The sequence below is a fragment of the Archocentrus centrarchus genome, chromosome 2 (genome assembly GCF_007364275.1).
Source record: "Archocentrus centrarchus isolate MPI-CPG fArcCen1 chromosome 2, fArcCen1, whole genome shotgun sequence".
NCBI classification, from domain to species: domain Eukaryota; kingdom Metazoa; phylum Chordata; class Actinopteri; order Cichliformes; family Cichlidae; genus Archocentrus; species Archocentrus centrarchus.
In genome coordinates, this window is record NC_044347.1 from 24,341,452 (window position 1) to 24,413,540 (window position 72,089).

Below are 72,089 nucleotides of genomic sequence, written 5' to 3' on the forward strand. Positions count from 1 at the left end.
CTGACACCATTTAGGCTGAGAGAACACTCAGACTTACATTAACACCATAAATGACTGTGTGCGTGTGTGTGTGTGTGTGTGTGTGTGTGTGTGTGTGTGTGTGTGTGTGTGTGTGTGTGTGTGTGTGTGTGTGTGTGTAAATTCATAATTGTATGTGTGTATACATCACGTGAGGCATGCAGCAAGCTAGAGAGACAAATAGACAGCTGTGTGTGTGTGTGTGTGTGTGTGTGTGTGTGTGTGTGTGTGTGTGTGTGTGTGTGTGTGTGTGTAGCCTTTTAACGTCTTAATTCTTGCTCAAATACACACAGAAAGACAATACATAGTCTTCTATGCAAATGAGCAAATGGGCATGGCTTTCTCTGCTTGCTCAAGCTTCTTTCATCGTAAAGAATAAATGACCTATTAGCAAACCTCTTAAGTACACACTGTGCTCCCCAGGCCGGCTTTGCTTGGCTGTTTGCTCAGTCTGTGTTTCACCCATAGCCACCATCTTTTCTTTTGTTTTCTGTCTTTCTTAGTCCCTGTAGACCACCGACCCCCCCCCCCCCCCCCCCCCCCCCCCGAGTCTGAGAAGCCTGCCTTTGAGACGGACTGAACTTAACCAAACTAATCTTTAGAAGGAGTGGAGAAGCGAGAGCCTTCTTCCTCTTCTCCGCCTCTTGAGACGCTGCTGACATTTTGTGATGGGGGAAAGTGTGTCATATTGGAGGGAGAGGAGAAAGAGGAAAAAAGAATACAGCAACAACAGAGTTGACTCAAATCAGAGTGCAAAATATTCTACAGGGACACGGCTCCCACATTTGGTGCCTGGCAGCTCTCAATGAGCTCTTGCTGGCAAATAATGACCTCTCACCCCCTGATAATATCCCATTGTGCACCACTGGGGGTTTCAAGTCACTGGCCATGGTAACTGCTGCAGAGTGGTTTGAGACCTTACAAGTGCATGGACATAGTTCTCTTGACCAATAATGGATTTTCCTTCACTTTGAACTTGTATTTGACCTGGACAACTACACACCATTTATTTGCCGTTCTGAGCTGTGTGTTATACGAGGTATTGTGTTACATCTACATATTAAAGCTTTTTAAAATTCAATTCCTTTCCTCAGTTTTCACAAATCCACCAGAAACTACCTAAAAATGTTGAGCCTTTTTTTTTGTGTCATCTATTTAAATAATTTTGCATGTGGTCATATCACATGAAATGTTCCTGTTTAAATTACACTATAGTCCTGGCAAACAAACGAAAACACTATTGTGCTGTATAGAATGTAACCTTTGCAATACTGTCAGTGTTTACTTGCATCATACTGTTCATTTGATACATTTGCTACATTTTACAATTCATGTACATAAACTTCCTGATCCAGCCAGGTTACATTTTCCTCAACAGTCCGTTCAAACTTTTCTGATGCAATCGAGCAGAAACACTTTTCACGCCCCCTGTTCCTGGAGAATCTGTCCAGAATCTGAGAGCACTGGAGAAGGGGCTGCTGGCACAGCCGCTCACTGAGACTGTTGGTATAGTCAATGACAAGCTGAAGTGGCACCTAAGATTATCAAGTCAACCTCTTTCTATCACTGAGGACACCAGACACCACGGAGACTGCGCTCAGTCCAGCCGTGGTCTGAAACAAACATGCAGCAAGTGGATGAGAAATGATGCTTGTCCAAATGTTAATGCAAAAATCTCAAGCTCTTTGACATTACAGTAAATACCAGAAAACAAAGAAGCAGTGAGATAATGTTTTAGGAATGAACTCGGCATCAGATTGGACATGAGCAAGAATCTAAAGACAATAACATTTAGAAGCTAGCATGTATTTAATGTGTACCTTTCATATTCTAGGTTGGGCACATCCAAATAAGTAGGAATATTTACAGCAGCAGTTTTGCATGGATAATCCCAATCATTTAGATATTTTAGCTGACCTTTCTGTCTCAAGGTCACTTATGGTTTTCTTTGGTTTTGCACTTGTACTCACACTTTAATGCTCCATATTCTTACAGCGTGGGGTGTAACACAGTCCTAAGGTTAACAGTCTCTTACCCTTGTCTTGCTCATATTCAAAGGATAATATCGCTTGCCTCATAAGGTAAGGCATAATAAAATTGGATGGTATGCATTCTTTTTCTGTGGCTCTGAATGGTAAATGGAAGTTTGTTGGGCATGTCGAACAGTTCAGGAGGCCTTTTGCTATTGTCCGTGCACAATTTAATTTGTGTAAACTGTCAGTCCACACCTCTCCTTCTCTCCCGTCTAGCATGCACACATGGTTGCTTGCTTCTGAAATGGCCCTCTAAAGGGCCTTAGCTGGGAGTCTCGGCAACATTTATGATTTATGTCCCAGTGGAAGCCATCGCTCTATGGACTGTATCAGACTAGCAATGTCAGTTCCAAGCTATGCCAGCTGCTATCCATCACCGGAAAAACAATCTGACAATAGGGCCGGGTTCAAGCACAGGTTCTCCCTCACCCGCTCAAAATCTCTTCCCATGCTCACAAAGTATTGTAAAGGCGATGAAGATAAACTTGAAAATGGTATAAGAAATGAGTTTTAATCAAAAAGAGGCCTGAAAGTATTTTTCTAAGAAAGGAAGCAGCCCTTAAAACTTAAAATGAATTCTACCTTTAGCTCATTTTTGTTCTGATTAGACATATCCGCAGGATCCTGGGAGCATAAACTAGGCACACATAGTTTTACCTCCAAAACTGTGAACCTATGTAATTATACGAACAAAAGGAGGACGTATGCACATCTTCTGAGGATTTGTTAACTTCTGTTGCATGAAGAAACTCCTATACACCCAAAGTTTTAATCAATGCAATGAATACTGCACCGTACCCTAGGGTAACTGCCAGCCCTAAGGCGACTCCTGAAAATGGAAACGATCTTTTCCACACAGGACCGACAGTATAATATCTATTGTCACACTACACAACCCACCAGTTCTCTGGAGTTAACATTATGTGCTGTGCTTAATAATATCTGTTTTCCTTCTCTGACATTTCACGTATGAACCCTGTGCTTGCAGAGCTCTGTTCCCTGACAAAGCGCGTTCAGGAAACTAAAGAAAGCTGGAAAGCTGAAAGTTTCTATATTTAATTGTGGCACAATAACCCTGTGAGGTCGAAGTCTTCATTGAGACAAGAAGTAACACCTAACCCTGTCTTTTTGGATATAAATAAAAGGACATCTTACTCTAATGATCCACTGTACCCATTTTTATTTCTTTCATGTGTCATGTTCAACATAAGTCACCCGTACGCAGCACTCTCCGAGCTCCCACTGATGCACATTTGTGTAAAAACCCCAACTTCATTTGACTGTACTCAGTAACCCCTGGTCACAGTTGTTGTTTTTATGTAAGATTCTGGAGGTGGAAAAAATCTTGCAGCAACATTCTGAACACATTGTAATCGGGTTTCAAGATTCACTACAGCACTGAGTCATCTGTCCTCGAGGTGGCAAATGATTTATTGGTGTCCTTAGACTCTGGTAATTATGCAATTATAATTCTGTTAAAGCTCTTAGCTGCCTTTAACACATTCAATCATTTGGATCACCTAACTACATGGCCCACAGTCAGGGTCAGGTTTTGCAGTTGTTTGCTTCTAAACTTCAGTGTCTTTTAGTTTTAATGACTTTTTTTTTCCTTCATCTGCACATATCTGTCACAGTGTGGCACAACTTTCTCTTTAAGAAAAACCTAAAAGTCTAAGTTCAAACTTTAGATTGGCTAAACGAACGCGTGAAGTTGAGTTTACAGATAGTGAATAGGAAAGGTGATGAGACGCAAGAAGGTGTCATTTGGTGTGCCTGGATAGTCCGGGTATGGCAATATGGTAAACAGGCTGGTACTTATATGGTGCCTTTTTTTCCTCAAGCTTTGGATTGATGCACACAGTCATCCTCCACTGGATGTATGGAGGGCAACTTGGGGTTTGGTTTCAATATCTTGCTTTGACACAGACTGGAGGAGTCAGGGATCAGACCACTGGCCTTCCATTTAGAAGACAACCCTCTCTATCTCCTGAGCCACAAGAGCTCCAAATATTGGATGCCAATATTGGACTAATAATCCTCAGCAGGAGGGTAGATGATGGCATAAATCAGAAGACTCATAACTCCTGTATGTGTCCATGTGGTAGCTTTGGTTTTGCATTAGTAATTTTCTTTGTTTGTACTCACTAAGTGCAAGTTCTGTTACTTCTCTTGTTACTCACTGTTCAGTTTTGCCTTCTCTCCTTCTTAGGTTAGCTTCAGATCCATATCTAGTTGTTTAAGTCATTCAATGCATTTTTTTTGACCCACTAGACGAAATAGTGAGTGGGGACTAGAGTATGGACATATGCCTCTATAGTCTAGGATCCCCATTGTCCTCTGCCTTTTCCTTCCTCTTCCTTCTGCTCAGACAGCTGACATTTAGTGCATCTCATCACATCATTAGTCAAACAGATGCCTGTAAAAGTGTTTTCCAAAAATTCATCCACTGAAAATCTCTTAGTGGGTGAAAAAGAGCCAGAAATGGAAGGGTTTCAACCGGGTGAGTTGCAATACCAATAAAAAATATTGGCTGTCGGCAATTATAGTATGTAATAAATGCTGTTCATTATTCAATATAATTTGTGAAGTTTCATTGGCTGAATCATTCATTTAATATGATGCATGATTTGTTGTCATTTTCAAATTTCAATTTTTCCCCTATTGTGATTAAAAAAAAGAGAGGGGTGTAGAAGTTTGCCCAGGAATTCATCAAATTGATCATTGGCTGATGCACAGCTTGTTGAAAACATTAGACTAACAAGCTCTTTTCTACTGAAGTCAGTTCTAGTGGACTAAATGGGCACTCACTAGAAATAGATAAGGCCTACTGACTGACTCAAATTTCAACAATCCAAATCTGTGAGAGGGAATCATGCTCTACCAGTCCAGGAGTCACACATTTTCCAGCTGCATAGTTGTATCCAAGTCTGCTCTGTGGTTCTTTTTCAGACCTTTTGTTGCCCTCAGTGCGTCAGTGTAAACAGCTTAATTCCTGCATTTTCTAAATCCTGCATTAATTTTGGGAAGCACAAATAGACTCTCCAAGGGGAGGATTTACTGGTGGGTAAATACAATCTAAATCTGAACTCTGCATTCAACTGTAATGCTCTAACAAAGGAAAAAGCCCAAACATTACAGCTGATTTGATCATGTTGATGAAAATTTTAAGCTGTGTATGGACTACAAATTTTATTTTAGTATGAACGCATATCAGCAGGAGGTATCATCAGTGTAAAAAAAGATTTGCTTCCTGCTCACAGTATAAAAGCAATGCAGTGTTAACGCAAAGTGGTATAAAAGCAAGCACAGTCTTACCCGGTTACAGCACGGCATTGCCGTGGGGCACCAGCAAGTTTTTATAAACCCTGTGTCCTGTCCATGTTAACCAATCAGAATCTTTTAAAAAGTTTTATATTTGAGTCCAACAACATGTGGGAGTCACTATCAAACATGATTTGAAGGCAGGACATCCTTTTCTGACACAATCCTAACACTCAAAAAAGTGGTCCCACTGCCTTTCCTTTGATACACATGGCAGTGGTGACGTACTGGCTGCTCTAAAGATGGGACTTCACTGAGAATAAGTGACAAAAAGTGACCACATGCACGTGTTTGCATTCAAATCCCAAAAAAGAAAGCAAGAGAGGGCAAACCGGAGGTGGGATGTCTCAAAAGTATGAGGAGAAGAGGAAGAAGCAGGGACCCATGCCCCACATCCCGCTTGGACAGTACATCACACTGACTAACAATATATGAGAACAAGGGAAGATGGAGGGTTCCTGGGTGCACAGGAGCACCAAAAGTGATGTGTATAAAATGTAATGTGCAGCACAGAATAACTGTTTTGTGAAGAGTGACAACAACGTCTCACAACATGAACATCAATAAGACAATGGGCAATACGAACCTCAGCCTATATCAAGTCATACGGAAATATGTTTCAAATGCTTTTCAGGTCTTTGTTTCATAATTTGTTGACATTTTTGGAAACATTTCTGATGTTTTTATTGCTGTGTAACAGTTGCCTCATGATCTATGAATTAATAATTTTCTCTGTAGTTTTGTACCATTGTTGCACAACATTGCCCCAAGGCAAAAAATATCTTGGAGAAGGAATGTCTGAAATATGTAAAAAGAAAAGAAAAAAAAATGTTGTTTTGGAAATAAAATGGCCCAAAGTGAATCAGTAAATGATCTTGAACAATTTTCAGCATGTACCATCAAAATGTGTGCAGTGGAGGGAAATGCCTGAAGTCAAACTCAGCAGGAATCCCCACATCAGCTAATGGTTCAGTTGATCTTCTATACATTAGATTGTCAATACAGGGCATGCTAGCCTGCCTAGAGTTGCTGTACACTGCAAGCCACTTTGCAACCCACCTTCATCCGGCTCCTCCTCCTCATGCTATGTGTGACTTAAGCAGTGTTTGTTTCATATACCTGCTCTGACTTCTGCTGCTGCTAAGATAAGAAGATTTATTGTAGCTGTACAAAAGAGTACAGCAAAATTTCATTTGACCACAATCTCTTAGAGCAGTACCAGTCAAAAGTTTGGACACACTTATGGACGATATGAACTACTGAAATAATCAATACATTCTAAGTGCCAAATACAACACAGTGCAAGCAGTTATTTTAGGGGTTGGTATTGCTGGATTGGGAGTTAATAGTAGGCAGAAAAAAGGGAGGGGAATGTGATGTTTCCGGAAACAGTTTCTTTGCAGCCATAGGGAAGAAGCTGCGTCTTGATCTGTTGGTGCGGAATCACGTGACTTTGAGCCTGCCAGAGGGGAAACTGGCAAATGTGTCCTGGGTGGGAGGGGTCATTCTGGATATTTGTGGCCCATCAGATGGAGACAACTTGAGAAGATCTGATGTAGGCATTGGAGTGGGCAGTCAATGATCTGCTGAGCCATCTTGATGACCTGTTGCAGCTGTTTCTTCTCTGATACAGCACAGCTGGCATACCACACTGTACATCCGTATGTCAAAGCATATGGATGCAGTGAAAAAAGTTCCTCAGCAGAGGTGGAAGAAATTTGATCCTCCTCAGAAAAAAAAATATGTTGCTGAGCCTTTTTGATAATGTGGATGGTGTTCACAGTCCAGCCGAGGTTATCTGAGATATGCAGTTGAAGGAACTTGAAGTCTGACATGTTCCCCATTAATGCACAGGCCCGAGTGCAGCGTGGTTCCTCAACTTCTTCTTCTTCTTGGTGTTGAAAAAGTTGTCAATGCACCAGTCCACAAAAGCCCGGACTCTTCCCTGTAGGGTGCCTCATTGCTGTTGCTTATTAGTCCCACGATGGTTGTATCATTTGAAAATTAGGGTGTTAGACCCATGGATGGTGATGCAATCATGGGTATACAGCATGAAGAAGACTGGGCTAAGGACACAAACCTGAGGAACACCAGTATTAAGGATGATTGTGGAGTTTGTAAAGTAAAAGTAAAGTAACAAGTTGTAAAGTAGTCTCTGGAGCTTGAAAAAGGCGACTGGACTTCTTTTTGTTTCTTGAAGACGTTTCACCTCTCATCCGAAAGGCTTCTTCAGTTCTCAACCAAATGGTGGAGAGACCCAGGTATTTAAACCCCTGTGGGCGTAGTCCCCTGGAGGTGGTTATGACCCTCTATTGATCATGTGCGTGAACACATGTGCCCAGGTGTGAAGGGGGCGTGGGTCATATTTAATCAGTGGTTTCAGTTGAAACCAATTTAGGACTCCGCTCTATTGTTTCCTGTGGCCTATTGAGGTCACTGGAACAAAGGTGTGAATGGGGGTTGAGACGTCTGGGAAGGGAGCTCAGGACAGCACTGTAAGCGGGGGAAAGTTGGTGACGTAATCCACCTCCTCTGTTCAATGATGGTTGTTCACAGTGGACATAGATGGCTTCTTTCACTCCTCTTTCAAACCATCTGTTTTCCCTGTCCAAAATGTGAACATTGGCATCCTCAAAAGAGTGCCCTTTTTCCTTCAGATGCAGATGTACTGCTGAATCTTGTCCTGTCGAGGTGGCTCTTCTATGTTGTGCCATTCGTTTGTGAAGAGGCTGTTTGGTTTCACCAATGTAGAGGTCCGAGCACTCTTCACTGCACTGAACAGCATACACTACATCGCTGATCTTGTGTTTGGCGGGTTTGTCCTTGGGATGAACCAGTTTTTGTCTTAGGGTGTTACTTGGTTTGAAGTATACTGAGATGTCATGCTTGGAGAAAATTCTTCTGAGTTTCTCTGACAAGCCTGACACATATGGGATGACAATGTTGTTCCTCTTGTCCTTCCTATTCTCTGTAGTTTGTGTTTGGCCTTCATTCCTGTGCATCTTAGCTGATTTGATGAAGGCCCAGTTGGGGTAACCGCATGTTTTGAGGGCTTTCTTAATGTGTGTGTGTTCCTTATGCTTCCCTTCTGCCTTAGAGGGAACACTTTCCGCACGGTGTTGTAGGGTCCTGATCACCCCAAGTTTGTGTTCCAGAGGGTGGTGGGAGTCAAAGAGGAGATACTGGTCTGTGTGTGTGGGCTTCCGGTAAACTTCAATGTTGAGGCTTCCATCTTCCTCAATAAGCACCGCACAGTCCAGGAATGGTAACTTGTTATCTCTGGTGTCCTCCCTGGTAAAACGTATGTATTTATCCACTAAGTTAATGTGACGAGTGAAGGCTTCTACTTCTTGGGTTTTGATTTTGACCCAGGTGTCATCTACATATCTGTACCAGTGGCTAGGTGCCTTCCCTTTGAAAGAACCAAGAGCTTTACTTTCCACTTCCTCCATGTAAAGGTTGGCTACAATTGGAGACACCTCCAGGGGACTACGCCCACAGGGGTTTAAATACCTGGGTCTCTCCACCATTTGGTTGAGAACTGAAGAAGCCTTTCGGATGAGAGGTGAAACGTCTTCAAGAAACAAAAAGAAGTCCAGTCGCCTTTTTCAAGCTCCAGAGACTACTATGACCTGGATGACTGAGAATCTACACAGACAAGTTGTAAAGTACAGATACCTGAAAATTCTACTTTAGTACAGTAACAAAGTATTTGTGCTTTGTTACTTCCTACCTCTTTATTTATTATGGGTTCAGCTCTATTCTGAAGCTCCAGTGGCGTAATCGGTTAGCGCGCAGTACTTATATGACAGTATTAAGCAATGCTGAGGTTGTGAGTTCAAGTCTCACCTGGAGCAGAGCAGGGTTATTATAGTTAACGAAAACGAACGAAATAACGAAAACTGAAATTGAAAAAACATTGTCGTTAACTGAAATAAATAAAAACTATAATTAAAAGGAAAAAACGATAACTAATTAAAACTGAATTGTGAGTTTACAAAACTAACTGAAATTATCGATAAACTGACTTTCATTTACTTGTTTTTTTTGGGGGGGGTATTTTAAGCCTTGTGGATTGATATGAAATCATTGTTTCCGCTCTCCGAGTTTAAGCTGGGAGCGCCACAGGACAACTGTGTGAGTGCGCATGTGCGTGCGCTCACCGCGCTGGTCCGCAAAGTAATGGCTGCGGTCTGCCGAGAAAGCGGCAGAGTCCCGTATGGAGGTTCTTTGAGTACAAACACCTGCACACGACCACAAGGTAATTAACACACACAATCCAGCTACACAAGCATAAATGCGGACATGAGGTCGGCAACTTCTGTAGGTTGTGTACAGAGGCCACAAAGACCCTGCAGGTTTAATTAGCAGCATCTAACCAAGCTAGCTCCAAAACAGAAGCAGCTTCAGGTGGTGAGAACATCAGGATGCAGCTGGATTTGAGCTTTGACTCCTTCAAAGAGTTTGTTTTTGTTTAACACCACATGTAGGCGTTATTAATCTGCTGCACTGATGCTGAACTTTATTGGGAGTTTATTGTAGAATTTATTGAGTTTGGGAGTTCATGTTTTTCTTTGTTTCTCCCTGTTGATGTTCATGTGTGTCCTTAATATTACACAAATTTAGCATGTCTTGTGAACAGTTGGTTGTTGACTATATTTCTTTAAACTGTATCTTTTGTCAAGTTTTCATTACACAATAGTCACTTTTGCGCCTTGAATCTTGCACCTGATCAGGTATGAAAATACTAAAACTAATACTGAAACTAACTAAAACTAAGCATGAAACCAAAAATAAAAACTAATAAAAACGAGAAAAACCACTCTGAAAACTAATTAAAACTAACTGAATTAGAGAAAAAAAAGTAAAAACTAACTAAAACTAAACTATAATGTAAAATCCAAAACTATTATAACCCTGGAGCAGAGACTTTAGTCTAACCTTTACGTGATGAGAACAGGTAAATGCTCATGAGAAACCACCCTATAGATGGTTGTGCAAGGAAATCCCAGTAGATCAGCACTTTGTCAAATACTCAACCAGCCCATCTAGCACCAGCAAACATGCCATAGATTCTTTCATGAACAAGCAGTTTTAAGTTTAATAAGTTAAGAATAATATCGTTACCAAAGACCTTTCTTGGTGTGCAAGATCTCCCGCTTGCACATAAGGAAAGCTTGATGTTGGGAGAGCAGCAACAGCAGATGGTGGTGTGCATAGATGCAGCCACTTGGTGTTCTTCAGTTATCAGCTGCCTGGTGAAAAGTACTTCCACCTGAACCAAACTTATCAGCCTGAAACAACACTGGATCAGCTGGACTCTGGAATGGTTTGACTTGTTCTGGTAGATAATACATACAAACCGAGAGGAGGTGTCAATAAAATGGATTACATTAAATTAGGGGACAGAAACAACTGGTTGGACAGCGGTGTCTCGATGATAACAGAGACCTGGCTACATGAGAAAACATCCGGGATATAGCTGTGGAGTTAGAAGGCTGTACAATCTTCCTAAAAGCAGCACTACAACACTTTGTGTTAAATCTTTGGATACGGAAAGTACAAGAAAAGTTGGAATACGAATATAAATTCAGATATTTTATACATTTTTTAAAGACTTTTTCTCTTTGATTTATTATAGTTCCCCCCTTTTTTAAAGCTCCAGTGGCGTAATCGGTTAGCGCGCAGTACTTATATGACAGTATTAAGCAGAGCAATGCTGAGGTTGTGAGTTCAAACCTCACCTGGAGCAGAAACTTTAGTCTAACCTTTACCTGATGAGAAAAGGTAAACGCTCATGAGAAACCACCCTATAGATCAGGGATTCTCAAGGTCCGGTGTCCTGCAGGAACATCTGTTCCCTTGTCAATAAGATGGATTACAATGAATTACAGGACATAAACAACTGGTCGGACAGCGGTGTCATGGGGATAACAGAGACCTGGCTACATGAGAAAACATCTGGTACCTTGCTGTGGAGCTTGATGGCTGTACAGTCTTCCTAAAAGCAGCAGTACAACAATTTGTGTTAAATCTTTGGATACGGAAAGTACAAGAAAATTTGGAATACAAATATAAATTCACACATTTTATGCATTTTTCAAAAACATTTTGCTCTTTGATTTATTATAGTTCCCCCTTTTTCTAAAGCTCCAGTAGCGTAATCGGTTCGCGCGCAGTACTTATATGACAGTATTAAGCAATGCTGAGGTTGTGAGTTCAAACCTCACCTGGAGCAGAGACTTTAGTCTAACCTTTACCTGATGAGAACAGGTAAATGCTCATGAGAAACCACCCTATAGATGGTTCTGCAAGAAAATCCCAGTAGATCAGCACTTTGTCAAATACTCAACCAGCCCATTTGGCACCAGCAACCATGCCATAGATTCTTTCACGAACAAGCAGTTTTAAGTTTAGTAAGTTAACAATAATTTTGTTGCCAAAGACCTTTCCTGGTGTGCAAGGTCTTCCACTTGCACATGAGGAAAGCTTGATGTTGGGAGAGCAGCAACAGCAGATGGTGGTGTGCATAGATGCAGCCACTTGGTGTTCTTCAGTTATCAGCTGCCTGGTGAAAAGTACTTCCACATGAACCAAACTTATCAGCCTGAAACAACACTGGATCAGCTGGACTCTGGAATGGTTTGACTTGTTCTGGTAGATAATACATACAAACCGAGAGGAGGTGACGACGGCGCTGTGAAAGATGCCAGAAGTGGGGCAAACAAGCCGGCATCACAACCAGACCAATCTGCACAAACCAACGGGTCCAAGTGTTTTTCTTGCCAACGTCTGTTCCCTTGTCAATAAAATGGATTACATTAAATTACGGGACAGAAACAATTAGTTGGACAGTGGTGTCTCGATGATAACAGAGACCTGGCTACATGAGAAAACATCCGGGATATAGCTGTGGAGCTAGAAGGCTGTACAATCTTCCTAAAAGCAGCACTGCAACACTTTGTGTTAAATCTTTGGATACGGAAAGTACAAGAAAAGTTGGAATACGAATATAAATTCACATATTTTATACATTTTTTAAAGACTTTTTCTCTTTGATTTATTATAGTTCCCCCTTTTTCTAAAGCTCCAGTGGCGTAATCGGTTAGCGCGCAGTACTTATATGACAGTATTAAGCAATGCTGAGCTTGTGAGTTCAAACCTCACCTGGAGCAGAAACTTTAGTCTAACCTTTACCTGATGAGAACAGGTAAATGCTCATGAGAAAAATATCCTCTAGCTACCTACTGCTAACAACAAAGACTGTTAAAAGTGAAAGATGTCTGCTTTCAAGGCCAGAAGCATTAGGGGTGGATTCAAGCTGTTCTATTACTGAATAGAAATGGAGCAGGGGTAGTCTTGAGTATGTGTGCAAGACAGAATCATGACTTTGAAGCTAGAAAGGTTGATGCTGAATGCTGTCAGTGTGTATGGACCACAGATGGTCACTCAAAAAAGAGACAGAGGAGTTCTGGAGTAGGTTGGATGAAATGGTAGTGTGTGTCCCCAGGGGAAGAGACTGGTGACTGGAGCAGGCTTCAACTGACAGGTAGGTGGATGAGGAGGTGTTGGGTAGGTATGGTGTTAAGGAGAAAAATGTGGAAGGACAGATGGTGGTGGATTTCATGAAAATGTTGAAAATGGCCATGATGAACATTTACTTTAAGAAGAGGGAGGAACATAGGGTAACATAAAGGAGTGGAGGAAGGTGCACACAAGTGGACTACTGAACATCTTATGCAGAAGGTGCAGTCAGAAAGAGACAGGACTCTGCGAGGTGGTGTCAGGGGAGAATGGAGCTACGCAGCATCGGATATTAGTCTGTTAGATGACTCTGGACATCAAGAAGAGGAAGCACATTAAGGTAAAGGCAAGGATTAAATGTTGAAGTTGAAAACGGAAGAATGTTGCACAGAGTTCACGAACGAGTTGAGACAGGCTCTAACTCACTAACCATACAAAATACTATCATACACATTATCACCAGATGACTGGGAAAGTATGGCTGAAATAGTGAGGGAAGCTGCCAAGAAGGTAAATGGTAAATTGACTCGTTTGTTTATAGCGATTTTCTACTCTATATGAGCACACAAAGCATTGAGCAGCTCGTTCACACACAATCATTCTCTGATAAACACATCAGGAGCAACTCAGAAATGGAAAATTAAAGTCAAAGCTTACAATGTTAAAAAAATAAATAAATAACATAAATATGTACTTTGAAATGCTGAAGGAGAAAATATCCAAGTGTTACATATAAACATACACTAGGGTTATAAATTATAAATCATGCTTATTTCACATTTCTTTTCACCCAAGCACCAAAACAGTAACTAACATAGGCCTTGTCACAGAAAACAAACACACTGTTTTGAAGTAGAATGGATGTGTCTTCTTCTTCTTTGGTGTTTAACAACAGCTGGCATCCAGGGTGGTACATTACTGCCTCCTTTAGGATATTTGGGTGTTTAAAATCTGCAACTTACCTTCAGTGCTACTCAGAGAAGAAATCAGAGAAAATCCCTCCAGGCCAAATGGCTAATTGATGACCCTGATTGCTGATGGACAGCACCTGAAGGAGCCAGACCTAGAAGGTGTATAAAACAAGCATGTTCAGGCTTGATCCAGTAGCAGATTTTTCCAGTCAGCTAGTTGTAAATTTTTATCATTATTGATAGGGGCGGTCTTTGGAATGGGTAAGTATTACCACCCCACCCCCTGGTATTTATATTAAACCTTAATTGAGGTTGTAGAGAGATTATTTTAAAATGTAAGTTAAATATAACTGAGCTTGTGCTTACTGTATTTCCTTGTGTTTGCAGCCAAGAAAGTGCTGATTGTGTATGCCCATGAGAGCCCTGCTTCTTTCAATGCTGCAGTCAAAGATGCTGCTGTAGCAGCTCTGACTGCTCAGGACTGGACTGTGGAGGTGTCTGACTTGTACTCCATGAAGTTTAAAGCTGCTGCTACTGCTGAGGACATCACGGGTATACAAATATCCAGCTGGTGTAAAAGCACACTGGCTTTGATTGTGCTTCAAATGTAAACATTTGATTTTGTTGCAGGTGGAGTGAAGAATGCTGAGAACTTCTGCTACGCAGATGAGATCAAACTGGCGTGGGAGGAAGGGAGACTGGTGGATGACATCAAAAAAGAGCAGGATAAGCTCAAGGAGGCAGACCTTGTCCTCTTTCAGGTAGTGTCTGAATGGTGGGAATGTCTTGTTGTTCAGCTGAGATGTGTCCACATTACCAAAAGCTTTAATCCTGTCTTCCCAGTTCCCCTTGTACTGGTCATCTGTTCCTGCAATCATGAAGGGCTGGATGGATCGGGTGCTAGGCTTTGCCTATGCACAGGGGCGGGTCAGCGAAGGGCTCTTCAAGGTGAGGACTCTAAGATGTCTCTGTTCAAGCTAGGTTTTCCTCTTCCTCACCATCTGCTCTCTGCCCAGGACAAGAAAGCCATGCTGTCCTTCACCACTGACTGTCCTGAGTCTGTGTACAGTGCCACTGGCATTAATGGAGACATCAATGTCACACTGTGGCCACTGCAGGTGGGGTCTCCCTATAAACTGAGCCAAGCGTTAAATGATCTGACATGTCGTCTGGTAAGAATACAACTGCTCCTTTCTGTGTGCAGAAGGGGATCCTGAACTACTGTGGCTTCCAGGTTCTTGCCCCTCAGATCTTCTGGGATCCTGCTCATGTCCCTGCTGAGGCTCGTAGCTCCATGCTGGAGAGCTGGCGTACACGACTGCAAAACCTCTGTGAGGAAGTGCCGCTCTACTTTGCTCCCTTGGACTACTTTGACAAGGAGAAGGGGTTCCAGCTGAAGCCCGAGGTCCACGAGAAATATGCCAGCAGGGAGTTTGGCCTGACAGTGGGGATCCACATGGGCAAGCCACTGCCTGCCAATAGCCAGTTAAAAGCTGGGGTTTGATGGAGTGGGCCCTATGTAATGTAGTGCTGGTCTTAACCCGTCTGCTGCAATAAAAAGTCTGCTTTATTCTGACTTCACTTTGACTGATGTTGTAAATGCACCACTGTAGTTCTTGACTTTTGAACCATATACTGTAGAACATGGATCCATTGTGGGTGAAATCCATCAGGTTGGCGCAAATTCCTGGTGTGCAGCAAGTCAAAGATAATCTCCTGACTGAATCCACTGCATGGCCAGGTTATATTGAACCAAAGTTGGTGTTAATGGGGGGGGGAACAAATGCCCCTAAACAACCTGAGGTCCACTTTGTGTTATTCAAATGTTATATGAAAATACTTCAGTTTGAAGGATAAACAGGTTAACTTTGCTGTACTGTGGTGAAGTTATAGTAAAGATGTGTTGGACAAGCACACAGCAGCTGTGGTGTTCATGGTCAGTGTAGCAGAGATGAGCTTGAACTTAAAATGCTTTAACTGAATTCCACACTGTCAGTGAAGGGGATGGAAAATAGGATAACTCCTGAAATACTGGGTTACATCTTGTTGAATTCAGTGTTCAAGCTGAGTATATTTAAAATTTAAATAGAAATAAAGTTTGTATTATAAAGCACAAGGTTCAGTTAGCTTCACACAAACGTCCTCCATGAGCTACCTTATGTACATTTCAGAGCATTTTTACTATAATACACTTTGGTAAAGTTGAAGTACTGATTTAACTTAAATATACAGAAACTTAAGTACAGACATGTACTTTCCCCACCTCTGGGGAAGTAGTGGCCACTGGCAGAAAATTCATGTTGAATTTCCTCCCCTACAACAAATGAAAAGCACTTCAATGTCATGGCTAATTCTGTACATTTTCCTTAGTTTGACCAGTGCACTTGAAGCTCAGCCAGGGAGACAGCACCTTCACATGAAAGATGCAATCAAGTTGTGGGGACTAATAAATGACACCAGTGAGACCACCATAACCCCTTTGTACATGTTATCAGCTGGATCGATCAAGCTGTCACTCAATGTTGCAGCATGCTTATGTGCAGAAGTTCAGTACAACCCCACCATGCAGTGGATTCAATCAGGAGATTATCTTTGACTTGCTGCACACCAGGAATTTGCACCAACCTGATGGATTTCACCCACAATGGATCCATGTTCTACAGTATGTGGTTCAAAAGTCAAGAACTACAGTGGTGCATTTACAACATCAGTCAAAGTGAAGTCAGAATAAAGCAGACTTTATTGCAGCAGACGGGTTAAGACCAGCACTACATTACATAGGGCCCACTCCATCAAACCCCAGCTTTTAACTGGCTATTGGCAGGCAGTGGCTTGCCCATGTGGATCCCCACTGTCAGGCCAAACTCCCTGCTGGCATATTTCTCGTGGACCTCGGGCTTCAGCTGGAACCCCTTCTCCTTGTCAAAGTAGTCCAAGGGAGCAAAGTAGAGCGGCACTTCCTCACAGAGGTTTTGCAGTCGTGTACGCCAGCTCTCCAGCATGGAGCTACGAGCCTCAGCAGGGACATGAGCAGGATCCCAGAAGATCTGAGGGGCAAGAACCTGGAAGCCACAGTAGTTCAGGATCCCCTTCTGCACACAGAAAGGAGCAGTTGTATTCTTACCAGATGACATGTCAGATCATTTAACGCTTGGCTCAGTTTATAGGGAGACCCCACCTGCAGTGGCCACAGTGTGACATTGATGTCTCCATTAATGCCAGTGGCACTGTACACAGACTCAGGACAGTCAGTGGTGAAGGACAGCATGGCTTTCTTGTCCTGGGCAGAGAGCAGATGGTGAGGAAGAGGAAAACCTAGGTTGAACAGAGACATCTTAGAGTCCTCACCTTGAAGAGCCCTTCGCTGTCCCGCCCCTGTGCATAGGCAAAGCCTAGCACCCGATCCATCCAGCCCTTCATGATTGCAGGAACAGATGACCAGTACAAGGGGAACTGGGAAGACAGGATTAAAGCTTTTGGTAATGTGGACACATCTCAGCTGAACAACAAGACATTTCCACCATTCAGACACTACCTGAAAGAGGACAAGGTCTGCCTCCTTGAGCTTATCCTGCTCTTTTTTGATGTCATCCACCAGTCTCCCTTCCTCCCACGCCAGTTTGATCTCATCTGCGTAGCAGAAGTTCTCAGCATTCTTCACTCCACCTGCAACAAAATCAAATGTTTACATCTGAAGCACAATCAAAGCCAGTGTGCTTTTACACCAGCTGGATATTTGTATACCCGTGATGTCCTCAGCAGTAGCAGCAGCTTTAAACTTCATGGAGTACAAGTCAGACACCTCCACAGTCCAGTCCTGAGCAGTCAGAGCTGCTACAGCAGCATCTTTGACTGCAGCATTGAAAGAAGCAGGGCTCTCATGGGCATACACAATCAGCACTTTCTTGGCTGCAAACACAAGGAAATACAGTAAGCACAAGCTCAGTTATATTTAACTTACATTTTAAAATAATCTCTCTACAACCTCAATTAAGGTTTAATATAAATACCTGGGGGTGGGGTGGTAATACTTACCCATTCCAAAGACCACCCCTATCAATAATGATAAAAATTTACAACTAGCTGACTGGAAAAATCTGCTACTGGATCAAGCCTGAACATGCTTGTTTTATACACCTTCTAGGTCTGGCTCCTTCAGGTGCTGCCCATCAGCAATCAGGGTCATCAATTAGCCATTTGGCCTGGAGGGATTTTCTCTGATTTCTTCTCTGAGTAGCACTGAAGGTAAGTTGCAGATTTTAAACACCCAAATATCCTAAAGGAGGCAGTAATGTACCACCCTGGATGCCAGCTGTTGTTAAACACCAAAGAAGAAGAAGACACATCCATTCTACTTCAAAACAGTGTGTTTGTTTTCTGTGACAAGGCCTATGTTAGTTACTGTTTTGGTGCTTGGGTGAAAAGAAATGTGAAATAAGCATGATTTATAATTTATAACCCTAGTGTATGTTTATATGTAACACTTGGATATTTTCTCCTTCAGCATTTCAAAGTACATATTTATGTTATTTATTTATTTTTTTACATTGTAAGCTTTGACTTTAATTTTCCATTTCTGAGTTGCTCCTGATGTGTTTATCAGAGAATGATTGTGTGTGAACGAGCTGCTCAATGCTTTGTGTGCTCTAGGGTTTAATCCCGGGATCCGGGATTCCCGGGAAATGCGATCAGAACCATTTCCCGTTTCCCGGGAAACGTTAGATGGGAAACCGGGAAAAAAGTCGCGCGCGTCGATTTGACTTTCAGAAAGAAAAGAAAGCTTCAGAATGTTAAATTTAAGGAAATATTGAGAGAAGGGTTCGTTTAATGCGAAAAGCATTACTCTTCATTTCAGGCACGTTCAGCCTCCGTTTAAGGCTTCAGCCTTCATCTCAAGCGTTTTAATAGAGGTATTACACAGTTGTGCTTTTTTCCTCTTTAATTTGTTGAAATCGTAGGCAATGTGTTTACCCTAAGGTATTTTGTATTATATAATTTTATACTATTATATATTGTTATATTGCATTATATAGCCTATAAAATATGCCTGTCCTGAACAATAAAGAAATATCTGTTTAACTTCGAGTGTTTCTTTTCCTCGTTTGCAGCCGCTTACTAACAATCATGAATTAGGATACGGGCCTAATGTGTGAAGAAATTATCATGAAATAGATTGCTTTAACATATTTCGCTTTTAAAATGGAGTTGAGTAAAATGTATATTTTTTAGGCTATAAGGATTGGCCAGTTTTTCAAAAGACGATTCACAGCGAACCTACTTTAACCCTCAGACACGGTGTTATAAATTTGCTGTTGCCAGAATGGCAATGACCAAGTCATAGTGCATTACTCAAGGCCCTGTGTTATGCCATATTATAGTGCAGTACGGTAGTTCACTTTTCAATGACTATTACAGCGTTCCACTGGTGGAGATATAGCGCAACAGATGTCGCCACGACAGCGTGGCTGAGCCATTATCAATGCTGTGTGGAGATGAACCGTATTGTTTTGCACCAGCAGTTGTAAAATAGCTTGGTATAATTCCATGTACAATGGAGGAATATTCGAATTATATTTGTTAAGGGATTGTTGAGGAACGATACAACACCGCATAGCTCGAGCACTCGAATGTCGAGATGTAGGTTTTATTGCGTTAATCAAGCCGACGTTACCCCCTACTGGGCATAACAGGACATAGCTGGAAAGCTACCTCTACAATATCAGAATAGGTTAAGGCCGACACAGGCTACAGAAGGCCTAATTAAAATAAATAAATAAATAAACTTTTTCCCGGGATTCCCGGGAAATGGCTCGTTATTTCCCGGGATTTGATTCATGTCATTTTCGGGAAAAATATTAAACCCTAGTGTGCTCATATAGAGTAGAAAATCGCTATAAACAAACGAGTCAATTTACCATTTACTTTCTTGGCAGCTTCCCTCACTATTTCAGCCATACTTTCCCAGTCATCTGGTGATAGTGTGTATGATAGTATTTTGTATGGTTAGTGAGTTAGAGCCTGTCTCAACTCGTTCGTGAACTCTGTGCAACATTCTTCCGTTTTCAACTTCAACATTTAATCCTTGCCTTTACCTTAATGTGCTTCCTCTTCTTGATGTCCAGAGTCATCTAACAGACTAATATCCGATGCTGCGTAGCTCCATTCTCCCCTGACACCACCTCGCAGAGTCCTGTCTCTTTCTGACTGCACCTTCTGCATAAGATGTTCAGTAGTCCACTTGTGTGCACCTTCCTCCACTCCTTTATGTTACCCTATGTTCCTCCCTCTTCTTAAAGTAAATGTTCATCATGGCCATTTTCAACATTTTCATGAAATCCACCACCATCTGTCCTTCCACATTTTTCTCCTTAACACCATACCTACCCAACACCTCCTCATCCACCTACCTGTCAGTTGAAGCCTGCTCCAGTCACCAGTCTCTTCCCCTGGGGACACACACTACCATTTCATCCAACCTACTCCAGAACTCCTCTGTCTCTTTTTTGAGTGACCATCTGTGGTCCATACACACTGACAGCATTCAGCATCAACCTTTCTAGCTTCAAACTCATGATTCTGTCTGGCACACATACTCAAGACTACCCCTGCTCCATTTCTATTCAGTGGTAGAACAGCTTGAATCCACCCCTAATGCTTCTGGCCTTGAAAGCAGACATCTTTCACTTTTAACAGTCTTTGTTGTTAGCAGTAGGTAGCTAGAGGATATTTTTCTCATGAGCATTTACCTGTTCTCATCAGGTAAAGGTTAGACTAAAGTTTCTGCTCCAGGTGAGGTTTGAACTCACAAGCTCAGCATTGCTTAATACTGTCATATAAGTACTGCGCGCTAACCGATTACGCCACTGGAGCTTTAGAAAAAGGGGGAACTATAATAAATCAAAGAGAAAAAGTCTTTAAAAAATGTATAAAATATGTGAATTTATATTCGTATTCCAACTTTTCTTGTACTTTCCGTATCCAAAGATTTAACACAAAGTGTTGCAGTGCTGCTTTTAGGAAGATTGTACAGCCTTCTAGCTCCACAGCTATATCCCGGATGTTTTCTCATGTAGCCAGGTCTCTGTTATCATCGAGACACCGCTGTCCAACCAGTTGTTTCTGTCCCGTAATTTAATGTAATCCATTTTTTTGACAAGGGAACAGACGTTGGCAAGAAAAACACTTGGACCCGTTGGTTTGTGCAGATTGGTCTGATTGTGATGCCGGCTTGTTTGCCCCACTTCTGGCATCTTTCACAGCGCCGTTGTCACCTCCTCTCGGTTTGTATGTATTATCTACCAGAACAAGTCAAACCATTCCAGAGTCCAGCTGATCCAGTGTTGTTTCAGGCTGATAAGTTTGGTTCATGTGGAAGTACTTTTCACCAGGCAGCTGATAACTGAAGAACACCTAGTGGCTGCATCTATGCACACCACCATCTGCTGTTGCTGCTCTCCCAACATCAAGCTTTCCTCATGTGCAAGTGGAAGACCTTGCACACCAGGAAAGGTCTTTGGCAACAAAATTATTGTTAACTTACTAAACTTAGAACTGCTTGTTCGTGAAAGAATCTATGGCATGGTTGCTGGTACCAAATGGGCTGGTTGAGTATTTGACAAAGTGCTGATCTACTGGGATTTTCTTGCACAACCATCTATAGGGTGGTTTCTCATGAGCATTTACCTGTTCTCATCAGGTAAAGGTTAGACTAAAGTCTCTGCTCCAGGTGAGGTTTGAACTCACAACCTCAGCATTGCTTAATACTGTCACATAAGTACTGCGCGCTAACCGATTACGCTACTGGAGCTTTAGAAAAAGGGGGAACTATAATAAATCAAAGAGAAAAATGTTTTTGAAAAATGCATAAAATGTGTGAATTTATATTTGTATTCCAAATTTTCTTGTACTTTCCGTATCCAAAGATTTAACACAAATTGTTGTAGTGCTGCTTTTAGGAAGATTATACAGCCATCAAGCTCCACAGCAAGGTACCAGATGTTTTCTCATGTAGCCAGGTCTCTGTTATCCCATGACACCGCTGTCCGACCAGTTGTTTATGTCCTGTAATTCATTGTAATCCATCTTATTGACAAGGGAACAGATGTTCCTGCAGGACACCGGACCTTGAGAATCCCTGATCTATAGGGTGGTTTCTCATGAGCGTTTACCTTTTCTCATCAGGTAAAGGTTAGACTAAAGTTTCTGCTCCAGGTGAGGTTTGAACTCACAACCTCAGCATTGCTCTGCTTAATACTGTCATATAAGTACTGCACACTAACCCATTACACCACTGGAGGCTCAGAAGAGAGCAGGACACATAAGAAATCAAAGCGAAAAATACATTTAAGTTTTTTTGAGATATGTTCATTTAAATTTACTGGGGAAAAAAAACCATGTATAAAATGTGTGAATTTATATTAGTCTTCCAAATTTCCCTGTACTTTCCGTACCCAAAGATTTAACACAAAGTGTTGTAGTGCTGCTTTAGGCTGTCAGCTTGGGGAGCGGGGAGGCCATGGCTGAGAGGTTAAGATCATCAAGTGCTTTTCTTAGAACAGCTGTTTCTAGTTCTGTCACTTGGATCTTCTCTCCTAAATCTCAAATATTTTGTACATAAGTAATGCTCAGTAGGTTATGAATTATAAATGGTTACAGTTTTTAGATGTGTCACTTTGGAGGTCTCTAGCAGTGATATTATAATTTACTTACTAAAGTTAAAACTAAACTAACAACTGCTTGTTCATGAAATTATCTATGGCATGTTTGTTGGTGCCAGATGGGCTGGTTGAGAATTTCACAAACTGCTGATCTACTGGGATTTTCCTGCACAACCATCTATATGGTTTAAATAGAATGATCTGAAAAAAGAGAAGCTTGTGAGCAGCAGGTCTCTGGGCAAAAATGCCTTGTTGATGCCAGAGGTCAGCGTAGAGTGGCCACACTGCTTCAAGCTGATAAAAAGGCAACAGGAACTCAAATAAACACTCGTTGCAAGCAAGGTATGCTAACAGTAAACTGAAGCTACAATTTGCATGCACTCACCAAAATTGGTTTGATGAGTGAATTTCTGCTGCAATATTCAGATCAGGAGCGCAGCTATATACTTTCTGAGGTGCATGCAGACACATTTTTAGGTGCCCCCCCCTCCCCCATGTTGAAGCTTTGCCATGAAGAATATACAACATCAAATATGGCAGTTAAAGTCACACCAATCATACATGCTATTCCTGTTGCTTCTTATCTTACGTTGTGTGAATTCACAGACTCGACACCTCTCACTTCAGCGAAGTCCAGTGACTGTGTGACTTCTGTGACCTCCTCCCTTTCACTTGGATTGCCTCTTCACTGTGTGTTTGTGTGTGAGAGACACGGTGTCACTGTGAGCGACACTCACCTCAAGTCTCATCCATTCCCACCTCGACTGTCTAAACAGAGACAGGTGGGTGGGAAGAGGCAGAAACATAGGAACAAACTTCTCAGGGACAGAGTGATAGTGACTTTATTTTTGCTGGCACTACAGCCATGGATATAAACACTGCAGTTTAGAATCACCATCTGAACCATGTCGTTCTTCTATGTTAGTAATCATTAACACTTAAAAATCAGTCTGCTGCACCTTATAGCATGGCTAGTGGCTGCACACTAGGAATTTAAAATAGTTCATTAACCCTGGAAAACAAGCATGAGTTTTGCAACGCTCTCACTTTCACGTGGGTGAAAATCACCTGACGGTAGTGCTCTAGGGTTAATTCAGTTAACGACTATATTCATGCTACGAGCACCACTTATAAAACTCCATTTCATGACTTAAAACTGTCCTTCATGTATTATACACTGCTCAAAAAAATTAAAGAAATACTTTGAAACCATCAGATCTCAATGGGAACAAATCATACTGGATATCTAGGTGGGTAATGAACAGCTCCTACACCCTCTCATGTGTGACACATGTGCTCAGGGTGAACCTGCTCTCATCTGTGAAAGGCACAGAAAAGATGAGGAAGGAAAAAATGTGGCCTCCACCCTTAAAACCCGCTCTGTTTTGGAGGCTGTCTCATTGTTGCTCCTCCAGTGCAGCTGTTGTTAATTTCATTAATACCAAAGCAGCTGAAACTGAGTAACAACCCCCTCTGATACTTAACTGACCAGATCAATATCCCAGACGTTTAATTTACTAATGCTACACTCTGATTAAAAAATGCTCCTTTCATTTTTTTTTTCAGCAGTGTATTGAAAAAGCTATCCATTGCACTGCATTTACTTACATGTGGTGCAATACAGATATGCCACGTCCAGGTTAAAACAGGGGAAATATGACCCGCAGATTATGCTCACAGGAGAAGGTGATGATATCTTAGCTCAGTGCTTAGAGAGAGTCCAGTAGCTGATCAAAGCTAGTCCAGAGCCATCTGGCAACAAACAATGTAAACTGAATGGATGGTTTGAATGCTATAAAATGCATTTTTATTTATATTATAATTATGTAAATTTTAAGGCTACAATGGTGGCAACATTTTAATTGCAGCACAATTCCACGGGAAAACCTGAGATCTGCTAACAACACATGGTTATTACATGTATCATCTTGTTTAGCATGCTAAGATTTATTAATTAGCTATAAAGTAATTAATAACTACAAAAATGAAAAAAAACATTACTGATAACTGGAAAAAGAGTTATATTTTATTTATCTGTAATTTGTAGCAGCCTGTGTTTATAGCAACCAAATGGTAAACACAACATGTGACAACAAAATAGAATATGATAAAAAGAAATGTTTTTAGGTGCAATAAAGAGGAAATCTGTTTATGAAGAATAGAGCAACAGCAAAGCAGAGATGAGCAAACAACCTGGAGAGGAATAAATGGCACAGAGCGCCTATGCAACGTCTGCAGTTCACATTTAAAAATGCATTTACAGATTGAAGAAGAGCCCAGAGTCAGAGCGTGCAAAGTTTTAAAAAGCTGACCTCACAGACAGAAGAGCAGTTTTCTTAAGAACAAAGGTCAGTATTCGAGGGCTGCACGACACATGCAGGGCAACAATTAGAGTTGCACATACAAAGTCGCAAAGACATATGCATGAAATATTCATGAGGATTTAAAGGAATCAGCATTAGAAAACTGAAATGTTCTATCAAAAATAGATTAGGGTGGTCTTTGTCTGCAATATTGCCCCCATGTCAAGGAAAACACTCCAGCAGTGACCTTTACAAAATACACCATTAACCTGGAGGTTTTTAAACAAATACTGCAATACATTAGCAGCTTAGTAGAAAATAAAATGAACTACTGCTTTCAACATGCATGTAAAACAAAGTCTTCCTCTCGCTGCTGAAAATCAGTTTTTTTTTTAATAGCACCGCACGCACTGAACACTTTCTCCTTGGCCTCTTTTATCTTTTAAAAAAGAGCATAAACATACGTTTATGAAAAAAGAGATGCCTACTACATTTTAATTCTTTACACCGAGAGCTTAAAAGATTTCGTTTTAAATAGAAGGATAAAGAAAAATTATCACGCTCAAAGGAGACTGAAGCTCTCTTTACATTTGTTACAACCCTGACTCAATAGTCATAAAGGGAGTAACAACCAAATGGAATTTGCTGAAAGAACAAATTGCATCTTTAAATGAAAGGCCTGAATATATGTACGGTTAGCTGTAGCCTAAGAGTGAGAAAATAAGAGACTAAGTAATGCGAGAACCAATGAGTCCTGTTTAAAGCTAAGAAAGAAAACTTAAAAAGAGGCTGTTGCATCAAAGATTTGGAAATTAAATAAAGAACAAACGATACACTTAAATTCACCCCATTCCAACTCTGCATGTAAATAAGAACAAAACGTTTTTGTATAATTTTATTTAGTTTAGTCTTTTCTTTATTTGGCAAATTATGTAATTATATGTTTGTCAGGGGCAACATTTCACTTGGGATCAGTACAGTAATTCAACACAACACAAATATTTGACACACAGATATCTCACACTCAACATACGCACCAAAGCCTAAAATGATTTCTTCTATTTTTTTCAAATATACATATTTTTTGAACCGTGAGGCTTTTGAACCATGAGTTTAAGCATTTTGGGGTTTTTGTTCCCGAGTGAAGGGAAAGTGGAACAGGAGACTGACAAATGGATTGGTGCATCACTCATCAGCCGTGATGACACCGTACCAGTCTGTCATGGCGGAGAGAGCTGAGGGTGAAAACAGAGTCTTCGATTCACTGGTTAATCTACTTTCCTACCTTCACCTGTGGCCACGAGATCTGTTTGGTAACTGAAAGAATGAGTAAAGTCAGTAAGTAAGGCACTTTTCAAGATAAATATCACAAAGTGTTTCACAACAAAAATGCAAGGACATAAAAGTAAGTTACAAAAGCAAGATTCAAAAGATAGCTGTATTTTAGCTGCTTTTTAAAAGAGACCACTGAGTCCACGGTTCTGAAGCTCAGTGGGAGAGTCTGCAGGCCTCTGTTACAAAAGCTCTGTCTCTATTAGGTCTCAGCCTTGTATGATGCACAGCCAGCAGGGACCAGCTCGGGAGGTATGGATGTAAAAGTATGGATGTATGGATGTTTAGAATCGAACTAATATCTATGTTTTTCCATATCCATGCAGCAAAACATGGATGGATGGATGGATGGATGGAAAATATGTCCACAACAAAAACCTTTACAAAATTAATTAACACTGATGCTTAGTGGGGATCATTTCATCAACTGCTAGATTTTGTGGTACCCTAGTGGAAAACTGCACAATAAGAACAAGATCAAACTGGTGTCCTCAGTTTCCTCACTGAATCTCACCAATGATTCTAAATACAAACTGTTCAACTGTTATGTGTAACAGAGGGAACCATGAAGTACCACGCTGCCCCAACTATTAGTTAATAGGTCTTAACAATCACTGATTTCGTCATTGATCGTTTGATTTTTAAAACTGCACAGGAACCCGGGACAAATTAACCGCTAACAAGCGAACACAAGACCAGGTACGAGGTAGTGATTACTAATGAGTGGATGCAAAAACAACAAAGTGGAAAACTGCCACCCTGAGAGGACAGCCGCACTTCGTAAAGTGGGTCTTGAAATAGCTGCTGCAGCCGGATTGGAGACGGTCCAAACAATCACACAGGCAGACAGAAAGTAATGAGGACGGAGCAGCAGAAGGGCAGGGATCAAAAGAGTACTGGAAAATCGTACTCAAGTGTCGGAATCTTAACGAGTAATAATTTAATTATGTCAAATTTGAATCAGATGAAAGCAAAAAGTAGGAAAGTAGGTTGTTAATATTAAATGTTAGTTTGTTACAGTTTTAAAAGATTACGGGGAGAAGATGCAGCTTACAGTGCCTTACATTTGACAACACTGGTGTTTTTGGTTAGATTCGTGTACATTCTTGTGCAACATCACAACTGCATCTGTATGTCCAACACAACAGTAAATTCATTCTCTGTATACAAAGACTTAGCTGCCTGTGCAAAAACCCTGATACTGCAGTTATATAACAGCCTTCCACAGTAGCGTACTGTGTTAAAGTAATAAGAGTAAGTGCATTTGTTACTTCCGCCCTGCACAGAGGCAGGCTGCAGAGGGAGTGCGAGCACCAATCCTGTATAGGAGGATGCGTGCACTTATTTGCAGAGAAAAGCACTCAAAAAGGGGTTAGTCACACAAAATGAGAGAGGAAAAGCAGAGGGGCCGTAACACACTTGACTACCACTTATCATGTTGGACCAACAGCTAACACTTAGTGTGACACAGCTGCCCGCATACTTGTTGTTGTTGTTGTTTTTTTTTTAAATCCGTTTCGTGTGGAATGAAAATGTATGTGAGGCTCTTCCACTGTTTTGTTTGTTTGTTTGTGTTTTTTTGAGAAAGAATAAATGACATTACCTGCTTCTGTTTTTAAAAGCATATCGACTGAATAGAAGGCCAGAACAAATTAATCCATTCCTGAGGCACTCGGGGTCGATGGTGTGAGTTCAGTCAATTCTGCCAATTATATTTGAAAACTGGACGCTGCTGCAAATTGCATCCGGCCTCTGCACCTGTCCAATACATCGAGGCCAAGTAAGCAAAATGAGGCAATCCTACACTTTGGGGTGTCTCAGTCATTGATCTGTCTGTAATACCCCCCCCTTCCCGCCCCCTCCCTCCGTGGCCACAAGAGATTTTCAGTTTTATGGAAATTATAATGAGACATTTGCCCTCATGCAGTAATAATTGTTTAGAATGAACAGGCTAAAGTATAGATACATTTATTGTTGAATGTCACTTTGTATCAAGAACAGGTGAACACACAGAGGCATGGCTGTCTTCACCCCCCCCCCCCCCCCCCCCCCCCCCCCCCCTTTGTTCAACTCTCCAGATAAGGAAACTCTTCACTAACAACAAGCAGCTCGGCTGTCCTCGAGTCCCACTGTGGAGCCAAAACCAAATTGCAGATTTGAGCTTTTCTCCTTCTCTGCACTTTCCTTAGAAAGTCCCGGAAAAGAGCTTTTTATGCAGAGATGCATTTCATATGTCTGCCCCGAGGAGCAGGCAGCAAAGGAGCACGTACAGAGGACTCAAAAGAGAAGACATGTGGGCTCTGAATCAGAAACAGCAGTCACCTTCAAGCTGATGGGCTACCTTTAACTTTACAACTCAGCATCCAGCCACACACACACACACACACACACACACACACACACACATGCAAGGTTATAACAACAGCAAGTGCACCAGCATCTACAGTCTCAGAGCAGATGTTTCAGCTCTTGGTCTTTGTTTTTACCGTCCTACATGTGTTTGCTATTTAACCTATCCTGTATTTTGATCTACTTGTAATTATGCCCACATGCAGCACGCTCTTTTACAAAGTCACATGTAAATAAACAAATGGCTGTGACTAAAATTATTGTTATTATTATTTGATCAAGCCCTATGGAAATCCATCCTGAGCATTAAATCAGTGTTTAAATTATATATAACTGGCAGCTAGAGGTCAGAGTAAAAAGGTAAAAATAAAGCAGCATATCTTCAGTAGGCAGCGCTCTTTAACCCTGGCTTGATTCTTGACATGGCAGCAAGGGCTAACAAATTTCATGTAAAAAAAGAAAGAAAAGAAAAACACTATAATGATTATTATAGCTATAGAAAATTAGAAAAAAGTAATATGAAAAGTAAAAGTCAGTTTCATCTACAAAGGTTTATAGATGTGTTCCTTTCATTTGGCAGATTAATTACACTCAAAATAGCTCTGCATGGAAATGGCAAACAAGTCTGTAACCATAACTCTACTGTGAGCATTACTGACACAATATCAATTTTTAAATGTCACCATTATTTATAATACACGTGTATATGATACTTGTTTTGACAATAAGATTTATGGAAGCGTCACGTGAGAAAAGTGACATAAGAATCCTACACTGGTGCATAATGCAGCACATAATGTAAATTTACTATGGTGCTGCATATTAAGTAGACTCCTTTTGTGTTATTACCAAGTATAATCTGATGTCATGGGGATTGTCTGATATTCTCAAACAATTTTCAGTAACACCTAATATTAATCGCCATTTAAAAATTATAAATTGATTGTTTATTAAACTTTAATAAATTGTTATTTTTGCTGGTAACTGACACAAAAAAATGAGCATGTTTAAAAATAATTAGTAAATAATAATATTAGTATAGTTTATTAGTTTGTGTCGTAAAAATAACTTCAACTTTGACTGCTCTGACATGCAAGTGCTTTGGAAAATCTAAAATCCATCCAATAACTTTTGTAAGGCTCAGCCTGAAGATGATCTGAGTCAGTTTTGGAGAATATTTGTGATCTGTAAAAACCTTTGAAGGATTTCCATAAAAACCAATGTGGCGGAAAATTCAAGATTCCAGCGGTACCTCGATTTTGAAAATTATGGTCGCAAATGGAAGTTGCTAGGAAACAAGTGAGAATAGCAAAGAACAGGTGTTAAGATCTGCCAGCAAGTTGTTTGATAAAACACACTTTTGTTAACTGCAGTGCATGAAAACAAAACAGGACAAGAATTGCAATCTTCAAGTTCGCAGTCGTTCTATTAACACCACTGCTGAACCACTTATATGCTGTTTAAAACAAGAAATATGAACACCAATTTCAACTTTATTATATATATATTATGACTTTCTATTGCATGGCACTGAACAGGAGTGGCCCTCCAATCTCATTGTACATCCTGGATAATGACAATAAAGGGATTATTCTATCCATCTAACTAAGGTTTATAGATGAGCTACATATTATTGATTTAGCATTTACATAATTATCATATGAAACTTTACAATATCCATCCAAACTTTTGAGAAACTGCTCATTAACACACCGAACAATTTTATTTACCATAATTTTTCCTGTTAATTAATGAGGTTATTAATAACCTGAGTTTTAACCAGATTTCCTGAAACTAAGTTAGCAACTACTTTAGAATCTTGGGATACTGTATCATCATAAGTTGGTAAAGTACAAAGTTATAGTATTTGTTTCTGTCCTGCTCCTAAAATGTATCAGCTAGTATCTCTGCGGTCTTTGTGAATGCTTTGCACAAGCTGTTGCAGTCAAGTCAAGGACAGGTACAGTAATATTACAGACTTGTTTTCTTGATAGTTTCTGGGTCCTTGGAAAGTTGGGTCATATGAGAGACAAAAACTACTACTTTCTGCAATAGAAAGGAGTCCTGAATCAATTTTTTTTCAATTTAAATGTGTTCAAAAGTGGACTGAAAAATTGCTAAAGTTGCTACTCTGTGGCCTTGGCCAGTTAGCCAAAAGTACTGTAGTGCCTGATGGGGTATTGAGACAGATCTGTAGATCGGTACTATCAAGGTTAACAATATCAAGATTTCAGACTCCCAAGAGCTTTAAACCAAAACAGAGTTGCTTAAACGTGAACTCACACAGAGTCTTACCTCTCGGTTAATGGCATGAGAATGGATATAATAAATCAATCATGATGTACCCAGCCCCAAAGATCAAAGATGAGCCTCGCCCTGACATCAGTTGCTGGATGATTAGCTTGCAGCAAACTCAACCTAACCTTCCAGCAACCTGAGCTAACACGGTGATACTAAAACCTAATAGCAGTGGGGAATTTTGGAGTTGTGGAGCTTCAAAGAGGGCTGTCCCATGAGAGCTGCTCTGCTCATGTGTAAAGACTTACTTTGGTGCTCTTCTCATCAGTCAAACAAGACAAGCTGCTAGAGTGCTAATCTGCCTGATATTGGCTAACCTATGAGAGAGTTCAGGCCACACAGGGATCTCAAAAGAGGGCTAGCCCAAGAGCTCCAGCGCATAAGTAATGGCGTGCGATTAGACCTTTCGCGATAGAGGTCCTTATCATATGACCTGGCTGGGAACTCTGGAGAGAGAGTTCACCGGCTTCAAATGAACTCCTCTAATGATTCCCTCCTCGCAGCCATAATTAAACCCATTGCCCATTGTCTTGATTCATTAACTCCACAACTTGGTTTGCCAAGCTTGATCAATTACGTGACCACCTATCTCAGCCAAGCTCCTTAGTTAACACTCTCACGTAGCTTCGCCATCGTGTAAGTGACAGCACGGGAGCAAGCCTGTGTGCACGTGTGAAAGTGAGTGAGTGAGAGTGGGAGACATTATCATTCCGCACTGTGATTAGGGAAACATTAATGGATGTCTCACCAGCGACAACACTAAGATGAGGCAAGCATTTAGTCCATGTCTAGACTCAGGCAGTGTATGTGTGTGTCCCAGTGTTGTCAGCAGTAAACGTAAATCCTCTTTAAAAAAGGATGGATTTATACAACTTTGACACTAATTAATGCAGTGTTGGTAATTATTATTTTCTCTCTCTTTTTTACACAGTTGCTTTAAAGGGGTAGACAGAGTGAGGAGGGGTGAATATGATGTTGATGGTAAACAGAATAGAGTGTGGGTGGTCCATCACTATGTTGCCTGACAGATCCTATTGTACTGTACTGCAAACTCAAACACATACACACACACACACACACAACACACACGGAAAGATTTCAGACACAAACACTGCAAATGAGTGACTACAGGGCTGTGACAAAAGTACTTCCATCCATTCATCCATTCTCTTACGCTTATCTGATTCAGGGTCATAGAGGGTGGGGGGGTGGAGGGCTATTCCAGCAACCACAGGGTGAGAGGCAGGGTACACCCTGGACAGGTCACCAGCCTGTCGCAGGGCTCACACAGAGAGACAGACAACCATTCACACTCACATTCACGCCTATGGGCATTTTAGAATGGCCAATTAATCTAACCCCACTGAAAGCATGTCTTTGGACTGTGGGAGGAAACTAGCGCACCAGGAGAAAACCCACGCAGACCCGGGGAGGGAAAGGCAGAGGCCAGATGGTTGATTTGAACTCTTGAATCCTTGCTAACTACATGCCACCACTAAATGGCCAAAATCAATTATTTACATCTACTTTGAGGCAATGGAGCCCATATTAATTTAATTTTCACAGCATCAATAATGTGTCAGAATTGAACAAAACATATTCTTTAAGGCAATTTGGACATAAAACAGCAGTATTCTGGCCTTAATGGTCCATTAAGGATCATGACAGGAAAACAGGAAACACTCTCTCAATGGTACTCAGTAGAAATGATAACTAGAGAGCATGGCAGCCTAAAATCACAACCTGGGCACCTTGCAGGCATTGAGTCAACCATGAACTCCTCTGTATATCCAAATATTCTAGAGTCAAATATGTGACAGCTAAAACTCGACCAAAATTGGGTCATGGACAGGACAATGATCCCAAGCAGAGCAGCAAATTTACAACAGAGTGGCTGAAAAAGAAAAGAATCGAGGTGTAGCAATGGCCCGGTCAAAGTCCAGACCTCAACCTGATTGAAATGTCGTGGCAGGACCTAAAGAGAGCTGCCCGCAAATCTGAATGAACTGAACAATGCTGTGAAGAAGAGTGGTCCAAAACTCCTCCACAATGATGTGAGAGACCGATAAAGTTATTGCTGCTTAGGGTGGTTCTATTATTACTATTGAATAACGGGGGAACATGTAGTTTTTGACAGGACTGCATAGAGTTCTGTGAAAACTCTCCTTTTCACATGACCGTAAAACAAAGCATGTGTGAGAAATTCTACTCAGCAGAATGAAACAATTTTCCGGTTATACTCAGATTGGTTTTATTTAGCTCCATTATTGCACAGTTCAGTCTTGTGCTTCAACACTGCCACCATATTGTGATGAAGCAGTTATACAAAAACAAGGGCTATAGCCTCAGTTAAAATAATCATAATGCTGAATTTTTAACCATTTTTCAAGTAGTTTGGTATTTATTTCTGATTTTCTATTCCATGTTTGTCATTATAAATGTGCCCTTTAACCAAACAGTAACTTTATCTCTCGTTTGTAGATTGTCAAATGATAAACCTTATTTACCCACAATTCACTAGTGCAGATACATACAAATGTGTTTGTATCAGAGGTTTAAGCCGTTTTCCTTAAGCGACTTGACCACTTCAGACTGAATGCTTGGATATTGATGGGCCAAACCATTGAGTAACACCATGAACAAACACTCTGATTGACTGCACTGGGGGATTAACATAGAGACGCAAACAGACATGACAAAAAGGGCAGAGAAACACAGAAACAAACAGCAGATAAGGCCGCAAACAGATAACGTTGCCAACAAACGATAGCAAGAACAAGCAGCTCAGCAGAGCAGCACAAGAAAAGCGAGAGCCACCTGAGCACTTTTACAATACAACACGTTAAATTTGATTTTTAACTGCAGTAAAAATAATATTTCAAAGCGCTTAAGAAATATATTTTTTCAGACTCTTAACCTGGATGACAGATCTCCATCTTAGCTAGTTCAAAATTCTAGCAGAATGGCTCCAAAATCTGTGCATTTGACCTGAAAGACTGGCTCCTGGCCAGCCAGCCACCTGCATGCATTCATGGGGGAAAAAACCAAGGGTACTGACTCCCTCTTACATTTTTTTCTTTTTTGTAAGGGTGATTGGCAAAGCTCCCAGCAACAGGCAGCAAAAATGGTCATGTGATCAGTAATCCTTTAAAATCTTCCCTGGCAACAAGTTGTTTCTGTGGGATTAAGGCAAAAGCAACCTCTTGGGCAATATTGCAGCAACTGCACATAATACCTCCTCTTAGCCACAAGTCGATGCTATGGAATGCTGTAGTATTATCTGCAATGTGCCAAACAGTCCTCTGCATACTTCAGTATCTTGTTCACCGCTTAAAGCAGAAGGTGTCAGCTCTAAAGGTAAACATGTTCTAATTTTACTATAGCTATATTGCATAAAGTGTCTTTCTCCTTGACATTGTTATATTAACTTCAGTTTTCAGTAGTTTCTTTATTTCTAATTATATTTTTTTTAATTTCTTCCAGGCTAAGCGGTACTCTAAAACAAGTGAAAACAGTGCGATTGCTGCAATTAATGTATCTTCCAGCCTTGCCTCTGTTTAGCAGCGTTTGGGTTAAATTTGGCCGCAGACCAAAGCACATTTGCTCAAACCTAATGAGATTTCATTTTTCTTTTCTGTGTTGCTTCATTGCATTGCGATGCAAATGGCATTTCAAAAACAGCACACATTGATTGGAAAAATACTAAAATTTTAAGAAAATGAAATTGTTTTGCTGTAGAATTTCAAGGCTTGGACCAAAAGCCAGTTGTATTCTGGTAAAACTTTAAGTCAGTGATTCCATGTTAATATATGGGATGCAATTACATTTACTAGTTAGCTCTTCTTTACCTACTTTACTTTTTCTATGTCAGTTCCAGCACAGTTCAGTAAAGAAGTACTCCACTGGAACTTTTGAAAATAGTCACTTGATGCATGAAAATCAGACTGGCAAGCTCTATATTTAAACCTTCCTCCCAAGAAGAACAACATCATCAGTCATTTGAACAAGTGCCCTCCAACAGCGTATGTTTACATTTCAAAGCATCTAAAGGTCATAGTAATTATAACAGGGGCACGGGAGGGAAGTCAGGTGAAGGTAATATAAAATGATGAAGGAGGAGGTGGTGGTGGGTGGGTGAATGGGTCAACAGAATTTTAACAAATAAGACTGCTTGCTGATGCCTAGGTAACCTTTTTAAGAACATCTTAAAAATGTGTTGTTCTAAAGGGCACTTACAAAAGATACTTTTGTCAACTATTTGGGGAGACTTTTTCAGTTTCACCTGGCTGTCAGCGTGTATTTTGCCATGTGTCTTAGTTTATACTTTTATCCATCCATCCATCCATTTTGCATCTGCTTATCTAATGCAGGGTGAAGGGGGCGCTGGAACCTATCCCAGCTGTCATAGGGTGAGAGGCAGGGTACACCCTGTACAGGTCACCAGCCTGTCGCAGGGCTAACACAGAGAGCCAGACAACCATTCACACTCACATTCACACCTATGGGCAATTTAGAATCACCAGTTACCCTAACCCCACTAAATGCATGTCTTTGGACTGTGGGAGGAAACCAGAGTATCTGGAGAGCACCTACACATACACAGGGAGATCATAGAAACTCCACATGGTACCTTCTCACTGAGAGGCAACAATGCCCCTTGAATCCTTTCAGTAAGTGTTATATTCAGCTGTCATATTTCCCAATGATATGTACAAGGATAAATTATCACACATTCTGAAATGTTCAAATCAACAACAAAAAAGAGGAAGTGTTCAGGTGATTCAGCCTGACATTGGTGAACTGGGGTTTAACAGTTCGGAAACAGAATCAAAATTACCGACACAAACACCCACTCATTAGAGTACTTAAAGAGATTTCAATATGATGTACAGATATTGTAAATGCTATGTGCGACAACTGGAGGCATGCATGGTAACGGAGAAAAAACAGTTGGATAATGTGACATTAATGGCAGGGAAACCGTGGGATTGCTTCATAGCTGTAGCTAGCTGTTGAGACGCCAAGGTTTGTGGTGAAATGTGTAACTGCACATTCAACTGGAATTATTTCTCTGTTTAACACATTGTTTAAAACAAAGATGGACATACTGTAGCTACTGTGACATCGTTGGTTTTGGACTGTGCATTTTGACATCTCAATATGAGCGTTTTGTCTACCGTCTTGTTACTTCTTTGACGCATGAAGTTACACTATTTTGATGGTGGAGTGCTAACTTTAGGGAAGTTAGTTGCTTTCTTCCATCACTCATGGGTAATTTAGAGTGACCAATTAACTACCCCAGCAATTCTCAAATCCAGGCCTCGAGGTCCGGTGTCCTGCAGGTTTTAGATGTGTCCCTGATCCAACACACCTGAATCAAATATAGAAGTCATTAGCAGGACTCTGGAGAACTTGACTGCATACTGAGGAGGTAATTCAGCCATTTGATTCAGGTGTGTTGAATCAGGGACACATCTAAAACCTGCAGGACACTGGGCCATGAGGCCTTGATTTGAGAATCACTGGATTAACCCAAACTTGTACGTCTTTGGAGTGTGGGAGGAAAATGGAGTACCCAGAGGAAACCCACACAGACATAGGGAGAACATGCAAACTCCATACAGCCAGAGGTCCAGGCCAAGGTAGAATCAAACCCAGACCTTCCAGCTGTGAGGCAGCAGTGCTAACCACCACACCACCATGCTGCTCTAATTGGCTTTTTTTTTTTGCTGTTGTTATTTTGGCTGTGCCCAACCTGAAGTGATCTACCTTCAGAAAATAAATAAAATATTCTGTTTGAGACTGTGACCTCATTGTGGCACTGGTTCTTCTTGGGAGCAGGAGAGTCACATTTGTGTTGCGCTATGATCCCTCCTAGGCCAGGGATAATATAGTTGGGGGCTCATCTTTGCCATTTTTTTTCCTTGTTTCCTTTCCATATTTCTGTTTGGTGTGTTTTGTCTGGGGGGGTTGCAGTGGATTTTAATTTGGATGCATTTGGCAGGAATCCTACATTGCAGCAGCTGGATAAGTGTAGAAAGGCAGATTTGATGCTTGTTGCAAACCTTAATGTGCAAACGCCTTTGACAGTGAGAAAAGAGCTGAAGTGCCTCAGAATCCCCCTACGCCTTGGCGTAACATTAGCAAGCCAATCAGGATGAATTATGATAGTAATGATAAAAAGAATCCATCCTTCCCCCACCCAAAAAAATAAATAAATAAAAAAAATACATGAATAAAGTTGGTGAATATATTCAAAATGTGAATGTGAGGAATCTCCTATTAAATATCCTGGATCATTTTTGGATATCAAATGATAGGAAGCTGTTACACAGAAAGCAGAAATCTGCCACACAAATATTGTCAAAAACAGCCAGTGGAATCAATGGGCACAATTACTGTAACTTGTTTGCTATTTTTCTGATGGGTTTTCCTTTCAATATATTACCTCAGCGCCAGATCATAATGGAAATCCCTTTGGCCAAACAGCTGCCATGTTGGACCAACTAAAGCCAAATATAAGCACACATTCTGGCTTTCAGTCTGCACTGGGGCTTTTGGACAGCTCGATGAACACCCACAAATTCTTTTGTCGTAGCCCCCAAAACCCCAAGCAGATTTTTTTTTTGAGCTTTTCCACAATCACAATCTCCACATGGCCTCTGAGAAACACATTTGCCAAGGAGATAGGAGTGTGAGGGCTGCTGTCATTTTCTGATTATCAAATCTGATGAGACAGCTACTGGTGTGGGAGCAAACAGAGGGGATTACTATATTCCACAGGACTGTGGTAGATTCATGTCTGTACTGTAGTCCAAACTGTTTGGAGATGGGAAGAACCAAACCTGGTATTTTTTTTTTATTTTTTTTATCTAATATGTGTATAGGTTCTTTATTTAACAGTTTGTGTTTTACAGTTTAGATTATATAAAAGGGAGATTGAGAGCATTTTATGGGAGATACAAGCCCATTTTTATCAGTTAGGAGGGAGATTGCATCCATTCCTGTGCCTACATGAGAGGATAAATTGTTCACATTGATTATTTAATGTGAATTCTAACATGTTTTAATTTAATTTTGAGGCTTTATAAATTCTTAAAAAAAAAAAGATTTAAAAAGTAAAAATGCCAAATGCCGAATATGTTAATGGTCATTTTATCCAAAATGAACTTGACATGAAAACATACGGGAAAGCCACAATATTCAGCTTTGATTGGCAAGCAGGGACAGTTTCTCTGACTCATGATGCAAACCTGTGAGTGGAGGCAGAAAAACGTGTGAAATCAAATGCTTCAAGTCTGGCAAAATCAAAAGGATTTACATAGTTGCTTAAGGGGAAGTGTCAATCATGACTGTGTCCTTTTTTGGTATTTCAGCTTAAGAAAACAAAAACTGCATCTCTGCTCATGAAAGTGAGGATTTACATTTTGGGGATTCACACCAGCGATGACCTCTGAAAAGCCTGGCTGAAAATCCAAAAAGACTGCAGTTCCTGGAGTGGACACTTGAGGCTGACGTAAAACGTGAGCGAATCCACACAGACACCAGTGTTCCAATTTTACAGCAATGAAACGCTGCTTTGATTAAGAGGTGAATGAAAAGTCAAACCTCCATGTGGGTGATTTTATTGGAAAAATGCTTAAAGTTGTAGGTGTGCCTACTTTGTTAGTAACATCATGTGCCAACACATGATGCTATAGCTGACAGCTGTCTGCAAGGCTTCACACATTCTATTCACTGAACTGACTGAATGGACTGATTGTCTTGCCAGACAATCTGAAGGCCACATGAAGTTTGGAGGTCTGTAGTGATTGACTCTGCAGAACTTTGGTGACCTCTGTTCACTATGCACCTCAGCATCCACTTAACCCGCTCTATGATTTTTACGTGGCCTACCACTTCGTGGCTGAGTTGCTGCTGTTCCCAATCACTTCCACTTTGTTATAATACCACTAACAGCTGACTGTGGAATATTTAGTAGTGAGGAAATTTCACGACTGGACTTGTTGCACAGGTGGCATCCTATGACAGCATGATGAAATTCACTGAGCTCCTGAGAGTGACCCATCCTTCACAAATGTTTGTAGAAGCAGTCTGCGTGCCTAGGGGCTTGGTTAATACACCTGTGGCCATGGAAGTGACTGGAACACCTGAATTCAATGATTTGGATGGATGAGTGAAAACTTTTGGAAATACAGTGTATATAACAAGCATTTGCTACACTGAGATTTTTATATTTTGCTATCAGAATGTAATTCCCCAGCCAAATACACAGCAGGGTACTCACCCTGAAGACATTTCATGCATCGTGTTTTTTTTTGTTTTTTTAACTGACTCCTCCTTCCTGTTTATACTGGAAATGAAGCCTAAATGATAAATTAAAGAGCCTTCTGTTTATTCTTCCTTTTGTTTTTGGATGTCTTCAAACTAATCAAAGGAAAATATGGGATGTCTGTGTCTAATTTCAGTATTCTAGTTTTAAAGTGGTCGCACTGGTGAAGTGCTTTGCCTGCTTTTATATCCAGGGATGTTATAGTCCCGTGAGGCTGTTTAATCAGAGTTAACTCTGGAACTGAATTACAGTGCAGCCTTTCTCCCAGAGCCAACATATACTGTATATATACACACACAAACACTGATCCCCCATCTTAAAGCGCACACGTATGCAAACAAGTGCACACGAGCACGCAGAGGGTCATAAAATGCTCTCGCTCTCTTTAGCTTTCTCGATCTGGACACAGTGATAGAGGGTGGTGCAGAGTGTGATCAATATGTTTGTGCTATAAATAGCTGGTAGCGCAGTGTGGTGCTAAAGAGGAAGGATGCAGGGGTAATATATTTGATGAGGGGGAACCCAGCACTGCTCAGCATGGAAATGTTGCTGTGCACTCACAAAGCTTAGCCAGCGACACGAGTACAACAGCTATTTATTACCTATTTATTACCAAGGCAGAGCTTTGATATGGCTTTGAAATATAGCAATTCTGTACACCAACAAATCAGAGGCCATCGATATTATAGAAGTATGGAAATATATGTCTAGGAATAAAAGATTGCTTGACTTAATAAGGCAATATACCTTAAAATTTCCCACACACTGAATATACAGTAATACATAACCAATAGCTGGTAACAGAATTTACTTTGTGGTGCTTCAAGCTAAATGTATCCTCACATTGAGGGTGTATAGTATAATAATAGTAATGATTTACCAATGGAATTGTTTTCATAATTAGTCAACCCACCAGTTATGCTGGTAAATGGTAAATGGACTAGTTCTTATATAGAGCTTTTCTACTCTGACCGATCACTCAAAGCGCTTAAGTTAATAGTGATTCACTAATCTGCTCTACAGATTTTTTTTCAAAGCAGCAAAATTGCATGTTAGCCCAATCCCAAATAGTGTTGATAGGTGTCATTAGTTTTGTGGGTGAATTACAAAAAATTGTGTTATTGTACAACACAGACTCAGTCAGTTCGTTTCAATATGGCAGACCCAATCTGCCAAAAGACGTGCAATTTAACGCAAGGTCGCAGCCTAAAGATGATATTCAGCTGCTGGTAATTTACTAACAGGACAAGCACAGCTTGTTAATTGTATTCAGAAAGCATATAAATATGGTCATGTGAAAATGTAAGCAGTCTGCCCTTATAATGGAAACAAGCTTCAGTAATTTACAGGCTCTAGTGGAGGACTGTAAGTTGTATGACAGTATTTTGACATTGCATTTTGTAGCATTCTTGTATTAAGACAGTTTACAGTACATCAATCCTTCAAAGGCTTAAAAACAAACAGAAATGCCTGATTGACAAAAGTTTGTTTCTGTGCTCTGTGACTGCTGGTGTTAAGCGTGTCACCACAATTTCTCTTTGCTGGATTTGTTTTGTTTAAAAAAAAAAAAAAGGCATTTGCAGATTTCATTGGGGAGTCGTGTATATCTCTGATCTAGATCTCACGTGTTGTCAGAGTGCGTGCATTGATCAGAACAAAAACAAACGGCACCTTCAAACTATCAAACCAATTCAAAATATCAAATTAAAAATGTTCTGCTATTAAGAATTCCTGTGCCCGATATTCATCAGGCCTGATTATTTTCAGGATATTGTCCAAAGGCAGCGTCATCATCTCTCTGTTCTCTGTTCTTCAGCCTTTTCACTTTGAACCCCACTGTAGGCTGTGAAATTCCTGCCACAGAAGCCACAGTATGTTGAAAGGAACCTGACGCCAAAAACTGAAGAGCTGGGAGAAGTATTGTTACTGCTGTTGTGGCGTGAATCCCGAGTTCACTGAGCAAATTTAATTCAATTCAGTTTTATTTATATTGCACCAAATCACAACAACAGTCACCTTAAGGTGCTGTAGAATTAGGTGGTTTGGTAAGCAATGCATTTCTATCACATCTTCATCTGTCATACCAAATAAACTGACATGAGTGGAGAAATGTCTCACTCTTCTAGGACCCACACTTTGATTCCTTCTCTGCGCAACAATACCTGCCACCAAATCAGGTGAAAAATATTGACACTAAATATCAGATATTGTGGTAAATATCAAATATTGGTGCTAAATATCAAATATTGGTGTAATTCAAAATAAACTGCATGTTTCAAATGTTAGTCGATCAGTTTGCATCCCTGATTTAAATATTCCCCTCCTCATATTTTGCCCCTTGAGAAAGGAACTCCCAGAAATGCACGAGAGACACAGAGAGATAAAGAGAGTGAGAGATAAAGAGAGAGAGAGAGAGAGAGAGAGAAAGAGCGAGAGAAAGAGAGAGAAAGGCAGATATATATACATAGTTATAGCTGTATAGTTATAGCTGTATAGTTATAGCTGTATAGTTATAGCTGTATAGAGATATTGCTCATCGTGATCAACAAACAGGATAAAACACAAACTACAGGGAAGAATAATTTGCAGTTGTGGGAGTGAAGGAAAACTTTAAAGTAATGTGGGCATGTGCTCCTCAACACTAACTGGGAGCTGGTTCCAGAGGACAGGAGCCTGACAGCTGAAGGCTCTGCCTCCCACTCCAATTTTGGAAACTCTAGGAACCAGAAGTAAGCATGCACTCTATCTGCACAACATGAGAAATGCAGTAAATTCATACTAAATTTAAAGGCAATGCATCAAAGAGATTTCTAGGGGATAGGTGCATGTTCCAAAGTGGGGCACCATTTAACTGACCAACTTACTGACATTACAATAGACATGTTGCTGGGTCAAGAAAAACCAAACAACTGACATGAGTCAGATCTCTATAAATCTACATTGTGTGTATCAGCTTTCATTAGTTTTATGAAAAAGCTTCTCTTTTAGACATCGTGTCAATGTGTTTACATCCCAGGTTGTGGAGCTCATACCTACTGTTACCATCACATCTAATTTGGCAATGAGGGTGGTGTGAAATTATGGTGACCTCTTGGTATTTAGAAAATATCAAAGGCCAGGGCTCTGGTTGTCCCCACTATAATTTTCTCTCATTTCCAGGAATATCATCATGCCGATAACCACCAGTCAGCACTGAAGCACCGTGATGGGTTTTCAAAATCACTATAATCAGACGTGTGGCATTAATACTGTCACACCCTGCTCTCTGATCAATTAGAACAAGAGAGTGGCCTGTTGCACACGTTTCATTTGAAGGTGTTACACACAGCATCGAACACAGATTCTCAACAAAAATTCAGAGAGGAAAAACTCCAAAAAAAAAGAGAAAGCTTTCATTGAATCAACTGCACTTATTATGCAAATACGCTTCATCTGAACTTTAATCACAACAGACAAGGCCCCTCAGGGAGTGATGACAGATGTCAGCCTTTGATTATAAATGTCAACTCAGAGGAAAGTGCTGTCCCGGCTGCACGGCCACACTTAGGCCCTGATTTTTCATCCAGAAACAGGCCAGCATTTATTTTCTCATTAGCGGCGTGTAATCACAACATTAAACCACGCTGTCACTGTGTGGTATTTCAAAATGATTTTTGATTGATGATCCCTGTAATGAAGGTATTCAAGGAAATCATCACACGGAGATGTCTATAAACAGAATTAGCGGAAAGCAGGAGGTCGTTTAATGAAAGGCAGCTCAGCTGATGACACCCAGAATTTGCATTCGGAAGAAATGGGTATGGATTCATATTTTTGATCTGTAAATTACCAGGTTATGTCTGGATGAATCCTGGCATCATGTGAAAGGTAAAAGATTTCAAGTCTATTGCAAGAAAAAAAATACCTGCAAACACTTGGTGAGGTTTGAGTTCAATATTTATTTTAATGTTATTTATCTCATATCTCCATTTGCTCTGATGTCATGAAAGGAGGGCCCTTGAGCATCCTAAGTACTTCCAAACTCCTGCTTGTCTGCTGTGATTGCTGCCCTTTCAGTCAGTCTAAGCTCTTCATGTGCTCTAGTCATTTATATACAACAGAAATTAATCCTAATTGTTGATTTTTACTGGGTGGCCTTTTGGATTTTCACCTGAGCCTCTCAGCATGCATTTGCCCATTTTATTTGTCTAAGTTGCTGTGGAACCATCCATTAAACTTTAATACTGTTAAATTTGTAGATTTAACTCTAAATGCTGATGCCAAGGATGCAGGGTTGGTGTAGGTGTAACAAAACTTCAACTAAGCCAGTCTGAAGAGGACAAAAACAACAAAAGAGTCACCATTATGGAAAAATAAAGGAAGGGGTGGTGCCACATGAGGAGGTAGATAACCTCATGAAGTGACCAAAACTGAAAGAAGGCACACAGAAACAACTCCAGTCATTTAACCAAATGCTGTGATTTCTTTGCCATTCCTGCATCTACATTAGGCACACACTCTCCCGCAACCTTGAAAAGGATAAGGAAAGAAAACTGATGTGTGATCGATTGGGATTTTCCCACTAAACGCTCTAGGGTTTACACAGAATGGTCCAAAAAAGAGAAAAGTTTCAGCGAGCAGCAGTTCTCTGCCTTGCTGATGCCAGAGGAGAATGGTCAGACTACTTTGAGCTGATAAGAAGACAACAGTAACTCAAATAACCACTATTTACAACCGAGTATCTCTGAACACAAACCACATCAAACAAAGAGGCAGATGGGGTACCTGAGTGTTGCTGCTGACTGTCTCTCCCTTTATGGCCACAGTATACCCAAAGCTCAAATCATCTTAAACTGGCTTCTTGAACTTCTTGTGTTTCCAGTAGTTTCCATATATATAGCTATATAGGCAGAGTCTATCTCCCACTATAGCTTCTCTAGTCCAGCTGTGTGCCTCACCGTTTCTGTGTCAAGGGTATAAACACTTCCAGCTGTGCATCCTCGATTGCAGCTCCCTTTCCTCTGTCCTCCACATGCATTTGAGGAATTGAGACATCCTTTGAGATGGTGAACTGAAACTGATTCCTGGTTCACAGGCAGGAGGATGGAGGGCAAACGAGATAAGGAGGCACACATTAAAGAAATGAGAAAGTCAGAGACCAAAAAATAAAAATAACTATAGTAACAGTGACATGTGTGGTTAAAAAGGGCCCTAAAACAAGAACCGGACCCCTGCTGGCAAATTTCAGTGTATTTTGTTGTGTGAAAGTATGTAGAGGTGATTTTGTGACACACATGTGACCTTCACGATATAATTTACTAGTACAGTACCAGCCAAATGTTTGGACACACTTGCCCATTCATATGAATAGGCAAGTGTGTCCAAACTTTTGACTGATACTGCACATTGCCTAGGGAGAGAAGCATTACTGTCAATCCCCGATCCTTAAGCTGATGCTGGTGTTTCTCTATGATATGATCTGTATGACAGTGCCTAAACCACAAACATCACGGCAGTACATATTATGTCATACATAAATTTCAGTTAGGTGTAGCATGAGCTGCTGTCAGTCACCCAGACTGCCCTTTCCAAGATTTACCTGTCACTCCAAATAAATCCCTGCCTGTAGCTCTTGATTCGTTTTTAAAAAGCTAGGCTGAGCACGAAATGGAGCAGAACTAGGGAAACCAGGAGGAAGCAAAAATGAAACAACATACATATTTTAGACAACAATTCTGCAGTTCAGATATGAATGGATGCAAAAGGTGAGTCAAGATATAGAATAACTGTTCATACGACAGTGATCCTGTAGTTGATTAAACACCTGAGGCTGGAAGATAAAGAAGTAAAAAAAAAAACAGTCATATTAATTATGGAAAAATAACTGGCAGTAGCATTCAGTGATACTGTCTTTATCATATTTACTAAAGTACTTCTAATCGTAGAACACTAATGTTGGGTGATTTTCACTTCCGAAACCTCTCGTTAGTGTTGAAGGGTTAATGCAGAGCTCAAAAATGTGCCAGCTGGAGTATTTACTCTTCAGCTCTTTCAGTTTTGAATAGCTCCTCAATATCACGTTGAACACTAATGAGAAAAATTGCCTTCATCAACCCATTTAATTTAGTCACTTTTACCATCTAAACACAGTACATACTTAAAGCATTATTAGTTAAATCTATAATTCTCCCCTTGGTACAAATGAACCAAATTGCCAGCGTGATTAGCTCCACACCAGATGAATGCCACTGGTGTGAAACTACTTCCTGCTTTTTTCTGTTGGCGTGGATGTGGCCATCGAGAGTCTGATCAGTGTGACACGCTCATTCGGTGAATGGGGTAGGCCAAATCCAGTCTGAGGCGAGGCATTTAAGCTCCTCCCCCTCCTGTCAGGTTACTGGCCTTTTCAGAAAGAAAGAAAGAAAGAAAGAAAGAAAGAAAGAAAGAAAGAAAAAGCTTCAGGCAGTCCTTTACCACCCATGCTGTGTAGATAAATGCCGGGTGATCAGACTAATCCTTGCCCTTTGGAAATGAATGCTGTATTTATACTAACAAAGTGCATTCACATCACAAAAATGCATTAAACTGTGTGTTCTATGATATTAAGTAATTAGCAGCCATGATAATTCACCATTCAGACTTCTTCTGCAATGCCTGAAATTGCATTAATATATCAGTAGGTACATGATGCTTTACTGTTTGCATATATTAAGTATGTTTGCTTTCATGCTCCACACATTTAGCTAGTATATATCATGTCACCTGCTACTTACGAGGTCTTAAAATGATTTAAATCCAACCTCAGATGAACTACAACACATGGAGAATTGCATTATTTATTTAACAAAACCTGAGCCAAACTGCAAGAAGCATTTTGGCAGGTTGTGAAAAACTAACTGCTTCCACGGGGATTAAGAAGGTAAGCAGCAGCCAGTTGCTGATAATCAAATGAACTTGATTAATTGATTATCAGCAAGTGTTTTGCAGCTCTATAAAAGCAGAAATTTTGGCATTTTGCTGGTCTGCAGTATTCAGGTGTGTGTTAACATAATGCCTCATCAGCAGTAATCTTACAGATGCAATTGTGGCTGCCCACCAATCTGGAAAGCATTGTAAGGTCATTTTCAAACAATCTGAAGTCCTTCAATCCACACTATGAAAAATTATTCACAAGTGGAAAATATACAAGACACTTGGCAATCTTTCCAGGACTGGATGTCCCAACAAGTTCACCACAAGGTCAGACTGTACAAACCTCAGAAACTGTATAAGCTACATTTCAGAGTCTAAAGGCCTCGGTTAGCATGTTAAATATTAAAGTTCCTGACAGTGCAATTACAAAAAGACTGAACAGGAATGGCTTGTTTGGAAGGGTTGTCAGAGGAGAAAGTCTTTTCTCTCTAAAAAAAACATGGCAGCACAGCTGAGATTTGCAAAGTTGCATTTGAACACACCACAAGACTTCTGGAACAGACGAGACCAAAGTGCGATGTTTGCATAATCTACAGCACCTTTTTTGGTAAAGTGGTGATCATTTGGGCTTTGCAACAACAGGACCTGGACAAGCAGTCATTGAGTTGACTGTGAACCTGTCAATACATAGGCATATGATAAAATCGTTATATAATTTATTAAATGGCTAAAAACAAGCGCAAACATTTTCATGCCAAGAGACTATATTTTTGTGTTTCTGTGTGTTTGTATGTTCTCGGTGGTGAGAGAATTCTCTGGCTGTGGGAGGCAGGAAAATAATTTAAATGTCAAGAAGCTGTCTTAGTTAAATAAAGGTCAAAACTAATGAAATAACATCTTGTAAATTCCATTTGCAGGATATGAATTCCATCACCAAAAAAAAATTTAAAAATTAGACCCTGATGATGAAAAAAAATATTTAATTTGCATTTGAGAAATTCGTAGTAGGTTTACTGAAATGAGGCCTTAAAACAACAACATCCCTGTGTTTTATGTTGTCATCAGATTCTCAAGCTCACATTGGACAGTGGTATAAAACTGGTTAACAATCTTTTCTTGGAGGTCGCTGTCAAAGATAAATATCTTCTCTGTGGAGATGAACTCGTTTGCCAAAGGTGTTGGCTATAAATTGTAAAACTTTTAAATAAAATTTAAAAAATGTAGGTAGACAGAACAAGCACATTGCTCTGTCTACTGCTAGCTACTTTATTTTTGGGAAACACTTGTGTAACGAAGCATTCTTGAGTTACTAGCTGGCTATCTGGCGGGAGAGAAATATTTGAGTTAATCAAATCAGCTAAATTGATGTTAGGATAATGTGAGGGTGCTTAAAAATGTCCCCCCTATGAAGGGATCAATGGTCCCAAAAAGTATAGAGCCAATTACTGAAAGCGCGATGTGTAAGAAACCCTCACCAACAGTGTTTTTCAAAACCTATGTTTAAGGGCACTTTGAATTTCTGGAGATCTTTGTTTGGTTTGCTTCTCTGACAGTCATGGCTTTGCTGTTCGAAAGTTATTGCACTTGTTACATTCAGCTTAATTGTGTAAAGAATGTACCAGCTCAAGCGAAATCAAAGTCAAGAATCTGATAGACTAATAGTGTTTTTTTTTTTACCCTATTCTGAGAAGTTTTACTCTCAAGGGCAGTTAAACACGACACTTCTTAACTGATTTTGTTTCTACAGAAGAACTTGACAAGCTGAAAAGTCGACAAAAACAGGTCGCCCTCCTAGGCCTTGCTCTCAAGGTTGAGTCAGTTCTACAGTTTTAGTTTTTAGTTTGACTATTTAGGCTGCAAAGGAATTGATTTGAAAGACTGTCCTTTAGCGCTTATTATTTTGCCTTACTTTCAAAAATGTGACAGCTAATTCTTGAATTATATTCAGGCTGAACACAATTATCATGCACGTAATGGTTTTCCACTGGCATAGTATACCTTTTCTTAAAACCCATTATGATAGCATTTTCATCAGCAGGCTTTATGAGTTTTCTAAATTCAAATTCCACATAATGAACATATTATATTCCCTAGTGCTACAGACTGAATTTTGATAGATGGTAGTCATTCAGTCTTATGACAATGTGGTGATAATGTTTTAGTGTGTAGTTCATTTGTCATGGTTGATGTACAATGGTGCCATTCCATGCGGTACTGATAAGGGAGTCTGTCTCTGGAAGGTAGCTGCTTTGAATTCACATCAGTTTAGGAAATCTGTATTGGGGGAAAAAGCATTTAAAGCACACTGTCTTCAACTTACAAGACAAATTTCCTCTGCTCTGCTGCTTCACTGTTCTCCCCGAACAGAATCTTTCTGGGCAGCAGTGTAGGTCTTTGCTGGTACTTAATAGCTCCTAATGAATCTCATTCCAGTGTTTATTCCCAACATCCAAATCAGTTGGCGAATGGGAATGAGATGTTATTCATGCTCAGTCCTACACTTGCCCTGAAGCCAGTTTTTGCTGGGTTTTTTGGGGGTTTTTTTGCAGCCTGTACACCAACTACACTCAATTTTAGGTACTCTGTGTGAATCAAGACATGGTATTGAGTTCTGCCAATGAGGTTATATAACATCGAAATCCAGCCAGAAGCTCTGTCAATCAAAAGTAATGTGTTAACACGAGCTTTAATGCTGGCTCAGGGCTATTGTTGGATCGTAAAGTCTGTTATTTCCTTCTTACACTTACATGTTAAAAAAAAAAAAAAAAAGAAAAGAAACAACATTTTATCCCTCACAGTCAGACTGAAAAATTTTCAATCCCGGTGAGTACACCATGTTTGGACTGATTCTTGTAACTTCCTGCATGCTTTTTTTATAATGTGCTTTAGAGCTGGAAGTATAGTCACATCTGTTGGCTGCTGGTTTTGAAGCAGTATTAAGAAATATATGTCCACCCATTAAAGCAGTGTTTCTCAAACTGTGGGGCAGGGGCATGATGGGCGGGCGGGGGGGGGGGGGGTCATGTGGGACAACTGTTGAACATTGTATTAATTCTCACGGAGGAACAAGGAAACATTAGCAGGTACGTTAGCACAGCAACTAGCGACACTCTCCTCAAACAGAGTAGCCAAATTGCCACAGAGGGGGACGCCCCCACCCTGGACCTTGCTTCGACAGCGAGTCGTGTCATCCGGCAAAGTGGGGCGTGACAAAGAAAGTTTTAGAAGCACTGCATTAAAGTATTGTCATCCCGCATCAAAAGGTGTATTCCCACTGGAATGGAAAAATCTAATGATTGCTGCGTGTAATCACAATTCAGGGCTAATAAACACTATAAAACACCATAAAAGACTTTTTCTTAGCACGGATGAATTTACACTTAGAATGGACAGTAAAGTCACATGATTGTTCGTGCCGGGGCAGAGCCCTTGGCTTCAGAAAACTAACTGGTTCTACTGTGTAGTTCGATTATTGAGCCAAGCTGGGTTAATAAACCAAGAGCACTAAAGCAATAAAAGCTGCCTTTCTGAAATTATCTAATAAGTGGCCCATTTCCTAAAGACGTAAGTTGAGTTTTCCTGAAAATATCTGTCTGAACATAGGAGAAAGCTTCTTAGAGGTAATGACATTTGAAATCACAGTCATCTGTCCTCACATTGTCTCTTATTGTAGATAAAAGGTGTATACTCTCTACACAGCATCTATCATCCAAAAAGCTCTTGGGGATAGATGGACGACAGCTTAAAAGCTTTCGATAGCCCAATGTCTCCTTGTATATTACGTCCCTTATTCTGAGATGTAAGACTAAAGAGAAGAAGCACTCTAAAAAGAAAAGCTTACAATTTGAGCTACCTGTGAAAAAGTCAACCCTGAAAACACCTAGATGAACTGACTGAAATACTGTAAGGAGTCCAACCTTTGGAAAAAGAAAAGTGTCTTATTGCAATATTTAGTAGAATTACTTACATCCTCCTTCTTAAAATTACTTTTGGCGGTGCTCTTATATTTCCTTTTATATGCACTGCTGACCGTGGATCCCCCCCCACACTCCTTTAGGTTACTGTGGCAGCAGGTCACAGTTCTTGTAACCCTTTCATAGTATGTATTCTTTTCACCCATTTAAGCTGATAATGAAACACTAATTCCTTATCCTTCTCTGCACTGTGGCTGCATCTCTCTCCCTGAATCGTGGTGATAAAACAACAAAGTGATGAACACTAAAGAACAGCTGATAAACTACTGGTTCTGTTTCATTCTAAATGCCAATACTTCCATTTGCAAGAGGAGCAAAACAAATGGGTAATGGTGTGATATGGCAAACTAGGGACCCGTGATCCTTTCATGCATCATTTTAAGTGACACATTGCTCAATACAGATATTCCCTATTGGGAAATCAATACAACCAATGAAAAAAAAAATAAAGTGTTAACTTTGGGATAAAAGAAAAAATTTATTCCAAATAATGGGCTGGTTTATAGGAGCCGCTGAGGTTCTCAAAGGGGAACTTGCTTTTGATTCTGTTCCATTCTTTCTTTTTACTTCTGTCCTTCTTTCCAGCTTCTGACTATTTTCTTTGTAATATGCTGGATAGCTGAAGGGTGCTATAAAGCTAGGTTTGTGAGGGTGTATTAATGAAAAAACCACCTGCACCGAAAGCCATTTATCAGATCACAGTGTGGCTAGCTGACACCGAGAATGCGGTACATTGTGTGTAGATGTATATGTTTATGCGCCTTCTCAAGGGTGTGTCTGAGTGTGTTTCCACTCAAGTGTTGTTGGTGTGACACATTCATCACAGGGGACATAAATGAGCTGAACTCAAGCTGTGGAAAGGCACAAGGGGAAAAGAATAGGTGTTAACTGTAAAAAAAAAAAAAAGTAAGGAGATGGAGGAAGAAGGAAAGGTGGGGGAGAAAAAAGCAAATGCTCAAACACAAGCAAAGTGATATGAGTGTGTGGATGGTTATGTGTGTGAGTGCTTAATGGGGCTTAGTCAAAGAGGCAGGGGAGAAATGGTTTATGTGCAGGCTGCAGGGAGCTGCCATCGCCCTCTGCTGTGCTTGGTTCGAAGGTCACGGTATCCCCGGGCAGGGTTGTGCTGTGGCTCGGGTGCCTCAAAGTGTGAATTGCTCCAGCATTGCTAGAATATTAAAGAGATTTTAAAAAAAAATGTGTGTTATGTGTGATTGCTACCTTTGTACAACAAAAGACACTTTGGTGCATATAAAGTACTAGTAGAGTAGGTACACTATTTAAAGGGGGTGTATGCATTTCTTTGTATTCTGCCATACATACTGTTACAATGCTGGATGCTTATATCAAACATTTTAAATGAATGAAGTCAGGGGATGTAGGAGTTATCCCTATGAGCCAAAAGCTCTGGTGTCATTCTGGTCTAAGTGCTCCATTTCTGCTCAGTGTGTTGCCAATAAAGGCAGATACAGGGCCCTCCATAATTACTGGAACAAAGAGACAATTTTTGTAGTTGTGCCTCTGTACTCCACCACTGTGGATTGTAAATCAAACAATCAACATGTGAGTGAAGTGCAGACTTTCAGCTTCAATTCAAGGGGTTCTATAAAAATTTAGCATCAACTGTTGAAGAATTACAGCCATTATTATACACAGTACCCCATTTACTGAGGGCACTGTAATCTTAATATGGTCATCTTATGGCCCAGTCACACTAGAGTACTCGGACAGCATTGATTTTTTTTTTTTTTTTTTTTTTCATATTGGGTGACTGATTGCAAGGAGTTGCGGCGACCAACAGAGGATGGGCACCCAACACCTACAACCTAGTAATTGCCTTTCGATTGCAAAGAGATTGCAGCTCCGCCTGAGTGGAATCACTCTCAGACAAGGTTTGTAAATAATTGCTGTCTAATTGATAAATGCAGACAGATTGTCAACATGTTGCAGTCAGTTGGAGTCAGTGTGTCATGATGAGTGCAACTCGCCTGTGATTGAACTCTTGGCAATGAAGGATTGGGCTCAACTGGTGTTCCTATATATAAATGAGTTTGCTGAGCACCTGTATCATTTTGGTTGAACTATTTAATATGAATTTCTGTGTATGAAGGCATCAGATTTGCAGCAGATTTGAAATTTTTGCAGGTTTATCACAGTTAATTGCTGCATTATCACAAACAGACTGCATCACAGACTGGTAGCAGACAAACTTTGTCTTATTGCTGTTTTATCGTTGTCACGATGCACCAAAGTCACTTTGAAGATGGCAACTGACTGTGAGTGGTCCCCGTCTTTGAAGCGACCATTTCAGAAGGAGCAAGGTTGAAATTTCTTTGCACATAGCTGCAAAAATTTTGGTTGTGCTGCAGTCTCCAAGCATTATTTTCCCTACCGTAACTGTAGTTTTAAGGTCACAGCTGCATCAGATTCCAGCATGAGGTAAACAAAAATTATTTGAAACGGAATCATGCACAACCACTCAGGTAGAGTCCAATAATAATAACAATAATATGGAGCTGGAAATGAGCAGAAATGGTCCACATATTAAGAGATGCTCTTTCTGCCCAGCCACCTTACAACAACTGAGGGAAAATGTACCCATGACCTTCAAAAACAAACAAACAAAAGAAAAAAAACATATAAAAGTGTAGTGGTGGGTCCTGTCACCTCTCAGCAAGAAGGTTATCGGGGCTGGGGCCTTTCTTGCATGAAGACTGCATGCTCTTCTTGCGACTCTGTGGGTTTTTGTCATGTATTCTGGCTTCTTTCCACAGTCCAGAGACAAGTACAGTAGGTTAGCAGGAACACCATTTTTTGGTGAAAAGGCACAAGAACAGAACATCACTGAGAGAAATGGAGCTTCATGAGGATGGTGACAGTATTATAGTAATTTATATATATGTTACAAATTTCCAAAAAGGGGCAAAAAGCAGCTTTTTTTTCTTCGCTCTCTTTCCTTTCTTTTTGGGAAATCCATTTTTATTCCACTTCCTTTTGAAACCAAACCATGTTTATGAATTACTCGTGATTATTTTGGTTCCATTTCCATTCTGTGGCACAGAGGAAATGTGAAACGACCTCAGTGCAGGGCTGAAAAATGGCTAAAAACCAGCAAAAAAACAAACAAACAAACAAAACCAAACAAAAAAAAAACTGATACATGTGGATTTGAACAGTTGAAGGCAGCATATGCAGAATATTTAGAAGAATGATTTTAAAGCATTTTTTTTATAAAATGAAGTATATTAAACAAATAAAGCAAACATCAGACTTATCTGACAAGCAGTTGCAATGAAAACCTGATGATGATGACAATCTGTGATGCACAATATCAAACGCCGGTCATTTTTACTCTCACCCCATCAACCATCTGAGCCATTAGAGTCACAATAGCTATTACTGGCTATGAGCTCTGTAATAGCGCCGATAATTCTGCCATACAGCCCCCTATCCAAGCTGTTCATCCCACAGTATTTCAATTTCCGTGTTTCAATAACAGGCCAAACAGCCCTATCACTCAATTCCACTCTCCCAAAAAACAGACACTTCTATGATTTCTTTTGCATTGGGTTGACAAAGGAGACGATCTACCAGCAGAGTTACAGTTTCAAAGTCAAATGAGGCTTTTAATCCAGTGTTGTGAACATCCTGGGGCTTCTCAGCTATGTTCCATTTGTTACAATAGCAAAAATAAAGAGTTGTATTTAGCTATATCATCATATCCCTTTTTGAAGTATTGCTGCAATGTTTGTTTTTTTTTTTTTTGATCAAAGCATCTTTGTGGCAATGTTCCAGCCTGTCTAAAACTTAAGTGGATATCTGTTGTTCTTTGTAAGTCAAGGGTAATTAAGTGTTGCCTCATTCCTATCTTATATCTTTGCCCTGCTGGAGATGTAATCCATCTCCAACAACACCGCTGTAGCCTTATCTACCTTTCAGATGAAGTGTCAGATGATTCTTTTTTTTCTTTTTTCACTTTCTTTTTTTTTTGAGAGCTGGAGAAACTGTAACCCCCACTCTTATTCTACAAGCTGCCAGCTGTTCTGAAGTCCTGGCACATCCCAGCTAATAACCACTTCACCTCAGGGTATGGGGTGCAGGCAAGCTTAAAAGAGGAAGAAAGAAACAATCATATAAAATAAGAAGCTCACCTCCCATCGGCTCATCACAGGAAGTGCAGCCTCAGCAGCCGCCTATGCAAAAGAGCTGCGATGATTATGCAGAGACCAAAGAAAGCTCCAGGCGCAAACAGCTGGCCAGGCCTCACCAAGGATCATGCAGAGTCTTCTGATCTTTCTAATATATTCGGTAATTACTGATATGTGTCGACAGTGTGTGTGTGTGTGTGTGTGTGTGTGTGTGTGTGTGTGTGTGTGTGTGTGTGTGTGTGTGTGTGTGTGTGTGTGTTAGTGGTGAAAGTAGCTGCAAATTAAAGCTAAATTTGGCCCTCTGCATATACATCCAAATCCTTCTTATCATATTTTTAAACTAACTAGTATATGTAATGAAAATTAGAAAAAATATGCATAATCCACAAAAACAGATAGAGGACTTTGGACAAGAGTAGACTAGGCTATTACATAAACTATGTCCGGAAGTGTGCACTTTTTTCAGAAAAAGCAGCAGCATTGCTGGATAATTTCAGATGTTTTCAGCATACAGTACTGTGCAAAAGTCTTGAACCACCCCTATATTTTTTATATGTTACTGGGAAATAGGTGCATTTTTCAAAGATACATGGAAATACAATATATAAGGCAAAAACAGATATTCTAATTGCTTGTCAGTCAATATTTGTTATGAACATCTATATTCATCAACGTGGCCTAAACTCTCTTAGGCAAGCTTTCTTATAATTTCTTTAAGTACTCTTCAGGAATAGTTCCCCAGGCTTCTTGGAGGTTGTTAGTTCCATTCTTTATCAAGATGATCCCACACTGCTTCAATAATGTTGCAGTCCGGGCTCTGGGGAGGCCATGGCTGATAGTATTTTACTGCATTGGCAGTGTATTTGGGATCATTGTCATGATGAAAAACAAAGCTGTTTCCAATCAGACGTTTTCTAGATGGTTTTGCATGGTGGATCGAAATCTGATGGTGGATCATAATTCCATTAATTCTGACAATTCTACACCACTGGCAGCCCCAAACCCCAAACCTCTCTCCTGACCTCCCCATACATACTCATGACAATTTGAACCAAACATTTCAAAAATGGAATTGTCACTCCAAAAGACATGTTTCCACAATCCAGTTCCTGTGTTATTTGGCATACCTCAGCCTTTTCCCTGCATTCCTTGCTTAAGAATGGTCTCTTGACAGCCAACCTTCCACTGAGACCATTTTTGATGAGGCTTCTGTGATGTACATTGATCAACTGAAGGGCTAGATGCATCTGTCAGGTCCTGTGTCAGATCTTTTTCATAAGGACATGACTTTTGGATACAGCTCATCTGGTGTGACTTGTTCTTTTGTCTTCCACTTGTCCAGTTTCCTGAAATATTTTAAGAATGCACCGCACGCCATGTCAAGATATGGGAATCACCTTGGTGCAAATATGACCATGTTATGTCATGAAACTACTGTGGCAGGCAGGCAGAGGACCCTGAAGCAGGACTCCAGAGGTAGGAACTAAAGTTGGTCTTCAGCTTTATTAAGCACAACACATTAACAAAGCTGGACAGGAACCAGCACAACAAACACCAAACTCACTTCAACTTAACAAAACTTGAACTTGAGTATGAGCATGAATGTGAACATGAGCGCACACAGCAGGAGGAACAAATAACGACGAAGACGCAACGGAGAACAAGGGAAAAATGCAGACAAACACATCAGGGTGACACAAAAAGCAGTTTCTGAATTAGCTGGACAGAATACACGAACAAACTCTGAGCTGGTTGGCTCAGAAAGCAAAAACACAGTTTTATCACTGGCCGGCTCAGAAACAGTGAACACAGTCTTATTATTAGCCAGCAACAGAAACACGCAGAAACAGAAACATAGCAGGGAGGTTTAGCATTAGCTGGGTCAGAGACACAACCAGAGAAATCATTGTGAGGTGGCTCAGAAACACAACACGAGAAGCCTTTTTTTTAACTGGCTCAGAAACACAACGTAAAATTGTATTATTTACTTTCTCAAAAACATGGAAAACATTCTTATCAATAACCGGCTTGGAAATGAAACACTGAGTCACCACTGAGGTGGTGACTTAGGGCAGAAGAGGAGCATCAGGTAAATAAAAAGTTTTACTCACAGATGAGCTTTCTGATGGCCTGGTGCCGGCACACTTGGACAGCGTGGCAGGTGTGGGCTGAAGCTGCACAGCGCATGCAGGAAGCTGGGGCAGTGCAGAATATGCAACATTGACCAGCCTGGGCTCTGCAGAGCTTACAGTGTCAGCAGTCTGGGGCTGATGGTCCTGCTGCTGGGATCCACACTTTCCTTTATTAGCCGGAAGTGGTGATGGTGGTGATCTGGCAGGCTGCAGAGAAGCTGAGGGGCAGGCTGTCTGCAGTTGTGGTGGAGAATTATCCAGCTGCAGCAAGATCATGGAAACTATGAAGTCCTTGGAAAAGTCTGGCAGGTGATCCATCCAGCCCAGATGTTCTGACACCACCTGGATAAGTTTTTTTTTTTTTTTCATGGTAAAAGAAGCACACCATAGTCCTTGGAGTCCCACTATCTGGAAATAAAATATTCAGTCTCACTACATCCTGTGCCTGCTGGGTAATGTATCTGCATTAGGGGACTGGGCATTTCATCAGCCTGAAAAATTGTGTTTTCCATGCAAGTATTCTACACTGTATTTTTGTCTGATCAAATATTCAGATTTCTTCTTCCAGCCTTGCTCTTGGTCGCTCTGTGCCACCCCATTGAAAGAGTCTTGAAAAAGTCCCAGCTTGGGAGCATTAAGCAGCTTAAAAAATTAACTGAAAGAGTTAAGTCATCTTTTTTTGGCCACAGTGGCTTTTTTTATTGGCAGTATAGAGAGACAGGAAATGGGGGATACGGGGGAAGACACGCAGGCAAATTGGCAACAAGCCAGGACTCAAACTCACGCACACGCATGTGGTCGGCTGTTCCACCCCTGAGCCACCCGGGCGCCCCGAGTTGACTCATCTTCTATAGATTCAAATAATGATCTCTTCATATTTGTGACTAAATTTGACCTTGAGAAGCAGCTCCTTGACATAACATCAACATTCAGCACTGTACATGAACATGCCGCCCTCTGGCTCACAGTGAATGGTTTTCTCCTCCCATTTAATCCTGCTGAGCAAAGTTCAGAAACTGTCACACTTTTCTAATAGTCAGCAGCAGATGTTGAGGTTTTTGAGATTTTGATTTTGGATTAGTTAATGACACCCTCCGGTTAATATCATTACCATCTCCCATTTCATCCCACTTGTCTAGATGCTGACATCTGGGCTGTTGATGATGATGATGATGAAGCAGGAAACGATTTTTCCTTGCTTGCAGTTTATATGAGGTCAATTTTAACATGGAATTTAAAGTCAGCGACACAGCTCTGATGAAGACAAATGCAGAACAATCATGTGAAAAATGACCTCTGTTTACATCATCCTGACAAACAATCTCTTGTGCTTATGCTGATGATAACTGCTTCATACTCCTTCTGTGAAGGGGTTGTGAGTGGTTCATTGGAAGCACAAAGTGTCAACTGATTTTGCCCAGTTTTAAACACAAAGGCAAACTGGTCATGTCACAAGTGAGATCTATCTATCTATCTATCTAATTTACTTCTAAATCACTCATGACTGATATCACAGAAAAACAGAAAGCCAATCAGAAAACTAAAATGAGTAGCATCAAGTTTAAACTGGACAAATTACCATATTTATATGCATTTTTTAATTGAGTGATCATTACTTTTATGGGCAGAATTCTGAAGACCTTTTTGGTTCAGTGGCCTTTGCTATGCTCTGGCTTTAGCCAAGTGCAGAGCCATTTATAGTTGAGCTCTAAGTGGTGGGGATAAGAATTAGCACCTACAACTGTGAGGCCATGGTTCTTAGCTGGAAAAGGTTGTACTACCCACTAAAGGTTTGGGAAAAGTTGTTATCCAAAATGGAGGTCGTGTAACTCAGGGTGGTAAATAAGGTGCCATTTCAGGGTCCTGTGGAGGGAGGATGGAGCCGGACATTGACAGATAGATTGTTGCCGTGTCTGCAGTGATGCAGACTCCTTACTGTTCTGTTGTGGCAAAAATAACAGTAAGTGTTAAGACAAAGCCACTGATTTACAGGCTGAGCTACATTTCTACCTTCTATGTCCATGAAAATAAGCTTCTTTTGAAGGGTGTCTGGACTCAGTAATTTTGAAGGAGCTGAGAGTAGAGCCGCTGCAGGTGAGGTGGTTCAGGTATGGACCTAAGATGTCTCTTGGACACCTCATAGATGAGATGCTTTGGGCATGTCCTACTTGGGGGAGAGCCCAGGGCAGACTCAGGACATGCTGGGCAGATGATACACCATATTGTCAGAATTCACTGAATCAGGTGTTCCAATCACTTCCATGTCAGCTGATGCTGAGGTAGTGTCCAGAGGTTCTAGGTCTAGCCAAGAATGAGTTTATTGCTTTGGTGGCCAGAAGTTGGATAACTTGTTAATTCTTTGTTAACTGTACTGTACCATAAATTAACAATCTCAGCATGACTCGTATCCCACTGATGTATGAAATATAAATGTAGGCACCATGAATTTACCCATTTTTGCTGTTTACAGAAGACTTGATACTAACAACTAACAAATGAACCTACTTCTCAATGTATCTAATATCCCAGTAGGCATTTTCTTTAGCATCATAAAGAAAATGTCTACTGGGGTATAAAATTCAGTGAGAAGTAGGTTCATTTTCTCATTAGTCTCTATACAATCAGATTTCTTTTTGCAACTAAAGAAGCCCCACCCCATCCCCAGTGACCATTAGAAAAAACAACAACAGCAAAAAAAAAAAATATGCAGCTTAGGTATGTCCATATTATAAATGGACCACTTCTTATATAGTGCTTTTCTACTCTCTACTTTATGTGAGGACTCAAAGCACTTTACAAGACATACTTTTTCAAAGTGCTTTCGATCTAACATTCACGCTCCAATGAACATATCAGAGAGCAACTTGGGGGTTCAATATCTTGCCAAAGCATGTACATCAGAGCAGGATTGAACCACCAACTTTCCAATTGGTAGGTGGCCTGCTCTACCTCCTGAGCTACAGCCACCCCCAAGGCCTATGTCCACTTTGAATATGGCATGGAAAAGACCTCTGCCAAGAGGTCAAAAACTTGACAACATAAAAGGACAACATAAAAGGGAAAATAATAAGAAAGCTAGGGATTTTATTAAGATGATCTACAAGTGTGATGGAAAATGTTGACTCTGCTTATTCTTTGTCAAGCTGACCTTACTGAATGAAAGGCTCCATATTGTCTTATTCTGCCTCCATGTGCTCTTTCAGATGTTTGTGTACAAGTTATCTTTTATTATACAGTGCTGTGACTATTCTGTGAGCGTGGCAGACAGATAACTTGTCTCTATAAATATTCTAGGCTTACAGTTGTCAAAACACATGAAGACTACTGACTTACTCTGTACTGTTGTTTGGCCACTTTGGAAAGATAAATAAAACTCATAAAAACAAACTGGTTGTGTGGGTCTTGAGTTATTTCAGATTTCTATAACACAGGAACCAGTAGCTTCAATACTACAATGAATATTTGTAGTATTTTAATTGCACTGTTTCAGGGATGTTTGACAGTGATTTGTAAACCAGGTAGGTGCAGGGTAGTTGTGGTTACAACTGGCAAATGAACAAAAGCCATTACCAGAGTCTAAGAGTGCCAATATAACAGAGATTAAAAGATCCAAAAATCACAAAGTATGAATCTTACCAAATTCAACACACTATTGACAGGACTGTAACTCACTGTGCTGTCACAGAATGACTTCAGAGTGGAACAATTCCCCAACACATCTTGATTATGAAGAATCTTGTCAAATCGCACTATTTATAGGATTCTAATCACAGAGTCACATCACAGTGTCAGAATTTAGTAACACACTTTGATAACATGGTAGAATCTTACCAAATCATCACACTACTGACAGGATTCTAACCATACTGGTGATATCGCAGACAGTAACATCACTCACAGTGTTAGAAAACCATAACATATACACTATACAGACTATTCACTTTATTATTGCTTATAATGGAATTATAAGCCGCTGCTGTGACCCACTCATGTCAGCCACAAACTGTGGGCCACAAATGCACTGCGGTGCATATTAACAGAGCAGCGAGCATTAGTGCAAATGCGAGGAATGCAAAGAAGAGCAGGGAAGCTGGGGCTAGAGCGAACAACAAATTAATGATGACATTAAGAAAGATGTGCACAGGGACAACTAAGGTTGAATGTTTTGGACAGAAAGTTAGCGAGGCAAGGCTGGGGTGGTTTAGACTCCGGCAGAGGAAGGATAGTGGCTAAACTGGACAAAGAATGTTGAACATGTAGCTGCCAGGCAGGAGAAAAAGAAGAAGACCTCAGAGGATGTTCACAGAGGTAGTGAAGGAGGACATTGTGAGGATGTGAGGGTAGGGTGAGATGGAGGCAGATGATCCACTGTGCCGACCCCTAAAGGGAAAAGCAGAATGAAGAAGATTAAAAGAAATAAGTGCACAGGAGTCTTAACAACTTAACTGCACTTTTGTGACTCAGTCTAACTTTGGGGTTTGTTGTGGAACGTAAGCCTGTCAGTGTGTGAAAGAACTTGCAGTAACAACCGATAAGTGAATGCTATTAGCAGGAGTCAACTTACTCCCATCAGCCACAATGTGTAAATAATTTGAGGCTGCAGTATTTTACTTTAGCTGCTGAAAGGGAAGAGATGCTTGCTAAGAAGAAAAGTGATTCTGCTACTATATATGTACTTGCTCACAAAATTACCATTTGCATTTTAAATGCAATAATAGTTTTTAATTATCACAGCCATCAGTACTGGTATATTATGGAATCCCTAAATCAGAGGTCACTGCTGTATCCTACAGGTAATACTGCAGTGGATTAAGATTTTTAGTAACCTGTTGCCTTTTTTGTCATCTTGTTTTAGAGAGAGAGAAACGCATGCTTGCGGTTCATTTTTCGACTTCTGAGTTTATGTTGAATATGAAAATTAAATCAGTAGAAGAAAGAAGTTCACTGGAGAAAAAAACCCAAACACTGCGATTGACATTTTGTGCAGCTGTCCACATACATATTTTATTGTGCTGACTTTCAAGGCATCACTTCAACTTCTACTGGAAAGATTTTGTAAGATTTTGTAACAAGCCTGAAAACTTGCATAAGGATGTTCGTTTTATTCATCCTTATAGCATATTACTGACAAAATACTATTTTACTAAAACTACATTACTGTACATGTACTAAGAAAGTACTCATATAATGAAGAAAACAACTGTAACACACATTGTCAGCTGTATTTACTTAGGAAAGTATTCCCATCCCTGCTGACATTTAGGATAAGACACAATAGCAACTTAATGACCTCTTCACAAAAACCAGGGACTATTAATAATTCAGTGGCATTATAAAAACAGTGATCACAAACACTGCTTCTTAGATAATCTGGAGATTGACTCCACTCTGCTTGAGCAAGCTTTACCCATGCAAGTTGTGGCTTAATTTAACCACTTCTTTTTATTATGTAATAATGATAATGTTTATCAATGGTGCTCTGTCAGAGCAAGCAAGGCAGCACTGCTTGCCCAGTTCTATTCAATTCAATTCAATTTAATTCAATTCAATTCAATTTATATAGCACCAAGTCACAACAGTTGCCTCAAAGTGCTTTATATTGTAAGGTAAAGATTCTACAATAATTACAGAGAAAACCCAACAGTCAAAACAACCCCATACTGTATGAGCAAGCACTTGGTGACACTGGGAAGGAACAACTCTCTTTTAACAGGAAGAAACCTCCAGCAGAACCAGGCTCAGGGAGGGGCAGTCATCTGCCATGGGGCTGAGAGAGACAGGACAAAAGACAAAAGATAAGTAAAATCAAAAAAACAATCTCTCACTTTGCATCTTAAACAGCAGTTTATTGCATTGCCTATTTGCACCATCCTTTAATTACTGCAATTTTATAGCCATAGTTGGCTATTGTCTCCAGAAGCTGGCTTAATTCTGCTTGCCTTCGATTCCACTGGACTGTGTATTGCGGGTCGATTTCATGGGCATGTCCATTTCCTGTTAACAAGGGCTGAAGCTTGTCAATCTAAGAGGTCAATAGCTTTTTTCTGGTCTCTCAGTGTATACACATTGTGGATAAACTCCTGGTCTTTGAAATTGTTGAGAGACTAGCATGCTAGATAAGCAGCCACTGACTCTGAGACATCTGTGTATTTGTGGAAACAGAGCTAGCATTAGTGAGTAAATGAGCCTTTTTGACATAGTACCAGTCTTACTAAGGACTTTGGCCAGGATGTAAGAAACTTTTAATAGCTGCTTTAGCACATTAGCAAGGGAAGCCTTGATGATGGAGATGGGATGTCAACTCTAAACCAGAACTTTCACATCAGCATGTATGAGAAATCACTGTTTTGACCAACTGTACAAAGTTTAATCAGCTGTTTTGCCGGCACCACTTTAATTTTTCATCATCTTTGCTTACCTTTGTGTAAAAATCACCACACACCACTACACTATAAGAATTGTTGTTAATAAAGGGTAAATTAAGAATCAACTCACTGTTGATTAAACTTTTTTTATTATTGGCAATAAATTAGGTTTGCAATATACAGACATTATATGGATGGTTATTGTAAAACTAAAGTGACATACTTTGTAAAGTGTTAATACTTTGTAGTGCATCTCTGGACATAATTTAAGTAAAAGTTATGATGCTGCAACTGACATAAATGCGCTCTTTTTTTGTTACCCTTCATTAATTGTTTAATACATTATACATCAAAGAGTTATTAGTTGCACATAGTTGCAGTTTATTTTTTAAACAAGTTCAGTCACATTCATAAAAAAAAAAAAAAATCAGTATTGACTGCTGCACAGCAACTCTGACAACAGTAACATCTGCAATCGTTTACATAACAAATACATAATTCAATGTGCAACAATAGTGCAACGATAGTGCAACAAAAGTTATCAGAATATAATTATTGTGATCTCAACAGCTATTACACAACTAAGTACAAATTTGCAATTTATTAACCCAGTGAAGCCTAAATCATCTTCAGTAATGACAAGTAACTCTATTCCTATGTGTTGGAGAAAAGCATGATGCATGTCAGTTCCTTTTATTTTGTCTTATGATTCTACAGACTTGGGAAAACAATGTTCAGAAACCAAAAATTAGTTATTGTTTAGGGGCACTAAGACTTCCCAACATTAACAGTTGTTATGAAGTGTTACTGAAGTAAATGCAGGTGTATCAAACTTTGACCTGCACTTCAATCTACAGCATCTAGTCAGCTCATAGAGTCAGCCAGGGTGCTGTTTTCAGACTTCAGCTCGGCCTTTAACACCAGCCAGCGGTCCTGCAAGTGAAACTATCTCATCTATCTGAGCCAGATTCAATCTGCTGGTTGATCATAGGCTTTCTGACAAACAGAAGTCAGCAGGTGTGGCTAGCAAATCACTTCTCGGATATCGAGACTGTCAATACTAGAGTGCCACTAGGATGTGCTCTCTCACCCCTTCTCCTCAACCTCCACACTAATGACTGTGTCTCAAGAGAGCCGACTGTGAAGATCCTGATGACACCACTGTGGTTGGTCTCATAACTGACAGTAATGAGTCTGTTATGAGGAATTTTAACAGCTGGTGTCCAGATGCAGTCACAGCCACCTGTTGCTGAAAGCAGTTGAGATTGCGGTGAACTTGACACAACTCTCTCTCCTTTACCGCCCTTACCCAGTCTGTGGATAAATAACTCAGGTTCCTGGGTACTTACATATCCAGTTTCCCTCTCTGTCCCTTAGAGAGCATGGCAGAGGATGTTCTTTTAACAGCTGCTGAGAAAATTCACAAGCCCTAATGATCACATTCTACAAAGTGATTACTAAGTTAATCCTCAGCTCTTCGTTAACCATCTGGTTTGAATCCTCCAACTCTACAAAAGAGCCAAACGTCAGCGTGTGGTCAAGAAAGAGAGGACCTTTAGTCTGCCAATGCTTCAGGAAATCTACAACAGCAGGGTCACAAAGCAAACTAGCAAGATTATTGCTGACCCCTCTCATACTGAACAACACCTCTTCCAGCCACTTTCATCTGGCAGAAGTTGTTGGCACAACAAGATCTGCCAACAGCTCTGTCCCCAGAGCTGTGGCACTCATTAACCTCAATAGACTCTCTGGGCTTTACAACTGTGCAATGCCCATACCAGTGTAGACATATACTAGAAAGAATAGAATATAATTAATGTTTTAAATTAATGCTTCTTCATATTCTGCTCATAAGTGTACAAATACTCACTACTCTTTTCCCTTAGTCTTTATTACATTATCACTTTACTGTTTACCAAATGTAATGTCTTAATTTGTCTTGATATATATATATATATATATATATATATATATATATATATATATATATATATATATATATATATATATATATATATATGTAAAAGCAGTTTGAGTGTTTGTCCAGTCTGGATAGAATGCCACACATATGGGTACAGTACTGTACAGAAGTCTTGGCTAAGCTTCTGCGCTAGGCTATGTTGAAGAATAAAGGTGTTCATGCCAAATATTAACTTTAAAATTTGTTAGAGTTGTTTTGCCTTATGTACTTTGCCCAAACTGTTTTTGCCTTATATAGTGTATTTTCATTTGTGTTTGCTTACATTTCAATACATCGGTGCACTTATTTCCCTTTTTCCTAGCAACATATGAAGAAATGAGGGATGGTGCAAGCAAAACAAATTCCTTGTATGATGAAATAAAATGATTCAAGATTCTGATATGTGAAAGATGCAGTGCAATTTTGGACTGTGAACAAAGCTGACTAGTAAGAGCACCAGAGACTAATTGTCTGCTGTTTGCTAATTCTCTGCTCTATTTTCTGTCTTAGACTTAGTATACCATCTTTGCTTTATCAAAGTTATTGTCAAAAAAAAAAAAATTAATTAAAAAAAAGGAGAAGGCTTTAACAGCGGGGGGCCTCGAGTGGTGGCCTAGGGGAGAAGAAGAGGGTTCATCACTGAGAGGACCCTGGTTCGAATCCTCGGGCTGGCATCACTGTGGGTCCCTGAGCAAGCCCACCCCCCCCAGGTTGCTCCCCGGGCGCCCTTTGGCTGCCCCCTGCTCCATGCTGTGCTGTGTGTACTACATACTCCATGTGTGTGATGGGTTAAATGCAGAGAATGAATTTCACTGCATGTATATGTATGTGACAAATAAAGCGCTTTCTTCTTCTTCTTACTGTAAAACAAGTTCAAACAGGATACCCAGGATATGTTTTTCTTCATCTGGTTTCACTTACTTTATATCAGATTAAGTGGTAAAACTTAAATGATTATCACATGAGTACATGGGAGCAGAAGAGAGCAACATTACACTGTTACACTGGGAATTGTTATTTTGCCTCATTGAGTTCTTCTGCCTCACTGAGTAAGAATCTGCGGCTCCTCTGAAACAGAAAGCAACAAATCAGACACTTTTGACTGCTTGGAATATTTTTTTACTAATAATTTTCTCTGGCTCCATGTAATAATAACTTCATGGATTTCTCTACCAATTATAAAATTTTAATCACTAAAGGAAAAAAATAATCACGGCATTTGCACAGATGTATCGTTGCATACAGCATTTTAGGAACTGCTGAGATTTATTTAGACTGCTCCTTTCCTATTGATCTCTCTGAGCTAACTTCAGTAATTACTTCATCCAGCCATCAACATCTCTAATCACTGACTTAAAACTACAATTTTAAATCAGTTTATCTTTATTAATAGCTTAAACGTTACAGTCTTTTAAGGTTGCTGTAATTAAACCATTACTTTTAAAGCCCTTACAAGATCAAGCTATCTTAGCTAATTATAGACCAATATCCAACCTTCATTTCATTTCACAAATTTCTGACAGAGTAGTTGTAAATCAGCTGCGCGATCATTTGAAGAGTTTCAGTCAGGATTTAGAGTGCATCATAGCACAGGAACTGTTAATGGGCTATGTACGACAGGGTTTTAAGGTGGCAGTAATCAAGCCATTACTTAAAAAGCCATCACTTGACCCAGCTGTCTTAACTAATTAGAAGCCAATCTCCAACATTCCTTTGATCTGAACAATTCTTGAAAGAGTAGTTGTAAAACAGCTAACTGATCTTCTGCAGAGGAACGGTTTATTTGAAGAGTTTCAGTCAGGACTTATAATTTATCACAGTACAGAAACAGCATTAGTGAAGGTTACAAATGATTTTATGGCCTCTGACAGTGGACTCATCTCTGTGCTTGTCCTGTTAGACCTCAGTGGAGTGTTCAAAATTGTTGACCATAATATTTTATTACACAGATCAGAGCATGCCATAGGTATTAAAGGTACTGTGCTGCAGTGGTTTGAATCATATCTCTCTAAAAGCGTCCAATTAGTTCATGCAAATGGGGAGTCTTCTTCACACAAAAAGGTTAATTATGGAGTTCTACAGGCAACCAATTCTAGTTACAATATGCATGCCTCCCTGAGGCAGTATTATTAGAAGGCATAGCATACTCATTACTATGCAGATGATACCCAGCTTTATCAACCCATGAAGCCAGATGACACAGTTAACCTAGTTAGTTAAACTGCAGGAATGCCTTAAAGACATAAAGGCCTGGATGACCTCTAATTTCCCGCTTCTAAAATCAGATAAAACTGAAGCTCTTGTACTCGGCCCCACAAATCTTAGAAACATTGTGTCTAATCACATACTTACTCTGGATGGCATTACCTTGATCTCCAGTAAAACTGTGAGGAATCCTGGAGTTATTTTTTGACCAGAATATGTCCTTCAATGCACATATTAGAAAAAAAAAGGTCTGCTTTCTTGCATTTGAGCAATATCTCTAAAATTAGGAACATCCTGTCTCAGCGTGATGCTAAAAAGCTAATTCATGCATTTATTCCTTCCAGGCTGGACTACCTTTAATATTTGGCTTAAAATTTTCCTTTTTGATCAAGATTATAGTTAGGCTGGATCAGGTGACCCTGAACCCTCCGTTAGTTACGTTGCAATAAGTTTAGGCTGCTGGGGGGCTTTGCGTGATGTACTGAGTGTTTCTTCTTTGCTCACCTCTTTTTGCTCTCTCTGTTTATACACCACTCTGCATTTAATCATTAGTTATTATTAATCTCTGTCTCTCTTCCACAGCATGTCTTTTTGTCCTATCTCCCTGGTCACAGCAGACGGCTGCCCCTCCCTGAGCCTGGTTCTGCTGGAGGTTTCTTCCTGTTTGTCCCCTCTGCCTCCAAGTGCTTGCTCACAGGGGGTTGTTTGATTATTGGGTTTTCTCTGTATTATTTTAGGGTCTTTACCTTACAATATAAAGCACCTTGAGGTGACAGTTATTTGGCACTATATACATAAAATTGAATGGGTAATCTTTTCTCAGCTAGTATCACAGTGCATAAAGCTGACTGTGTGGCATGTATGGAAGGAGAGGACCCAACCACATCAGAGGCAGGCAGATGACATAGAACAAAAAGCAAGCCTTTATTTTGGCTGATACTAAAAAGAGCAAACGAGGAGAATAACAAAACTAAAGAAAACCTTAACTGGGGAAAAACTAAGGAACACGAGGAACATGGGGAACACAGGAACAAAGACTCTGACAAATGACAAGAGGAAGACTGAGACAATAAATACACAGAAGGAACAAGGGGAGAGTGGAAAAAGCTGGGGCAGAACAGGTAAACAAAATGACAATAATGAGACTCGGAAGTAAAGCAAAACACAAAGCACATGGGACAGGGGATGGCAAAATAAAACAGGAAGTAAGAAGACAGGGAAACAAATACAAACTTGACACCACACACAGAGAACACAGTCTAGACACAACAGCAGGAGACAGACAGACTGAGGAAAGCAGACACACGAGACTTCACACAAAAGGGAGGCACACTGAGGGAAAAACACAGGGAGAAAGTCTAAAGCAGCTGGGAACCTAACTAAGAATACATAAGGAGAAAAAAAGGAAACAATATAACAAAATGACACAGTGATCATGAAGGCAAAAATAACTACAAAAGTCCATCAACTAAGAAACAAGGGGTTGCAGACCCAGGACTATGACAGGTTAGACTTACTGTGCTGACCAAAAATAGCTGGACCCAAGAAACAGACGAAGCAACAACAAACATGGATAAAGGTTTATTTACAAAGTTCTAACTATAAAGAAGGCAAACACAAAACCATGAAGAAGAAAATTCAGATATATCCAGCGATCAGGGAGAGTTTGTGTTCCAAAGAGTAATTGTAGTACTGTAGTAGGAGGTTTAATCAGAGGGCTGGCCAGGAAGGGGTTACCAGTGCAGAACGGTGGAGAGTGGGCAGGCTGGCAAATATCTGAGAGAGAGGCTGGCTGGAAGGTCAGAGAGGCTGGCTGGAAGTGCACAAGCAATACCTTTGTGATCAGAAAGCTACAGGACCAAGGTGAGGGGGTTCCCTTTAAGAGAGTAGCTGAAGGAGCCCAGGTTAGAGGGATATCATTGAATGCAGGACTGCAAGGGAAACAAGGCTCAGAAATTACCAGCAGGTAGAGACCAAGAATAACATGGGAAGTCACTTTACCACCATGTAGGTTGAGACAATCTCACAGCCAGTGCTATGTACACATTCAGCAAACAAGCAGATAAGCCACAGGTGTGCAAAGCCAGCCGGAGGAGTATAACTCCACCCAAAGGCAGAGACAAAGAGCAGCCTGCCCATCAGTCCACCTGTTGGGGCAAAACATAAGCAAACCACCCGGGACACCCGGACCTTGACAGTGAGTCATTCCTATCACACCTATTTGCAATTAAGTCATCAGGCAACAGAGGTCTAATGGTTCACTGTGGATAACAGTGGTATAGAAGCCACAGTTGGGTGAACTGAACCATGAATGGATCATACAGTTATTGGGCTAATAATTAAAAAACAAAAAAAATCTAAATAAATTTTAGTTCTGTCTGTGTTTTAACCCTCTGTACCCCATAGCAGCCAACACTGGCCACCTTGCATTTCTATATAACACCCGTGGCTGGCCAGTGTGTTTCTACTACTGTTTGTGTATAAAAATGTTTTTGTACAGAGTATATTTTGACATATTTTAATAATGAACAATAAATCAGGAATAAAAAACAAATATGGGTTAAATATTTTTTGTAATTTGCACACTGTAAGATCTGTAAGATCATTGTTTACTCAATGAAGCGTCCACGTCTATTTACTCTGGAGGAGGCTGTAAAACTTTGTGAAAAGAGTCAGAAACGAGTTGATGAGTGAGAGAAGTTCACTTCTGATTGAGGACAGCGGCACTGAGGTGAGTTGTTGATGATTTCAGGGGCTTCATTGTTGGTAACCGCTGCTACTTGTGTTACTGATCTAATGCTGTGGACGACTCGATCTCGGTCTGATCTGCTGAAAATAAGTTAATGTGACAATATTGGGAATAAATGAGTATGAAGTGATAATAAAGTGATTTGTAGATATACCTCTCAGGTGATATGTAGATACTGATTTATTTTGTTCTCATGAATCTTATTAGAAGAGGATTATTTTGTCAGCTTTATTTTCTGGGGAATGTTCTGTTGCATTGTTTTTTAGCAGTGAAACAATAACAGACCTCTCAGACAGTATGTAGTAGATGCTTATCAATTGATCATCAATTATATTTTTACTCTATTTTCATTTGTTTTCTAGTCAAATGTGGCTTTTATGTTCAATGATTTTTTTGTTGTTGTTATAGTTTCCAAGGAATAAATAAGTTCTAAGTAATTTCTTGGTTTTAGTCACATAAATCAGCATTTGATCCAGAAATAATTTTCATATCTGCAAACAAACTGAACCGAAGTTTACCAAACTGTGGCTTCTGCATTGCAATATGAACTGAACTGTGGAATTTTGTACCATTACACCCCTATCAAGGCAAGCAAGTATATCAAGGACAGGTGGTGCCACAGTTCTCCACCAGACCCTCTTCTTCAACATGGTGACAATCAGGCCACCTTTGTCTCAAATCTGTTTTGAAAGTCTTTGCTTGCAGTCTTGCAGCTTTGTTTGCAGTCTCTGTGCCCCTAGCACTTATTCACCTGGAACCCTTGCCTGGATCTTGCCTGCTGGGAAATCACTTACCTGCACCCTGAGGATAGCTCCTGTAAATCAGCTACCCTCCGGCGCCATCGCTGCAGCAAGAGTTCCTGCTTGTTCATTCACAATTGCCTGCCTGCACTCCACCAGCCAACCATCCGGCACTCTCTTGCTGTACTTCTTCAACACTCAGCCTGTCTGTCATATGAAGTACGACAAAATCGGATTCATCTACAACTCATCGCTGCAATACCTACCTGTTGGAGACTTGGCTGACCTCCACTCTCTTCTCGGCTGTGCTACTGAGATTCCCGCTGAGTTGAGGCCCTTCTTTACTCCCAGTCACCTGTTTGCTAACGATTTCTCATTCCTCTTATTTCACTGAGAACTTTGCTCCAAGTCTATTTTTTGGGTCCTGCCAGGATCAAACCATGATAAAAACAACACTAGTGAAGATTACTAATAATCTTTTTATGGCCTCTGACAATGGACTGATTTCAGTGACTGGCCTGCTAGAATTACAGAGACTAGAATACAATGTTAGGATCACAGGAAATCTAATGTGCTGGTCTGAATAATTTCTCTACAAGATTCCAGTATGTTCATGTAAATGAGGAATCTTCCTCACACACAAAAGTTAGCATTGGAGTTCCACAGGCTTCTATGTTGGGACCAATATATATATATATATATATATATATATATATATATATATATATATATATATATATATATATATATATATAAATTTTGTATTTTTTTTTTTAAATATATATTATACATGGTTCCTTTAGTTAGGAAACGCTGCATGTTTTCATTGCTTTGCAGATGATACCTTGGTATGTTTCTCTATTAAGCCAGATAACACAAATCAGTTAGTTTCACAATTTTAATATTATTAATAGTTTCATGGGCATATCAGGGCAGTTTTCTTTCACTGGCAAAATGTTGCTAAAATTAAAGCATTATGCTGAAAAACTAGTTCTTGTATTTCACTTTAAAGGTGTAATTCATTATTATCAGGCTGTTCTAAAAGCTCCCTGAAAAGCCTCCAGCTGATCCAAAATGCTGCAGCGAGAATATCGACGGGGACTAGAAAGAAGATCAAATTTCTCCCATATTAGCTTCTATTCATTGGCTCCCTGTTAAATCCAGAATATAAAATCCTCCTCGCACACAAAGTCCTCAATAATCAGGCTCCATCATATCTTAAAGACATGGTATCTCGTTATCCCAACAGAGCACTTTGCTCTCAGATTGCAGACTCACTTGTGGTTCTAGACTATGTAAAAGTAGAGCAGGAGGCAGAGCCATCAGCTATCAATAATATCTTTTGCTTTTCTTTCTCTTCACTGAGATTGTCTAATGTGATCCTACAATATATATATATATATTTTAAATATACTGTGTCATGACATGCAAATTATTCTACATGATTCCATTATTTTTCTGACACTGTGCAAAATGGGTGTCAATGACAAGAATATGTGAATTTCTTTAATAAATTTCAGGGAATCTAATTTTCAATTACAATTTATACAAGTCTTTAAATGGTATAGCCATGAACTACGGTGTTTTATAAAGAAACCAAGACCTGTGTTACTTTTTTCTCATTTATTGTTTGAACAGCTCCACACTAGAAATATCACCCGTAAAATATGTTCTAGCCCTTGCTCTCTCTGTTATTGTGGTTTTTATGGGTCCAAGAACAGTTTTGCTTTGGTCAGGTGATACAAAACCGAGCAAGGGAGAGGATACATCTGTCTGGCATTTGGCAAAGGGAGGCCTAGTTGTGAAACATTGAGTCAGCTAAAAGGTTTGAGCCCCGTCAGCACCCT

General features: G+C 40.2%; 2 protein-coding genes and 6 non-coding genes across 8 annotated transcripts; 5 read left to right on the forward strand and 3 right to left on the reverse strand.

The window, feature by feature from the left end:
- Nucleotides 1–9,140: 9,140 nt before the first annotated feature.
- Nucleotides 9,141–9,229, forward strand: trnai-uau (transfer RNA isoleucine (anticodon UAU)). The gene is given in 2 exon segments: nucleotides 9,141–9,178; nucleotides 9,194–9,229. It is a non-coding gene; the product is annotated as a tRNA-Ile (tRNA).
- A 1,801-nt stretch (nucleotides 9,230–11,030) lies between these two features.
- Nucleotides 11,031–11,124, forward strand: trnai-uau (transfer RNA isoleucine (anticodon UAU)). Its single transcript has 2 exons — nucleotides 11,031–11,068; nucleotides 11,089–11,124. It is a non-coding gene; the product is annotated as a tRNA-Ile (tRNA).
- Nucleotides 11,125–11,521: 397 nt separating this feature from the next.
- trnai-uau (transfer RNA isoleucine (anticodon UAU)) lies at nucleotides 11,522–11,610 on the forward strand. The gene is given in 2 exon segments: nucleotides 11,522–11,559; nucleotides 11,575–11,610. It is a non-coding gene; the product is annotated as a tRNA-Ile (tRNA).
- Nucleotides 11,611–12,458: 848 nt separating this feature from the next.
- trnai-uau (transfer RNA isoleucine (anticodon UAU)) lies at nucleotides 12,459–12,547 on the forward strand. Its single transcript is given in 2 exon segments — nucleotides 12,459–12,496; nucleotides 12,512–12,547. It is a non-coding gene; the product is annotated as a tRNA-Ile (tRNA).
- Nucleotides 12,548–14,047: 1,500 nt separating this feature from the next.
- On the forward strand, nucleotides 14,048–15,385 carry LOC115795667 (NAD(P)H dehydrogenase [quinone] 1-like). The gene is made up of 6 exons (XM_030751677.1): nucleotides 14,048–14,068; nucleotides 14,195–14,359; nucleotides 14,438–14,568; nucleotides 14,651–14,755; nucleotides 14,824–14,925; nucleotides 15,012–15,385. The coding sequence occupies exons 1-6, from the start codon at nucleotides 14,065–14,067 to the stop codon at nucleotides 15,309–15,311; spliced, it is 807 nt and encodes a 268-aa protein (XP_030607537.1). The 5' UTR covers nucleotides 14,048–14,064; the 3' UTR covers nucleotides 15,312–15,385.
- Nucleotides 15,386–16,541: 1,156 nt separating this feature from the next.
- On the reverse strand, nucleotides 16,542–17,846 carry LOC115792234 (NAD(P)H dehydrogenase [quinone] 1-like). The gene is made up of 6 exons (XM_030746697.1): nucleotides 17,843–17,846; nucleotides 17,552–17,716; nucleotides 17,343–17,473; nucleotides 17,156–17,260; nucleotides 16,986–17,087; nucleotides 16,542–16,899 (listed from the first exon to the last, which is right to left on the reverse strand). The coding sequence occupies exons 1-6, from the start codon at nucleotides 17,844–17,846 to the stop codon at nucleotides 16,600–16,602; spliced, it is 807 nt and encodes a 268-aa protein (XP_030602557.1). The 3' UTR covers nucleotides 16,542–16,599.
- A 2,742-nt stretch (nucleotides 17,847–20,588) lies between these two features.
- On the reverse strand, nucleotides 20,589–20,677 carry trnai-uau (transfer RNA isoleucine (anticodon UAU)). The gene is given in 2 exon segments: nucleotides 20,589–20,624; nucleotides 20,640–20,677. It is a non-coding gene; the product is annotated as a tRNA-Ile (tRNA).
- An 848-nt stretch (nucleotides 20,678–21,525) lies between these two features.
- Nucleotides 21,526–21,614, reverse strand: trnai-uau (transfer RNA isoleucine (anticodon UAU)). The gene is given in 2 exon segments: nucleotides 21,526–21,561; nucleotides 21,577–21,614. It is a non-coding gene; the product is annotated as a tRNA-Ile (tRNA).
- Between the last annotated feature and the right edge of the window lie 50,475 nt (nucleotides 21,615–72,089).

Coding starts and splice junctions, on each gene's coding strand:
- LOC115795667 (XM_030751677.1), top strand. Junction 14,360..14,437: donor TACTGCTGAGGACATCACGG/GTATACAAATAT, acceptor ATTTTGTTGCAG/GTGGAGTGAAGAATGCTGAG. Junction 14,569..14,650: donor CAGACCTTGTCCTCTTTCAG/GTAGTGTCTGAA, acceptor CTGTCTTCCCAG/TTCCCCTTGTACTGGTCATC.
- LOC115792234 (XM_030746697.1), bottom strand. Junction 17,474..17,551: donor TACTGCTGAGGACATCACGG/GTATACAAATAT, acceptor ATTTTGTTGCAG/GTGGAGTGAAGAATGCTGAG. Junction 17,261..17,342: donor CAGACCTTGTCCTCTTTCAG/GTAGTGTCTGAA, acceptor CTGTCTTCCCAG/TTCCCCTTGTACTGGTCATC.